We start from the raw sequence: 54,184 nt of genomic DNA, 5'->3' as shown, positions 1-54,184 counted from the left end.
CAAAACAAAAACAAATATAAAAACTGAGGTTTCATATTCACCAAGACTTATGTTCAAATCAATTAGGAATATCTAGTATACCTATTTTAAAGTATGGCAATGTTTATATTTTTCTGGTTAAGATTTTAGCTATTTGTTTCCTAGCAGTACATGTCTTTTTATTTTGTATATATAAAAGTATACTTCATTTGAATGTAATAGTGTTTTACCTTTAGCAGTTTTAATAGTATGTTATTTTCCATTTATCACTACTTTTGTCTTAACATTTGACCCTGCAGGTAGGGCGTTAGAATTGTACCTGCTGCCCCTATTGCATGATCGTAAAAGGCGACTAAATTTAGGATCTTATCTTTTCTCTTCTTCCTAACTGACTTTATCTTTCCTAATGCCTCCCTTGGCACCGCCTAACTTTTGGCCTTGGGTTGAGCGTTCGCCCCTGTGAGGAAGGCTATGGGTTCTGTCCCCTGGCCGAGACACACCAAAGTCTATAAAAGTGGTAGTTTCTACTCTTGCTTGGCGCTCAGCATACAGGGAGTGGGACGACTGGTTCGCCCGTTGTCAGTATAATGTGACCGGGTGGGGTGTGTTGCTTGGTGTCTTCGGCGGCATGCTTCAGTGATATAGCACTTTAAAAAGGGCAACAGTTCCACTATACAAGAAGACACAACATGAATATACAGCAGTCTCCAAAAACACGCACCTCGCACAACATACACGCAACACACCCGCATACATGGGAGGCCGTCCTTACATGACCATAGCTGTTAATAGGACGTTAATTAATCAAACAAACAAACAAACAAAAATGTCTTAACATTACGGAGTTTCACATAAAACATGTAAAATAAACAATCCTTTTTGAATTGTTGAGCTGAATTAAAGTGAGTAACACCGTTTAACTGAATATAATATCAACTCTGTTGTTATGAACAATAATTTAACTAAACACACGTACTTAGAATTGAGGAATTAACAGAACAGGTTCAGCGTTCTCTTTTTACAGTAGTTACCTTTATGTGGAGTCAGTGACCCGGTACTGATTCTACTTGAGGGAATAATATTGTAAGTGACATCAAGCCGTCTCTACAATTAGATTATCTCCCAACGTCCACATCAGTGTTGCGTTTGATGTCATGTGCCTACAGTCTGTATTAATTATTCCCGGTGGACCCTCTTCGTGATCAAAGAATTAACGCACGTGATACAAGAAAGAGAGTCATTCAAACGTGAAATTTGGAATAGAATTATTATTTCAGTAGTCTTCCGGAAACCCTCATCCTCGGGGACCCATGATAATTTACCTTTTACATAAGCGAAGAGTCACGTAAAATCCTGGCGATGGGAATATCTATATTAGTTATTGTGTAAAGCTATCTTATTTCTCTACATATGTCTCATTTGAATCCTCCAGACAATTGTGGAAGCACGTAGACCCGTTATCGATGATCTAGTTGACAGCAGACGACAGTGATGACGGTTCTACTTCACGCTTTGGCTACTAACCGTTTTCCCATGACATCAAAAGATGTCATGTATTCTCATGTCATTATCAGTAATCTTCATTCAAAAGTGAATTATTGTCATGCATTTTCCCTACTTATTGACTGATGGAATGATTTATCAGTTCAGAATGAGACTGAATATTAACCTTAATGTATGGAATGATATAAGTTTTTAATGTTTCGGAAGATATTTACACATGTGTGTCCCGTTACATACGATCGCCATTTTATTTTCAACAATGCTATGTTGTAGGGATCTGATCTAAAATGAATACCATCCTCAACCTAGTTGTACCATAACAATTTGACTGGACATCATTATAGTTTTACCGAGTATTTGTAAGATCATGTTCCACTCTGAAACATGCTTAGAAATGCACAAGTAATCATCTAAATAAATGAGTTCATAACCCACGTACATAAAAACTGAATAGCATATTGATACTAGATGTGCTATACCAGGATACATTCATCATTTCAACGGAATTTAAAAAAAAACACAATAATTTCCGGTGACAATATTTGTAAAAGTTACGTTATTGTTAACAGGGTGATGTAAAAGAAATAACTAACGTCATGTCCGATTTATATCCATACCTTTCACATGCATCATTTAGTGATATTTGTATCATTAATCATCAAAATCCATGTTAAACTGTAGAAATACCTGATAAGATTTAATCAGGTTTACCAGAGGAAAACTCGACTTATATCTATTTGCACTTTCAGGTTATTCTGCCAAAACTATATGGATTCCATTTCCATCGACATCATAACTCAATTCTAGCTTTGCTGATATCATTGGATCTGCACCGTGCGATGGCGACTACGTAACTGAATTGATATCGAAGCCCCATCTTACATGTTCTTAACATTCGTGCATCCGGCACCGCCATGAAACATGATTAGAAAATACACTAAGTGACTATTCCAAATGGACTATATTTCTTATAACTAAGTTATGACTTGCATAATACGAAACATTATTATAAATTATACAATTATTGTCTGCAGTCATTTCGGTTTTGTTTGAGAAATAAAAGCTTGCAAACACAATAAGTAATTTTTATCTCCTATTGATTCTTGTGTTATGCGTTAATAAAATCAGTAATTTTCTCCGACGTTTTGAGGATGTGAAATGAAATATTTCCCTCATTACCATCAATATTGTCCTCTATGGTGAGTACTGAGTATATATTTTGTCTATTAAGCAATGAGAACTGAAGATGCTCGTCTGGGCACATCTTGGAAATGTTTGCGTCAATAATTCGGTAAGAGATGAGTGTACTGTTTATTTTGAGTTTGGTTGTCGGGTCTAGTGTTATATACTATAAAAGTACGCGTACATACATATTGCCTTAAAAAGATGACCGATATCTCAGAGTGATTTTTTTTTATCTCAATACATTTTTTAAAACTCTATGTGTGCTGAGCAAGGTTGCGTAAATAATAAGTCCAACCGACTGAAAATAAAAAAAGTAGAAAAATAAGAACTATAAGAAAAAAAATACCGTAAATGTTCGTGTTAAATTTTGAAACTATAAAAAAAATAAAAAAATAAAAATTTAAAAAAAAATAAAAATACCGTGTTAAATTTAAAAAAAAATAAAAATACCGTGTTACCCGATCTTACTCTTTTTGTCTCTTTGTAGATGACAAACTTTATTATATATCACTAACTCAGATTATTGGTTTAAAACAGAGCATGTTGCTATCAAAACCAAAATTGATACATAGTTTTTCTTTTCGTTATATGAACGTTATTCGATGACTGTATTTTCCCCAAAATATTTATCGAGGAAAGATATGTTTATTTAGAAAGCATGAATAACTTCCTATGAAGACTACCATAGACCAATGGCATGTTTGGTGATATTGAATAGATGTGTGATTTGGGATTGGATCTGGAAAACAATGTTTTTTTTTACATTTTACCTCACTGAAACTCACGTCTAAGTTAATGACATCGTTTTCAAATGAAGTCGCATGTATTGATGGTCTCACTTCAGTGTCCAGCCTATCAAGAAACTAATGTAATTATGTGCTACTTTGAGGATGTAATTCATGAAAGTTCAACCTAAGGCTTGCTAAGAAGTTGGCATTTATGAAATCCCCCGCGGATCGTTATTTCATTGTCATACACCCACAAACTAGGGAAGTATTATTTTTCTGTCACATACTAGATGTTTGTCTCAAATGAGGCCTTTTCACCGCAGCATGAACATGGGACCGTTGACTACTCGTTAATATTAATATTGATTACGACATCGAGACACGCCGCGATTAATTGGTAATCACGTAATTGTTCTGCCCGAATCTCCGATTCAACAGCATGCTGTTATACTCTAGAGATTGAAAGGAAATCTCACAGCAAAAACTGATGACAAATCAGAAAAATGGTGGGAGTGGCAGAGTCATCTGACTACTTCCTGCCTCATTCACATCAAAACATTACAACCAAATTCACCGAAAGGGAATACAAGACATAACATTGGTCAAAGGCATTTGTGCACTTCGAGTCGATCATATCTGCTACAAATAGAAAGGATTCCGACAACGATACAAATTCAATAACCAGTGGTTTGTTTTGCAAGCAACGATTGATGTACAACAGTATAACGTCAAACAAGATACACAATGGCCTTAACGGTCATTTGACATTGCAACATTCGTGCCATTTGATTAGGAAAAAAATGAAATGTGTTCGAAGGGGAATCATAACAAATAAAATGTAAAATATCTTTCATGATAGTGGCTTGAACAGCCATATTGGATCGACTTGAAAACCAAAACCAATCGGTCGTATATATAATTGTATTACTGGTAGAGGCAAGTTCGTAAGTTATTGGGTTTATATTTATTTTATTATATTTTCGCAATTTTGTAAATCAAAACACGAATGCTGTCATCTCCTGATATCTTATTTTAAGGTTCCTATATTGTGAAATATGTAACAATATTTAAAGTGAACAGTCGGGCAAGAATGGCTAAAGTCGGTAAAAATGGTGTGAATGTATCCAGTATAATTTCTTATGAAATGGAAAAATAAAATCTCTCGTCAAAATCTGTCTGCGTACGAAGAAATTAATTTAAAGTATGGGAATTCTAAAACGTCCTCCCGGCTCACTATGTCCGTGGTTACATTTCCACACAGCCTCGCTTTCGATGCTTTCAACTTTTCTTTACTTTAATGGTCAGAACTGGGAAACTAAGCAGAACTTGACCGTCGAATTAATATGTGAGAACTTTTTGAAGGCCACTGAACGCATTTAGACTGGTTTTCTTTGCCCGACTATTCACTTTAAGATATCGGTTATTGTTAAAACTATTCTTCATTTTGTAATTAGGATGTTTTTATAAACAAGTGCGTAAATTAATAAGCTAATTATTTTTTTTCTTTTTCGCAAGTTGAATGTTGAACTAGGTATCTTTTAGAAAGTTTATTTTTTGAAATATGTTGCAATATTTTGATTTATCAAGGATTCCAAGCATCTAGTTATTAAAATTACTTTGTCTATACATTTCACAATAAATTAGTTTTGATGTGAAATAATATCAAAAGTAGGTATCACAATAATAAAAATGTAAAGAAATAGTTAGTTTACTTCGTTTTTATTAAATCAATAAGTGATATATTCATATAGTATATAGCACACAACACAAGCAATTATATATTGTAAAATGCAATGTATACATGATTACCGGGATTGACAATTTCATACATCGTATATACGTTTTAAACGAGTTTACCATGATTGAACATACATATACAACACAATTTAGATAACATTATAATGTTTTATTGAGGCCACGATATTGTAACCATGTCTCTCTTTAAAAAAGATAAATGCATTACATAAAACAGAAAACCATATCATGCACCTATTGAAATTATTCAAATAGTGATAAATGGATCATGCGATATACTTAGAAATGGTTGATGAAATTGCGACAAGGAAAATGTTTTTTATCGAAGGGAGATAACTCGGGACGTATTAAAGAAAGTGTGCTATATTTTCGTTTATCACATAAATGGCTCGTTCAGCCATGTTATACGGCCATGTCATAGATATATAATTGTATCTTTTGTGACGTAACTGGTAATCATGACTTAATAAACCTTACAAAAAATGATTTTTATCTATGTATCCATGCAAACCCTACTAGAATTATGACATGAAATGCAATTAGCTGTAAAAATACTTTTCATGTGGGTGGTATTTGCTTAATTCTATTGACAATTTGGTTTGTAAGCATGCACCTCTGAAATAATAGAGCCCGCAAATTAACAATAAGTTAACAATTATTTCTTATATTGGTTATATTATCGAGGTAAGGCATAAAACCAGTGTTAAGGCGTAGAATATAATTTGCCCAACAAGACATTTACATATAACACACTCTCTTCAAAAATGTATTACGACACTACCACACACCTCCCGTAAGAAATGTTTTAAGATACTGCGGATTCGAATTGTCAGATATTATATTGCACATATAATACCCCGATGGAATATCTAAACAACTAACATATACCTTATGGGCAAGTTTTCACTAAGCAACAATAGAAGCGTTTGAGTGCAGTGATTTCTGTGAATATGGCGCACGGACAAAGCTTATAATGCATCGATATGGATTGCAAATAAAGCACGACTAATGTTAGTTCAAATATATTCAAAGGAAGTATATTATTAAGATAAAGCATTTTAGTTTATCTATTGTAAGCACCTGCTTTATTTACAATTCAATATATCGAATATCTTTTCAGTAGGAAAATAAGTCAGTGGCATTAAAGCTGAAACAGTTACACTTAAACAACGAGAAAGCAATTGACGTTGTTCGATAGATTTTGCTGGAATTTTGAGATTTCAAACCTTTTGTTAATGAGATTAAATTTTTTTCCTTATTTGGTTATGTATCGTATTCACTGTGGAACACGATATCTTAGTATAAAGACCTCTACATTCTTCGGATACATTAAAAAAAACAGATTACTTTGTTTGTTTGTTTGACTAATTAACGTCCTATTAACAGCTATGGTCATGTAAGGACGGCCTCCCATGTATGCGGTGTGTTGCGTGTATGTTGTGCGAGGTGCGTGTCTTGAGAGACTGCAGTATGTTCGTGTTGTGTCTTCTTGTATAGTGGAACTGTTGCCCTTTTTATAGTGCTATATCACTGAAGCATGCCGCCGAAGACACCAAGCAACACACTCCACCCGGTCACATTATACTGACAACGGGCGAACCAGTCGTCCCGCTCCCTGTTTGCTGAGCGTTAAGCAGGAGCAGAAACTACCACTTTTGTAGACTTTGGTGTGTCTCGGCCAGGGGACAGAACCCAGAGCCTTCCTCACAGGGGCGAACGCTCAACTAAAGGCCAAAAGTGAGGCGGTGCCAAGGGAGGCATTAGGAAGGATAAAGTCAGTTAGGAAGAAGAGAAAAGATAAGATCCTAAATTTAGTCGCCTTTTACGATCATGCAATAGGGGCAGCAGGTACAATTCTAATGCCCTACCTGCTGGGCTAACCAATTACTACCATCCCGAGATAAAACTACTGGTAGAATGTAAGACACTTAATGCCTACATGGTTGATTCATATATAGCTAGATATATTCAGATCGCCAACATTTAAAACATTAAAAATTATTTTTTCTCGTTTTTATCTTAAACATTGAAAATTTTGACCCAAGAAAAATTCCGATAGATCTAAAACATTACGTTAGGATAAAACAAATAGAATGTTTTTGAAAATAACATTGTTTGACAGACGTTGTAGACTATTGGGAAACTTGATTTAAGAAGGATTAATCATAATTGTACCGATGATAAAGAAAAAGTGGATTGTGCATCTACAATGCACATTTGTATAGATGTAAAATGTGTAAAACTAATTTCATATCTTGATTGAATAGTTATTTGTCAGAAAATGAAAGACAACATTTAAGAGTAAAACACGTCCATTTCATGGATCATATGTACTATCGACTTATATAAGCTGAAAAACATACATTATATATATATCATATTTATGTATCATATCACAGAAACAAATTGCACAAAGTGTATTAGGTATAAAGGTAATGCAGCAGGATAAGGCCGACGATTTAATGAAAAAGTTATTCGTGATTGCGGATTCTGAGGCCTTTCCAATGACGTCAGCAGATATTTTGACAAAGTTACTATAACAGACTGTTTGATGACACAATGGAGGGACTATTTTAAGAAATGCATCCTCGGGTTCCATCATCACGAAGGAATACAGAGTCTCTATCACTGTTGAGGCGCCGCGTTTCTAATTCTATGGATTGGCGTTGTTTCTCTTTGTTCTTGTCTGCAACATACAAAAATTGTTTCCTGACTTACGAATCACTATATCAAAGACATCTGACGCTTAGAATATTTATGTCTGTGGTAGAAATCGGATTATGATAACAAATTACGATTGATACATTACGTTCATTATTTGTCTAAAGTCAGAATACGGTTATCAATATTAACGTTACATTTGAAACATGAAATATATTTCAAACAATAAAATAACAATCGTTCCAGACCGGTGAAGGAAATCCACCGAGTTAATCTTGAAATTGGTAATAGTAATAATCGCTTTCTGTGTAACTGCAAACATACATGTTAAGTCTAAAAACTTTTGTCATTAACAAGTAAACAATATAAAATGAACAATTATATTACTCAAATAGATTATTACAAATATTGTAGAAAAAAAATTGATTTGATATTTTGAAAACGTTTAATTTTACCATGAAAATTCCACGTGTCCATATGCTGCAAAGGAATACATTATGATAAAGCATACAATATACTTTGTATTATAACATATAACTAATTCACAACACAACACAATCGATCATACACATAAAGCTATTACATAAATGAATGGATTAGTGTGAGACTAAATAAAGTAATAGAATTATTAAATAACTAAATAAATAAATTATCTAATTAATCGGTTCATTATCAATTTAAACCAAATCAGTAAAACCCAAATAAGTGGATATATAATATGGATTTGACGACTTCAGTACGTGCTGAACAAGTATACATACAATTTACGACGAGTTTATTCAAATTATAAAATATGCGATTAAGGTATGAAAAGTTTATTATTGCTTATCATACAATAATTACTTGTTTTGTCTGGAATAATTAAAACAATTTTGAAAAATATGACGAGTATTAACAGGAAGTCAAGGGAAATAGATGAGGGCGATTTCATTAGTTTGTTACACGTAAACCGTAGTTAAGGCTTCCTCGAGGGAACAGATGTGGAGAAACACAATATCGACATTAGAGAATACCTTAAAACGTCATTTCCCTGGCAGCTAAAGTTGATTAACTGAAATGAAGTCATAATTTCCTGTATATAAATTTCATAAGATTTCACATTACAAGACAATAAAACAAATATGTATCGCCACGTTAAAGTGAATAGTCGGGCAATAAAAACCAGTCTAAATGGTCTGCTTACGTTGTCCAGTTTTGAATATTGAAAGTATGGAAAGGCCCTATGTAACTTTTAGCAAAGTTCTATATTCTTGTAATATATAATTAATTTCTTCGCATGCAGAGCGATTTTGATTGGAAATTTTATTTTTTCTATTCCATAAGAAATTATATTGGATATGTTTACACCATTTTTACCGACTTTAGCCTTCCTTTGCCTGACTATAGACTTTAAAATAAACTAACCAGGTATTTTGTTTTTGTACATGAATTTACACTTAGTCTTATATGTTAAAATAGCAGAATTTTTATTCTAACTTGTAGTTTACAACATTTACAGTTGGCTTGTTACTGCTATGAAGTCTATTAAGCAGTGTGTTTTTAAGTATGAGCAGACAAGGTTCACGTAAATATGGAATGATAATAGAAATATAAATGGAATTAAGCTTAGGACATTTTAAGAAACTTTTAAGAAAGATTTAAAACTGAAAGTTATGTTTCCTGCATTTTGCCTAGAGGTCACCGTAGCGTTATAGCTAAGTTGCGTTGTGGCAGTTTGCCATTGAAAAGCCAATGCCTGCAAACGAAACAACTTGTCCATTTTGTGAAGATATCATTTAGTCAGAAGTTCATTTTACTTTTAACTATAAAGCGTCAATTCTTAAAAATAATTGTCCGGTTCCAATCCACGGATGGTCCATGCATGGTCTAGTGGCAACGAAAATATTCATATAAACAAATGGGTTCACTGACTTCAGTCCGAAATAGTAAATATAAATTTTAGAATTTGCAATTTACGAAATATGCTTTACATATCCATGCTAAATACAATTAGATTTGAAAAAGAAAAGGCAAAAATTAAAACATTGATGAAAATAACTATATACCAATTTAATGCTTTTGTAAAATGCCTAAAAGATCAACATTCCTTAAAACAGGTTTTGTATTACTAAATATAGTAGCATGTGAAATGTACATGAAATATATACAAAGAGAAAATAAAAAAAACACAAGGAGCTGTCTTGGCTACACTTTCATGCATAATATCCCTATGTAGTTTCATTATGTATTGACGCACGCATTCATATATGTTTTTAAAGTTTACTCTCACTGTCCCGATAGAGTTTGCTCTGATTCATCTTAGAAACATTGCTTACATCAACATACGTATCGTGTTTTATTCAAATGATCTCTAAATGACATAAAATTAATTAATAATTTAACATTTGCTATCTCCAGTTGCCTGAAATATGAATTATAGAATATGGCATAATTTTCGGTTAAACATTTAAACATTAGGCAGGCTATCAGGTTGATATATACCTAAAATCTCCAAAAAAAAAGAAAACAATCAAAACTAAGAACACAACACCACGTGCAATGACAACATTCAGGTTACCATTGCCAACACTGCCGTTTGAACCCCTCGCGCACGTGGGTCCTACGTCACATGTGTTGGATACAGTTGTGCCTGCCGATACTGATCGCACCGGCCTCGATCGGGTCGTCGTAACTGGTCTACCCAATGGTCCTAAAATCACCATGGCAACATGTATACATTGTCACCTATAGTTCACAATGATTGATATACCATTTTACTTTTATAATCTATTCTAGGCCATGGGCTAGGAGGGTCCCACATGACCCCCTTTTTAGTGAAATCGAGATGGTGGCCATATTGATGATGTTCATCCCAACTTATGCAATGTTAGCATTTTGATTTGTGATCAGTGGGTCATAAGGGTTAAGAAAAATATTGGTTCGGAGGTTTGGGGGGATGCATGGGGGGCCCTCCTAGCCCATGGCCTAGTTCGTTTAATAAAGCACTGATTTATGGTTTTTGATAACATTTTTTAAATGATGAAATGCTTTAGATAAAATTCATTGGTTTAAACTTTATTATCATAAAGTGGCCATAAGGTTTAAATGCATCAAGCGAGAATTTAATCGTATACGTAATATAAAATTTATCAAAATACAACATTTCAAACCTTTTTTAATTTCTTAAATCGCACTACTTCCAGTGAGATTTGGGACATTATTGATGTTAATCCATACCACAAATGTCATTAATTTATGCGATTAATAAATCAATAAAAATACACACATGTCATAGTGCATTAGTGTTGAATTTCACACAAAATGTAAAATTATCACGATAGATAGAAAACATATCCTTGATACTCAAGACCAAAAGGTAATCGCAGTGTTGTGTTCCAATACCGAAAAGTATCAGCAAGGACGATAATATATGTCACACAATGAAGACAAAACATGGTTAAGAAAATAAATAGACAACTGGATACGAGACAAGTTTTCTACTAAATTACTTATCAAATTGAATGTGTCATCTATATAATAACATAAGGAACATACGGTATAAGATATAATTTGGAAAGTATACAAAGGAGATTATATATATTTGTATTTTAAAAGGGATGGCTATAGTCAACTAAACTATACAGGGTGTTTATACAGGACATAGTATAAGGCGTTTATAAGTGGTATAATATAAAGAAATATGGATGTTAAATAATATTTGAAGTTTGAATGTAATTTGGAAACCCGTAAAATCTATTTTATGAAAAGTTCTGTTTATCGCTCATGATTAAGAAGAAAATATATTTTAAAATAAAAATAAAGTAGCGGCAAAAAAATGACTGCTTAAGCAATTTAAAAATTAGTTTTATTTGAAAGCAAATGTAAACTCGTAAATAAATAAATGGTTTCGATGATAAGCTCTTTACGTCAAACAGCACAAACAGTCAGTCAATTATAACCCGAAAGCCAACCACTTATTCGCGTTCTTCGATGGATGTTCCAAAAATACCATGACCTTGACTTTATTTCAAGAAAATGGTGACCTGTGTACTCGAATCTAGAGACAACAAGTGAGAGCACAGTACAACACATCGCTTTCGACCCCAATGACCATGATACAATGTACACATTATGTATCGGTGTGAAGTCCCTGCATCTTCTATCCCACTCCACCTATCCAGCGTCAATTTTAATTTTAATTTTCTGTTTCCTTAGCTAGAAAAAACCGTCAGGAAAGAGATACCAGTAAAACAATATCATTTAGACTGTTCAATTGAATTTATCACATCAAAATGTTATTTAGGCAGACAAAATAATTTGAAGGGGAGGGATATCAAAACGATCGGAAGCAAGCAAAATTTTAAATTGAAAAAGGAAAAGTGACAGCACTTTTGGAACACCCCTTGTAACAAGCTATACGAAAGGAAAATGCAGCAGTATCGTGTCTTCCATTTTTATCAAGTATACTTCTTTCTTAAATAACTATAACATACTGATTATTATCTATAGTATAAAGCAGTTGTTTTAATAGAAGCATAGACACGCATGATTTTCGCATGAAAATTTCATGTCATTATCATATAATAATCATGCGATTTACATGTCATTCATTTCAAACATGAGAATCGCATGATTTATATTTACATGTGAAAAACATGCATATGATCACATGAAATATTTTACATGTCAAAATCATAACTGAATTTTCATCGGATTTTTCGGAATGATGTTTAAGAATATTGAACTATTAATGAACATTGACTTAAATGTAACAAGGATGTTATCAATACCAATCATATCAATGGACATGTATACATTACACATGTAACATGAAATTCCACTTTACTGAAAATATAAATAAAGACATTGTAATGATAATCAAAAGCAAAAAATAAATAAAAAACGTCACATGTCAATCGATGAAGGGAAATTATACGTAATTCAAAAAGTCATCCAATTGATGTAAAATTTTGCAATTTTGATGATAATATTGCTTACAATGTATTTTAATCTTTGATATGTAGTGTTGTGAGAAGGTATTTTTTAAAGCATTGATATTAAACTTAATATTCCTTTCGACTTTCGTATGATTCCCCATTACTTTCGTAAGTAAGTATTAGTAAACATACCAATAGTTACAGTATATTCCGGCTCTTGACACCTACACAGTATATCCCTGTATCCTCTTCGGAACTCAGGACACCTCCATGCGTAGATAATGGGGTTGCACGCACTATTCATATAACCAAAGGTGTATGCCTGCAGGTAAATAGGAAACAAAGAAAACCAATCATTAACACAAACCTTTCAACAGATTATTGAATGTCAACGTAAAAGCTCAACAGATTAAGCCTTAAATGGTTTTCCGTAATATGGCGTTGTAAACTTTTTGACACAGGGAACGCTTACTTCGTTGGAACACCTGAACTCCAATACAATATGTACCCTTCTTTAAGCATTAAACTTCTTTCTGTTTCATAGCCAATATGAATGCCAACTGGACCGAGGCAAATTCCATGAAGATCGCTAGCGCTTCATGTTGAATTTGCATCTGTCCATACACTGTTCATACACTGATGAATGCTAACTGCGCTTGACAAGGTTATATAGTTGAACTGCAATGAAAATGTAAATATAAGCGTATATTGTCATGTTACATCTATAAAACATGATAACTTCATTGGTCCATTCATTTACAAAAAAAATAATTCTGGCTGTAAAACAGAAGAACGAAAACTGAACAGACTATATCATTAAATCAGTATCTCAATTAAACCATGAAGTTGAATTTAGTAACAGAATAAGCCATTTTTAATAATAGAAGTTATTATATCCCCTTTACCATAGACACAGTAGCTTACTCGAATTATCTTATTTCACTAGAGTATCAAATTCGGAATTGACCTCGTAAAAGTGACAAATACGTTTTAATGTTTATGTGTTCCAATGTTGTACTGAATAGGAGTTTATTATTTACCCCGGATGTCATGATTATCTGATTATCAAAGCTACACTGCCATATAGAAGTCAGAAACCACACAGCATTGACATCTTTCAGAGAAACAAGAGAATTCAAAATAGAGGGGAATGATTCTGTTGAATTAAGTGTTCAGATGGAGATCGGGTCAACGTACTCTCGCCAAGATATATTTCACAAACGCTGCATCCCCAAGATGCACTGGACCATTCAGTTGTTTGTGTTATCTAAGATAGTTAGTAAATTATGTTAAAATCAATGTATAATACTGCTAATAAATAGGAGACAGAATAAATCTATCAATAGAGTGATAAGGCGCGACCACAAATGGTTGTGTAAACACTCCAGACATTTCGAGATTCTGAAAGCAATAAAGTAGTTGAAACCATAAAATGAACCAATATGAACGGGTTAAGCATCAGTGAGAAAAGGTAGCGATGTGAGAAAGTTAAAAGTGATTTGCCCGATAACGTGTGTTTTGCTACCGACATTCTAATTTCATCACACCCTTATAACCCATCACATACTTGCGCCTTGGTCATCGAAAGTGGTTTGTAGAGATCATATGTTATTTTGTTCTTTTAGTTTAACATATTGTTGTTTACCACTTTTCGGATAAATCGACCACGATAACAATTATTAAATGTTGTTACTAAAAAGACATGTTAACAACTTAAAACAAAATCTTATGTTGGAATGAGCGAAGTCCTAGGCTGTTTCTCACTATTGAGGTACGTCAACATTACAAGGGGAATAACCCCGACTAAATCGCAGTGTTTGCTAAAAATCTCTACTTACGCGCTACTCTTCTTTGTAATTAAGAAAGAAATTCAATTAATTAGTGTTTTGCATCCATATTATATATGAAACATTCGAACAAGTGGAGTTTTTCTTCAGTAATATAATGAAAACTACCAGGGTTGATTAAATTAGCTGTGAAAACCATTGAAATGGACAGACAAACATTTATTATGCCTTATATTTTTTATAAACATGAGTTACAACACCAAATGTATGCACTATAAAAATCTTGTTATTATGCCTTATGAATGTTTAAATGTAAACAAAACAGCACAAATCACTCTACAATTACTAATGACACTGTGAAATTGTGAAATAAAATTGTAGACCACACCTTGCACTATAGACGTAAATATAGTGATTTTGGGCAGTACTGCCAAATATCTTTTTCAGCTCTTATTCCTATTTTAAAATTCAAACATATGCATTGTAAGTATTGTAATTCTCAAAATCTTGGTATCTTTTGGTGGTGAATAAAATATCAAAAGCCCTTCTTGATTCGTGAGTATGAAAATCACGGCACAAACAAAGTTTAAAAGTGCTTCCTGTACTCATGGATTAATAGATTTACATTCTACTGTTGGACTAAAATAAGAGACAAATGTTTACCGATTATATGATCATCGAAGCTACATTATCATACAAAGGTCGGTCACAGAACAGTCATGGCGTAGGATGATAAAAAGTGCAGTAAGAGAGGAAAGTGGCTCTGAAGAAAATAAATCTTTCAGTCAACGTGTTATCAGCACCAAATGTTTTACAAAAGTCACATGATCATACCATCTCATGAGTTACGCTCTATCCTTTTAATATACGTCAGATATTTATGGCAATGACTAGCATTTTTATGTTTATTGTACAACACATATTTTGGTAAGAGATGACTTGAAACAGTGAAGGACCATTGCAAAGAATATTGTGTATCACTCCTCTGAAAAACAAGAAAACCCCAGTCAAATGGTGCGGTATCACCGATGAGTATCTCTCTTATAGTAAACGTATGGTAAAAACCGAGTATTATTTTCCAAAACTTACAGAGATATCGGGGTCGTGATTAAAACAAAGAAATGTTTGTTAGACTGAGTGAAACTCGCCTTAGATGTTTACTCACTAAACGTCAAAGAGGAATAACTCCGATGAATTTTACATCATCGAGGTTACCGAAATAGAATGTAATAGGTACATTAAATGGGAAAGGCAAAGTGTTTTGTATTCCATGTAACAAGCTTAAAAGTGGTGTCATGAGTTTAATAAAAAGCGGTGCTCATCCGTGTGCCTTAAATCCCCTGACTTATAGTAAACAGTATGGTACAAACCGAGTATTATTTCTCAAAACATACAGAGATATCAGGGTCGTGATGAAAACAAAGAAATGTTTGTTAGACTGAGTGAAAGTCCTCTAAGATGTTTACTCACTAAACGTCAAAGAGGAATAACCCCGATGATTTTAACATCATCGAGGTTACCGAAATAGAATGTAATAGGTACATTAAATGGGAAAGGCAAAGTGTTTTGTATTCCATGTAACAAGCTTAAAAGTGGTGTCATGAGTTTAATAAGAAGCGGTGCTCATCCGTGTGCCTTAAATCCCCTGACTTATAGTAAACAGTATGGTACAAACCGAGTATTATTTCTCAAAACATACAGAGATATCAGGGTCGTGATGAAAACAAAGAAATGTTTGTTAGACTGAGTGAAAGTCCTCTAAGATGTTTACTCACTAAACGTCAAAGAGGAATAACCCCGATGATTTTAACATCATCGAGGTTACCGAAATAGAATGTAATAGGTACATTAAATGGGAAAGGCAAAGTGTTTTGTATTCCATATAACAAAAAGTATATCTAGTTAAATTAAATTTAAGTTTTTTTGCATGAAATTGACAATGTTCACATTCTTTAATATTTACTTAAATAAATATAATCGGATGGTAAATATATACACAATATATTCCTTTGGATAATAACAATGAGTCTTACATAAAAAATACTTTTTGTTTGGTTGATTGATTAATTAATATCCTATTAATAGAGAGAGTCATATAAGGACGGCCTCCCATGTATGCGGTGTGCAGCAAGTATGTAGTTTGCAGATAATGTTTTGGGATACTGCGGTATATTTGTGTTGTGTTTTCTCGTATAATGGAACTGTTGCCCTTTTATAGAGCTATATATCACTGAAGCATGCCGCCGAAGACACCAAGCAACACACCTCACTGTGTCACATTATACTGACAACGGGAGAACCAGCCGTCATATTCCCTTAAATCTGACCGCTAAGCAGAAACTATCACTTTTATATGTAACCATCGCCACGAGTTAGAATTGTGTATAATTGTTAGGGACTTTGACCATGTTGGTTAAAATAAAGATAGCGGTCGTTGCTCTTGGAGTGGACTCCTTGGTAACGATCTAGAAAATGAGACTATACGAGTACCTAGGGTTTCCTTCATCATCGTAAAAACTAAAGCGTTCTCAAATGCCCATTGGCTATTAATAAGATAAGATACGGAACAAAATAAAATACATAGAGATTAATTAGGAGCTTAGTGGATAGTTGAATTAGGAAGCCACAGGTAGTAATGATAAGCTATGCGTGTGAGGGCGGAGTCAATTAATACTCGTTTATTGTTATTGGGTGTCATGTGTACTATGTCCGGTATTTTTAATTATGCTGTCATCATTCCATGATTTATAGTTTAGTTTTCTTTGAAGTTCTACATAGTCATATGATACCAATACAATCAATTAGGTCGTGTAGCTACGGGAAAGAGACCTAAATATAACGAGTTATTCATTTTCCCTGTAATAAAAATGATCAACATAAAATCGTTTTCATAATTTTGATACCAATATATTTCTGTATCTAAGAATGTGAAAAAAACAGTTTTGATTGATTTTTAAGGAAAAGCAGTAATTAACAGTTTTAAATTAGATATTTGGATTAAATTGCGCTAACTTCATAGAACTCATTTGTTTAGCTGTACCAAGCTTGTCATCAATGTTCCGAAGTTTATTTCAAGTTATTAGAATAGGATTTGATAATTTTTTGTGACATTCAATCATTATAAATGTGAAATATTGTAATTATTGTAATGATCACCATTGATAAACGCTACGTATATAATGTTGCAAGGATTTGTCTCCAAAATATTGTTATTTTGCAACTTTTAAACTTGAATAATCTTATAGTGCAAAATACATAAATGCACGTATTCGCTTCCTCATTGTAATAACTGGTCCTCTTTACTCTAGGACAAGATTATTTTCACTAAACTATACACAATATAAACAACTTTTTCTTTCCGTTTTATATAGATATATATTTGTGATATATTTAGTATTTCTGTTTTTAAATATAAACATACATCCTTGGTACTTATAATGAATTGTACCTGCTACCCCTATTACATGATCGTAAAAGGCGACTAAATTTAGGATCTTATCTTTTCTCTTCTTCCTAACTAACTTTGTTCTTCCTAGCGTCTCACTTGACACCGCCTCACTTTTGGCCTTCGAGTTGTGCGTTCGCCCCTGTGAGGAAGGCTCTGGGTGTCCCCTGACCGAGACACACCAAAGTCTATAAAAGTGGTAGTTTCTGCTCCTGCTTAGCGCTCAGCATACAGGGAGTGGAACGACTGGTTAGCCCGTTGTCAGTATAATGTGACCGGGTGGGGCGTGTTGCTTGGTGTCTTCGGCGGCATGCTTCAGTGATATAGCACTATAAAAAGGGCAACAGTTCCACTATACAAGAAGACACAACATGAATATACCGCAGTCTCCAAAAACACACACCTCCCACAACATACACGCAACACACCGCATACATGGGAGACCATCCTTACATGACCATAGCTGTTAATAGGACGTCAATTAATCAAACAAACAAACTTATAATGACAGAAGAATTACAGGCAACTGGTGTTTACCGTTAACCACTGAGGCCAGTGACATATTTATGTTTGAGTGGAGGGTTACGTATATACTAGCCCTAACAGGTGTGAGGTATATCACACACAAGCCATATCCATTACCTAAATGGTGATGGTAAATTTTATATATAGCTGTTTCGCTATTGCATGTAACGATAATATATCCAATATTCAACTATACACATATTCCAGATAAAGGATTAAAATATCGTATACAGGACTGACACTAATTATTCATATCAACATACAATTATAATCATAATGTTGTTGAAAATCATATTTCCACGTAAACAAGACAGATAAGTTTCGATTATTCTACTAAAATTGTCTAGTCCTATCTTGTTTTAATTACCATATTTAATCGTAAATGATGGTATGATTTGGCTCAAGTCAATTAATATCAAATATCATTGCTCAGGATTCGTATATTGTCATATCTTATACAAAAATAAATCAAATGTTTTTCTTTCTTTAATAGAGCTATAATGTATTATCCTCATTTATCACTATGTAATTACTAGTTATTGCATTATCAACCAATATTAATATCATGAGAAAAAAAAATCACGTAGTAATAGTTGATACATCACGCGATAAAATGATTTCGCTTCTACGTCAACCGACCCTATGCTTTATTTTGGTGTCTGTGAAATATAGCGAGAGTTTACCATTATATTATAAAAACGTAATTAACAATATCCGTCATTACCGCGACATTACCATCATAGGCTAAGCTTCAATCTATTACTTCCGCTCAACCTAATAAACAATCAACCCATTTACATGTAGTGAAATAATTTCTCGTAAATGGCCGGTACATTTTGTATCAGAAAATGTATTAGAATATTATATATGTTTAAACGAGTATTAGCTATTAGTTTAAGTTCAAATTGTATCCATTGACCCTATGTAGAATAACAATTATGCAAATTACTTGGGCAATATTAGTCGCTTGGACATCGTCTCGTTCCATTATTTTATTGTTACATGTGAAACATTGTAAATATCCTAGTCTACATAAGGGATCTAGAATTCTAACGATATACTTGTGCAAATAAAATTACCATTTATTATTGACAGAATAAAAATCAGCAAATATATAAAACATTTTATATGAGAGAAAAAAACATAAATCATCGAAACTTCATTCCGATTGTCTGACTGTACACCCATATACACGTACATTGCTTATGTCTACGATAACTGGAAAAAAAAAACCATAAACAATTATTTGGAAGCATACATAATACTATTTGATGCCATGAACACTGTTAAATACCGCCGGAACATTGTTACTAGTTAACACATGCATCAGAAATAAGAATTTTGTTATCAAAACGTAGGAACATGTTTTGATTGAAATCAAACGAAATCACTGACGTATGTAACAAATCTGATGCCTGTCTTTTATGCAAAAATTATGAATTAAGAATTATGTCAGTATGACATTGAAAGTCGCTGAAACAACATATTGTTATTTTTCGTTTAAAAGTGCTGAAATGCATCGTACAAGGCAATGAAAAAACCCTTTGCAGTGTACTCATATGCCGGACAACTGCCCTGCAGATTTTCTGAAATTGTAAGCCTAAATTCGTGATATTTTGAAGTTTTTCATACATTACCCGTATTTACCACAATTACCTCCTCCCTAAAAAACGGTAGTGGTGCATATAGGCCTATATATACATGTATCATGTATTCAACATGTGAGACAAAAACTAAAATCAGACTGTTTTGTAAAATATAAGTCGTAGGTATTTTTTTATTTATTTTTTTTTTTTTTTTTTTGCCGATTTGTACTTTCACTTCCAAATAATCGCAGACAAAAAGTGTTAAAATATAGACAATGTAATGTTCATTGGAAATATAATAAGGATTAACGTCATTACGTACCAGAAGGGCATGTTCAATCGTAAACTGCTTTAATTCACGGACAAGAAATGTTTATCGATGCAAAACGATGCTATGAATGACTAAATCAGTCGATCGGTCAACTAGTGTAACTTATTTGCCGGAATTTTGTCAAATAATGTCGCCGTAATTTCGATGAAATACAAGTTGATACACATTATATGACTGGCAAAGAAATACTATGAAGGTGACTGATAGAATTTGTTTTTCATATCATTTAATTCTTATAGACAATCTATCCTAAAGATCCAACGTTATCGATGTTGCCTTATTTTGATAAAATGTGCTATAATCTACAGTGAACCACCTAATCTAGGGCATCGCCTGAAGCCGTGTACCGTCCTGGTAACATGCTAGTAAAACAGGTCAATATATCACGAAAATTCCATTTCTATTAATGCACTGCAAACATATCAAGTAATGATTATGATAATATAAACGGATTGGGCATAGCTTGTTGATCTCTCTTTATACTGAGGAAAGTTGGCTTGATAAATGTTTAAGTTGTTTTGATCTACTGTGTGTTATGTACATGTATGTTTTGCTATCGATCTTTTTTTTATATGGATGTAAGGAAGCAATAAAGATAAATTGAATTGAATTGTATAAAACCGCTTGACAGCGGCTTTACAAATTTGCTTACAAATGGAAAAAGTAAAAGAAAGTCTTTTTTGGATTTCAGACATGTCTTCATCGATGTTTGGAATGTAGTTTTAAATATATGTGCTTCGTCATACTGGGACTATATGCGGACGACGAGGAATGTAACAAATATCGTCTTATAATGCTCAACACTGCCGCAACGCGTTTACCCTACCAGTCATTACCGCCACGACGCATCAACGGGAGTTTAAGAGGATTGGAAGCTTCCACAAAACATATGTTACGTCTTGTCTTGAAATGTTATGGCAATAACGTGTAATATATCTGCCTACACAAACATACAGACATACTTTAGATAGGTCGGTGGTATTGACATACGATGTAATTATTGGTGATAATAAATGAGTTTTCTAGTACCTGTCTACCTTCACCAGAAAGTGTATGTCACAGTATATGCTCTGTTTTCTTTCGAACTACATTGTATCTTTTTTGTAAAATACTCCTTCCTATATACATATATTTTTACCAATAAATACATATATTGGCAGGTATGTGCATTTTGGGTGTTTCGATATATTTTATTTTATTTCCACGCCATGAGATGTGTTTCAACTACATGGAATCACAGACACTGTTATAGTCTTTTATAACGGTTTTGGTCACAATAACAAAACCGATATCATGATTCATAAATAAATAAACGTATAGTGGGTAAGTTTCACATCAATGATAATTTGTCTACGACATCCTTAATGCGAGTGAGTAGCGTTTCAAACTAAACCATCATGGTCCTTGATTACGGAGATTGTCGTCAGAGGCATGGTCTGCATTTTTATATGAATGTCTGTTACAAAACAGTGCTTCAGCAAGCGAATCAATAGAAAACATAGATGCAATGGTATCTACTTCCGTCAAGTGACATGGTATGATATATATTTCTAGTTTCGAGTGGGTGATGGTGATTTGATCACAGTTAGGTATAGACCTGTGTTGCTGAAATCAGTATGCACAACCATTACATGTTCCTGGCACTTTACGTTCATTATAAAACTTATTGGATATATGCCACTGTCCCTAAGCACTCTGTATAGTTGGATTCACATAATTAAGTCGTACTTCGAAGTCATGGTAATTCTCTTTAAAGGATTGTTTCGCCCAGTCAAATATTTTTTGTAAAATCTGTTAAACGGAAGAAAAGGTGAAAAAAAAACATTGAAATAACCTCTATTGAATTTCTTAATGCGTATGAGATTGAACAAATGTGAATTGAATACAAACTGGAAGGAAATCCTTGATATATTACGATGTCTGGCCGACAGGATATTATGCAAATGAAGCTGCAATGGATTATGTTTCGCGCATACGCATTGTTACGTACTTAAAGTAAACAAAATGGCTGAAGAGCGTGTGAGAAACAAAATGTATCTGAATCTGCAACAAAGAGGAGGATATTATGATGGAATCGGTAGCACCCTAGGATATTTCTAGAGAATGAAATTCTGAGGTGGCATGTAGCATTAGAAGAAACAGAAGCCACATCTCAAGCGGAACTCGCCCGGATTCTGTTGGGACTCGTGTTGCACGTTCTAAGTTAAATTTCAGCACATATGCCAGCGGCAGACTAACTACATATATATTTGATTTACTAAGCTAGTGAGCGTATGTAAGTAACTTGAAGTGTTATAGGTTAAATGATATGTATAAACAATCAATGGCACTTCGATTTGCTGTTGTTTTTTACTAAACATGCAGTGGTAAGACTGTTACATCTATCTAACATTTTGTTGCACGCTTCCGTTTGTTGATTCGGCCTCGTTTTGGAAAAAAATACGTCATTTTCTATGTAAAGCTTGACTTTGCTCAATTTTTAGAGTATTTTCCTCGTCAAGATAGGTAACTGACCACCCATATTGATCGCTGTTTGCATCGAAAATGATATGAAGATTATATATATGTACCGGATAAATTTCAATTTCTTAGTCTTTATATTTCACTGGGCGAAACCTATCTTTAAATATAAATGTTTGACAATTATAAATTCAATAGATTTATACCAAACAAAATCATTTTTTTTGAAATTGTTTTGTTAAAACATTGAGCTTTCAATGCTTTTACCAATTGGCCGTGCAGGTAGGGCGTTAGAATTGTACCTGCTGCCCCTATCGCATGATCGTAAAAGGCGACTAAATTTAGGATCTTATTTTTTCTCTTCTTCCTAACTGACTTTCTTTCCTAATACCTCTCTTGTCACCGCCTCACTTTTGGCCTTGAGTTGATACTTCGCCCATGTGAAGAAGGCTCTGGGTTTTGTCCCCTGGCCGAGACACACCAAAGTCTATTAAAGTGGTAGTTTCTGCTCCTGCTTAGCGCTCAGCATACAGGGAGTGGGACGACTGGTTCGCACGTTGTCAGTTTAATGTGACCGGGTGGGGTGTGTTGCTTGGTGTCTTCGGCGGCAAGCTTCAGTGATATAGCACTATAGAAAGGGCAACAGTTCCACTATACAAGAAAACACATCATGAATATACCGCAGTCTCCTAAAACACGCACCTTGCACAACACACACGCAACACATCGCATACATGGGAGGCCGTCCTTACATGACCATAGCTGTTAATAGGACGTTAATTAATCAAACAAAGCTTTTACCAGTAACGATATCTTAATACCTTCCTTCATTTCCTGGAATATCGGACATTTTGAATAAATGCATTTCCATTTAATATTGCATTTGCAATGATATTTCCCTTACCACGTAGATGTTAAAATAGAAAACATACAGGAAAGATATAACTTGATAACATGGAAACTTACTGTATAGTATGCTATTAAGAATCCTAGGCACTAAGTTTATTTTCCTTGCTGGTATACGTACTAGGATATTACTGATTACCGTTGTCAGACCTGGTTATACAAAATACATATGGAACATATCAGCGCAAGTTGCGGCTTTCGTCAATATCTGTATCCGATAGCATCATCTGAAGTAAGAATTTTGTTTTTGTTTTGTTAGGAGCAATAACGATGCCTGATATAATTTGTAGCCTCTTAAGCACGTGCATGGTGATGCAGGCACACACGCTGACAAATGGAATTATATATCAACTATATATCAAACTGACTCATCCGCAGACTTATACGTCACCTTTGATAAGTGGCATAGGCAAGCGGCCTGAGCAGATTCGAAACCATTTAAGTTTATCGATAACAATTTCAACGTCGAAAAATATATATATCCATTTCATCAGATGAAGTTACAGCGACAAAACAAAATTAACAATATTTAATCTTTTACACTCTTAGATTGTACTTTCGAATAACATTTTACATTCAAAGCACTAAATGGGTCCCCTGATGCTCCTATACCAATAGATAGCGTTGCAGTGGTTTCATTTGGTTTGTTCTATTTTGTTGATTAAATACCATAATTACATATTACATGTACATTATCGTATATTGAATGTCTGGTATAATTGGTTTTGATAGCGAGACTTTGCATGAGTAACATGGTGCTACAGCATTAGCATACTTCTAAGACACCAGACATTACATCAGTCGAATTGTACTAAAATGAGTTTACTATGCAGCTAACCCACTTCATTTGTTCGGACTAGACTTGTGTTCCATGAAACCGAAGTCAATCTACGCCCAACTAATGACCTCCTATAAGACAAAGTTAACTACGGCATTTGATTTACAACTCATTTTAAGCATTTAAAGTATTGGATACAATATAAAACAAATGATATAAGTTTGGCATATGGAAGGAGTAACATAAACTTTCTTAAATTCTTTTAACCCTGCAGTCTCGTGGAGTATACTTCAGTTTCAACTGTGTTTTCTAAAACCTGGGATACAAGATACAAGTGCAGTATGTGTTACCGATATAGCCTGCACACCGCCATGTATAACATCAAGATTATCGCAAAACATTCCTATGACGTCATCAGACAGATGCGTATAAAACTAACGACTTTATCGGCCACGCGATAAAATGAAGAAGCTCATGCCGTTAACATGTATTTCTTAATTGCATTTCGAAACTCACATGAGCTTATTTCCGTCCGATAGCTGTGCTATTTTAAGAATTTTGATGACCCGTCACTCTAAGTCTTCTATACTTATTTATAAGTGTATATTTTCAGCAGATTGGCATTTTACAGAAAAAATTTAATGGGAACGTCTACTACCATAAATGCAATGGGCAAAATACATCTCTCTTTTTACTCGGATCCTGAAAAGTTAGAAATGATAATAGAATTGTTCCAATTCCATAATCGATCGAACGAGAATAACACCTTACATCATAGCGACCAGTGTAAATGCAGAAGGAACACAGAACCATGTTGAAGTAATAATTAACGTTTCCCGTTGCATTTTACAAAATATGCTTTCTGAGTGTGGGTCGTGTTGTACACTTTTCGTTATCAGGGTCTACGTGAATACACATTTGAATTACTGGCCAGCAATCATAAACATAATTCCTTTTTTAAAATGCAGTTCCAATATTCGACAGATACTCTAGTGTTATGTTAAACGTAGATAAGCAAGTGCGTTGGTGTATTCTTGATAACCTGAACATAAAAGTCACGTATCGCTAGTACAGGATGTCGATTTCATTTCATATTTACATTATCGCCTTAATGATAACATTATCACTATGGTCACGGTTTTGATATCGAGTGGGGAAAAAAAGAAGATTTTTTTATCATAAAAATTGAAATTTAGATTGATGCAATGGTGAAACAAATTCATGTTTATCATATCGTCTATGCATGGTAATTTAATAAATCAAAGCATTCAACCCATACGAATAATTATATATATCAAATGCAATTTTTTTTTTATTTCAGTTTGCGAACATTGCAGTATTGTATTATAATAATAAATATCGGTACTGTATGGGGTTCTCACCCACTAAACCTCTCTCCATCACCTTATATGGAAATTTTTTGAAGTTACATTGTGTTCGACTACCAGCATAACGGAGACAGTGAAACATGTTCTGTTTACTTTAATACTTGTTTGTTTAATTAACGTCGTATAAACCGCTAGGGTCATGTAAGGACGGCCTCAAATGTATGAGGTGTGCAGCGTGTATGTACTGTGTTTTTAGTGACTGCGGCATATTCATGTTACATTGTATGTCCTGCTTTATATTGGAACTTTTGCCATTTTTAAAGTTCTCTGTCACTGAAGCATGCTGCCGAAGACACCAAGCAACACACACCACCCAGTCACATTATACTGACAACGTGTGAACCAGTCGTCCTGCAATCATAATGCTGAGCGCTAAATAGGTGCACCACTTTTAAAGACGTTTGTGTGTCTTGGCCAGGGGACAGAACCCAGCGCCTACCTCACAAAATATCTTGACGTGCGTAATAAATATCAATCACAAGGTAAATATAGCCTACGTGATAATACGTAGAACCTAGTTACTACTATCAAGTCATTACGTGGATTGAAATACTATATTTTATCTTCCTTATGCAAGAAGGTAATCCGGTTGTAATTTTCAATAATGTAGGTTTCTGTCGTTTTTTAACAATAAAACATAGCAAATCAACAACGGCAGTACTTATTTAAATATATCCCAATCCAATTATCTGTAAAGTCGGCTATACTTACCACGGCATTGAGATACGAGGGAATGTTACTCTTATCGTTGATAAAAGCTCCAATGTTTGAATAACAGAAGTAGGGAAGCCAGCACAACAGAAAACATACTAGAACAATGACGAGAGTTTTTGCGACAGCCCTCACACCCTTTTGTTCTTGGCTACTTTCGAAGGAGAAGGTGTGTTGTCGTCGAAATTCACTAGACCTCCTAGTTTTAATGTACACCTTGATATAACAAACCAGCATGACAATAATCGGTATAACAAGATTAATGAACTGGTTAGCAGCGTGCAGAAAATACGAGTTTATTGGATAAGTAGGACCACACTGCATCGTCTTTGGCTTATACACAGCTTGGCTAACATGCGTGGTGCAAAAGGCCAACAAGAGGCCCCATACCCACGCAATCACGATCATTGCGTTCCCATAACGTCTGAGTGGCGGGGTAACACTATGTACACATATACACTTATATACCGCGATCCACATCAATGTATGGATTGATGTCACTAGAAGAGTCGTGTTTATGGTGAGATTCAATGTACACATCCACCGAGGAAGGCTCCAGCATTCTTTGAGAAGGTTATAAAAGGCCAATGGTGCCATTAATGCGCCGATCATTAGATCAGCAATTGCTAAACTGAGAAAAAACATGTACAGCATTTCACGCATCGCTCTATTTCTCAGGATTACAATGATGACCATCAGGTTCCCGAACACGGCTGCTATAATTGAAAGGACCAGCATAGTACCCAGAATCCCTGTAGTTCCAGTCCCGAAATAGTCCGTGGTCTCATTGAGACTGTCACAACTTATGTGACTGTTATGGAACTGATTTCGCATCATGATTTCATCTTCAGAATTCATAGTATCAATAGTTGTATTATTTGTCATCGTTCTTCAGTTCAATAGTCTTTAAGTAAAAATGTTGTTTTATTAGAGAAACTGCACACAGTAATAGCTGCCTTTCAATCCGTATTTCCGCAGACAATTTGTAGACTTCAGTGTTACGGATGTTAGATTTTCATTGTGAAATATTTTTACTTGCCAAGTTTTTCTGATATGAGTTTAGGTTTGATCTGGTAAAAGTAATTTTTTATTGTTGACAGTGGTTACACCCAGACGAATCTCCCTTTCGGCATGTCTTTGGTAACAATACCATTCCTCCTATAAATCCCGAGTAACTTTAGATGCTTAATTCTCAACAGCTCAATTCCACCATTCTTATCATCTGAAACAGATCGAAACGTTAAGACTTTAAGAATATTACAGGTTCATTGACTATTACTAAATGTCATTCTGTGCATATAAGACAGTTATTCTATCATTTATTGAAGACTATGAAAGTATGTACCGATGAATTAATTACACAAAGAACCAAGGCCTTTCAGCTAAAACTAAAATAATTATCACAAATGATCAGATGATCAGCTACGTAATACAGCGTTGCGTGGGAACAAAACAAAAGTATAACATTTCTAAAATATCCTTAGGCATTTATAAGAGCAATAATGATGTTGTTGGTAAAAATCTGGCTGACGGTAAAATGATCAAGACATGTATATAAATAAAAGCTAAAGGCACTTTTACATCACAGAAAAACAAATTATTCGTTTGGTAATGCGTTTATCATGTGCAGCAAACAGTTCAAAGACAGGCATGCTTTCTTGATATCAAAAACACGATTGTTAGGTCAAACTGATATAGCCCATGGGGATACACCTAGCTCTAACTGTTCATTACATAACCGAGTGGTGTGGTTATGTTGTGTAAATTCTGTAGAAAATACATATCTTCTTTCAATACACAATTCACAAACTTAAAACTATTTGGCAGGAAGTGCTTCGTTTCTTATGGTTTAGTTTTCTATTTTCACCGGGGGTGTACTTATTGGGGTAGTTTTAGTCCAATAACGCAATCTATTTCATACCACCGTGACCTTAACCTAATTAGAATATTCCCCTCAATAGGTTTTTATTGTCATTTATCTTAAGCACCAAGATAAAATCAGAGAAACAAAATGTAGCTTCGCTTTAGAACCCTGCTTACTCAATTTGAGTTTCTGTATTTAGAGCATTGTTCGAGTACCTATATATCGCCTTAACGTTGATCGAAACTTCAGAAATGGATTCATTATAATCTAGTCTAAATCCAAGAAAGATAAATATAACGATCTCGCTTTGAGGCTTTGTACCTGTTGCTGAGAACAATTATCTGAACCAGAAGACATGCAGCTACTATACAAACCATGTGTTACATCTTTGGTTCTTACACTTAACACTAAGTAGCGCAAAACAGATGAAAGTTAGTTCAGCTCAATGAAGTAAATGACAGCTTCTTACAACGAACTCCTACTAAGTATAATATTAATATTTTTTGCTGTTTTGGTACTAGTATCTAAGATTGGTGGTGGTGTGTTGATAGAAGGTTTAGAACTTCGTTAAATCTAAGTAGATAACCGAGACACTTTATATCGCCCTGGCACTAAAATGTTGCGGAATGCCAGCAGGACGCTCCTCTTAACACAAACCCTGAAGTCTTGTCTCGCTGTGTACTTCGTACAGTTATACATGAACAACTATCGCCAACATCTTTGTTTTTCTGGAGGTATGATGTTCTCAGGTAGGCACATTACAGAGTATATAAAAAGTACAAGCCATTTTTTGTCTTTTCATTTATCCGCTGGTCTTTTAGTCGTTTGCCAAAATAGAAAGAATGAAACCATAATGTACATTATGAAGATTCATAATAGTCATCATTGTTGATGCATATTTCTCACAAAGAATCACGAAGTCAACAAGCATTGAATAACATATAAAAGCTGCATATTGTTGGTGGAATATTCCAACATACTTAGCAAAGAACTGGTGTCATAAGGATTATCGGCAACGTATCAAATTTTCTAGTTTCGTTCACATGTAATTTATATTTTATTTTTATTTTACTATTACAGTATGCAGCGGATAAGGATTAAAATAAAATCGTGTATGTGTTGAGATTTTGTATGAAACTCTTTTGTCAATTGTTAACATTTAAAAGTTTAATTATACGTTTGGTTTGGTTTGGTTTTCGGGTTTATTACATTTAAGTCATATTAACAGCCGGGATCATGTTAGAACGGCCTGTCGTATGTGGTGTCCTGCGCTTCTGATGGACAAGGTGCGTATTTTGGAAAACATCGGTATTTTCGTGTTGTGTCTTCTTGTATAGGGGAACTCTTGCCCTTTTTAGTACTGAAGCACGGTACCGAAGACACGCCCAATCGGATCACATTACATTGACCACAGGCGAACCAGTCGTCCGACTCCCTATATGTTGAGCGCTAAACAGGAGCAGAAATTACCACCTGAGGCTTCGGTGTGTCTCGGCCAAGGGACAGAACCCTGAGCCTACCTCTCAAGGCAGAGCGCTCAACAGAAAGACAAAACTGAGGCGGTGTCAAGGGAGACGTTAGTAAGAATTAAGTAAGCTAGGAAGAAGAAAAAACTAAAATATCCTTAATTTAGTCGTCTTTTACGATCATGCGATAGGTACAGCAGGTATACTTCAAACGCCCTGTCTGCAGGGCCATGAAATATAAGTATTCCAGAAATAAATACTCCAGATTAAATCCTCTTTTGCAGTACTTGGAATACACAAAAAAATGTCTATCTTAACGATATCGAAACTGGTATATAATCAGATAAACTCAAATACAACTTCTATAATAAGATACACACGCAATCAATTTGTGTCACAATTTTAATGCACATCTAACGGCTAAAATAGCAAAAATATTTAGAAGCTGATTATGTCAAAATGATATTGTAAGTTAAATCTATGTTATCTCTACTAACTTTACAGAGGCGGATTATCTGGTAGACGATTATTCAAATTTTTGTACCTACGTGTGGACTGCTAGCTTTAACCGATATCTTACGAACATATTTTAATCACTTCCATAGACGTTAGGTAAGCATTTCCATTGCATGCCAACATTTTCAATTATTTCAAATAGCTGCCAGTTCACAAGATGGTTTCGTCAATAAAATTGTTGCAGCTATGTTTCTTTTCTCTCTTTCTCTCTCTTTAACCCTCACGTTTTAATATTATCTCTTTACAGCTATACAACTGAAAGTATGCAATCTAAACACATCGAAAACTGTCGTGGATTATTGTAAACCGCATAATAATTCAGGTAGCGATTGGGTCCTTGTGTAAGATGCAAAAACAAAACTCAACACGGAACTCTCCGATCACAAACCGGATGTCTACTACTTGAGCTACCTTACCCTGTCTATGTCGATCGACTTCCGATCTAGAACCATTATAATAACATGTACCAATCATATGCTCTGCTGTTAGTGCTTACAGCGGGGACACTGCTGGTAGCTCGTGCTCACATCTTACATAAACATATTTACATAATTGTTATGTGAATATAACTAAAGAAGAATCACATTGTTAGCATCATAATTCGATTTAAAGACTGTTCAGTATCAGTAACTGGAACGTGCAATCAGAACAGATCACTATTCGGTCTGTCCACATCAAAGGGGTTATATAATGAACAGTGATGGATAACTTATCTACAGAAAATGTCAGGAGTTCGATGTATCGCCCCATGTGAGGGAGGCTCTGTGTTCTGAGACAAAACATATACAATAGCCCCTCAAAACAAAGAGACATTCACACATTGTAGCACAATGTACACGTGGATGAAAAATACTAGTACTACATGATATCAGATCTTCCGATCATGCACAACCAGGAAAAGCTTTTTTTACCAAATGTTTCTACTCAGTATCATACGCTCAACCGGATTTGCGATTCGCCAAAAAGCTTTGCCGTATTTCCTGGTTCATTACCTGTCCTACATAACTTTCTATACCAATTTGCATTAGCTTTAACATATGTTACTGTCTCTAGCATAATGCCATGAACGAGATTAAAGATTTGGAGATTAGCGGGGTTTAGCGTTAGAGTCCCCTTATTGGTAGTGGTTTTTAAATGTTAAATAACAGCATTCTTAAAATACAACAAGCTTACAGTAAGTGGTGCAAGCAACACACGTCCCTTGCCTTCGGTTACATTTTGTATTGCATGGCAGTTCATTATTGCTTAGTTATGCAACTATTGTATGAAGTTTGAACACATTCTCTTGATATGTCCTCAAGTTATCGTTCGGAAACTAGACTTTCTTAAACATGCTATTTCAGTAGTGACCTTTTGATCCTTAATTCAATCCAAAACAGTTTTCTCATATACTATCATTAAAGGAAGTTTGAACAAATTCCGTTGATGTGATCTAAAGTTATCTCCCATAAACTTAAATTTGTGTAACTATCAATTTTTAGTAAGTGACATTTATAGCTGACCTTTCGACCCTGAATTTAATCCCAAGCTGTATTCTCTTATACGCTACCATTGTGTGAATATTGATCAAAATTCTAAAGTTATTGTCTGGAAACAAATATTTTGTGTAACAATCTATTTTCAGTGACAGTGACCTTTGCAGTTGACCTTTGACCTTAAAATGTATTCCCAATCTATGATATCTCCTATGCTACCATTGTGTGAATATTGATCAAAATTCTTTGATGTGTTTTAAGTTATCATCTGGAAACTAATATTTTGTGTAAAAATCTATTTTTAGTAACAGCGACCTTTGTATTGACCTTTTGATCCCAAATTCAATCCCAAGCTATGTTATCTCTTATGCTACAATTGTGTAAAGTTTGATTAAAATCCGTAGATGTGTTCTCAAGTAATCGTCTGGAAACTACGAAAAATTGAGCAATCTATTTTTAATAAAAGTGACCTTTGTAGTTGACCATTTGACACAAAATTCAATCCAAAGCTGTATTTCCCATATACTACCATCGGGTGAAGTTTGATCAAAATCCATCCATTCGTTCTCAAGTTATCACCTGGAAACCAAATCCGGAAGACAGTCAGACAGACGGAAACAAACACTCCTCTGATTTCATCGGCAGGGGACTAATCACATATCTTTAAACAAAATGTTCAAAGTTCATGTAGACTTTTAATTAGATTTATTTACACATGTATTCTTCGTATGAAACATGATTATAACGAATCCCTCCTAGGGGCCAAGGAAGTTACTTTGTTATTACCATGGGCCTTTATACACATGTTACAAAAAGATGAATGCATCAAAGTTTAATAATAAACCACAAGGATGATAAAGTTAAGAAAACTTTGAACGAGTATTGATTTGACATAAATCACATTGCGTTGCTTACATTTGTAGAGATAATCTATTTTTTTCTAGCGATTAAAGCACTTTTATTTCTAATTGGAATAAATGCTTACACCATTACATACAACATATGTCGTTGAAAACAAATCAACGCTTAATTACGGCACGAAATATATGTAGTTCACAGCGAATGATAAATACATAATTATCAGAGTAAGTCTTAGTGCATCTGTAGTAGTCCTTGGCATACACAGTAAGTGTAGATTAGATTTATAAACAAACGATTATGGGAAAGGCATCTATTCTAATTAATAATATTATACAATACAACAGTGTCGGTATTTTATGATGGACATGACGCATTGCATGTTTTTGATTTGGCGATTTGTATCATTATAAATAATATCTTAACTAAATGCGCACGCCAAAATTATACTAAAAGTCATTATTTGACAAAAACTTGAAAAAAAATATAAAGCATTGTCGCATGAAAAACATTAATTGAAAATAACTTACCCGATACATTACATCTGAGTCCATTGAAATGTGATGATTACGTTACCAGGGTCGATTGTATTTTATATAAATACACAAACAGGTTCTTGGAATCACGATCACAATTTGCTAATTTCCATTGGTCACTATTCTAGTCCATAGCTTCAAAGAAAAAAATCCAAACTTGATTCCACGTAACTTATCAATTTCTGGATAACGCAACTAACAAGTAAACAAGAATCTCGTCTATATAGCTACTGTCTGATATTCAACAGCACACCTCTACCAAATATTCAAGAGGAGGAGCTCAGAATTTATCTTGAGCTCATCCCGACCAAGCCGTCAAACAAACCCGATTCACTAGTGCAAACTACGTGCTCGCTGTAAGAACTGATAAAGGCTCTCCCCGTAAGTGATTTGGTAAGTTTTCCAAATTACTTCCCACCAATAAACCCCCTCTTGTTTTTATATTACATTGTTTGGTCTGACGATAAATTTACTGTAATGGCTTTTGATTAATGATGTTGTAAGGAACGGTTAATGATATTACTCAGTGATGAAATATACAGAGAAAAAAACATTAGATATAAGAAATATGTTCAAAACGAAAGATGGGTGGAGTAATCTAAAGGGCAGTATCAGTATATCATAGAAACATGCCTTAATTGCAATATTCTGCTATGTACATATTACAGATAAGAAAAAGTTCTCGTTCTATTATGCACTTGTATCAAACCTGGTGAATAAAATGAAAATCATTACACTGCATCAGAATTAATAAATAAAAGTTAATAAGAATATATTTATAATCAACACAAACGTCCAGTAAATACATACACCTTGCGTTTAAGGTAACAGTTATATACCGACAATATATTTTAAACAACAAACACCTACCTCATCTCTGGCATTCTTAAGTTTATTTCGGATTGCCAAAGTCTTATCGAAAAAAATAAGCTCACAAATTACTTAACTGATTTTGCGATACTGACTGTATTACCAGTCATCTTCATAGACGAAACACGTGTACAGACTAGGTAAATGTTATACGGACGGCGGGGGATCACCCAGTAATATTGTGGAAGGAATTTTGAGCGTTTAACCTTACTCCATACCTCACACAAGAGATAAATCTTTATAACCAGCTATCTAGATGAAGAGGAATCTCGCAGGTTGAACATTTTATATGTATTAAGTATCGGATGTTTACTGAATACAAGTAAGATTTTATAGGGCTATAGTATTATAGTAGGATTAAAAAAACCACTTACCATATATTAATCAGTTATAACAATGGACGTTAGAAAAGTAAAGGATGGAAACCAATAATGTTTTAGAACGGAAGTCAAAGTTCAAATCGTAGTTCTCAGTAACATTATATAACACACGATACATCATCCCGCCAAAGTGAACTAATGATCCACTTAGGGAGTTCAAATGACAACTAATAAAGTGGGATATAGACCATCCGCTCTAATATGATCAAGTTTTATTATGGAGGAGTGAAATGAAATATAAAAAATGTTATGTTATTTTCTATATATATCAACCACAATGGAATGTATGCTTTGTTTGTTTGATTAATTAACGTCCTATTAACAGCCTGCAATCTGATTAAAATACAGATTCTTATTATCACTACGTTGGATAAGAGGATATGAGATAGGGGTCAAAGATGACCTTTTGAAATGGCCAATCGAATTGGCACTGCCAGAATCTTGACTGAGGACGATAAAGTTTGAAAAGCCTGTCAAAATTACTTTCGTGTATGTAGTCATCTCGCCCGAAGTGCACAACAAAGCTAATTGTTTATGTATACTGGGACGAAAAGACGTTTTCAATTGATCTTGTAAGGTGTAGAAACTGCATTTGCTCTGCAGCACACGTGGTTTAAAGGTCATCTGGTCGTGACCCCTTATGGGATATTGTCAGATCCTCTATTGAACGGAGTGGTTATAAGGATCTGTGTTTAAATCAGATTGAACAGCCTGGTCCATGTAATGACGGCCTCTTATCTATGTGGTGTGTAGCGTGTATGTAGTACGAGGTGCGTGAGTTGGGAGACTGTGGTATGTTCGTGTGCAGAACATGTTTTAAAATAAATCTAGCCAATTGGTATAGGCGGTAGACGTGGTTACTGCAAGTACATGTAATCAAATCGTACTCCATAATACCTTCGAATCAGCATCTGTAGCTAACATACGACTCATTTAAACATGCTGTCTACAGTTTATTCTGTGGGAGTGATTATACATGTGTTTGCAGCTAAACAATCCTTGTTGCACATGAACACAATTAGCCCTAATTCAAGTAACCAAATTACTACGTAAATGCTAAATGTTACTGAGTTCGCAATAACTGTAATTTTAAACAAAAGTGCATAACATATAACAAGATTTAAAATAGAATGCCTATCAGTGGTTTTTGCATATTTGCATACATCTTTCATTAGAGTATCACATTGCATTACAACTGAGGAAGATTATTCGGAGGGGCATGTGACTTACAGACACACAAACCTTGTTATAATATCAAATCATTATGGCATCTAGGTAAAATAAAAACGAATGATGAGAAATAGGTATTATATGAAATAGGTATTAAGGTGAAAATAACTGCACGGTTTGGTTACGATTACACATTGTGTAATTTTTCCTGAATTCAAAGACAGTATGATATTAAACGTCAACTCAATGATGTATCACACTATACAAAGTGGTAGAATTGTAGCAATCATTATAACTTAGTGAAGAGTATATGTAGATGATACCTTTCCTTCCACCATTTGTACCTAGTCATGCATGCATGGAATGGAGGACTTGCGTTTAGTGAAGTTAAGCTTTTCTTACTTGCTACAACACTATATGTAGTCATTCAAAGCTGAATTTCCATTACCAATCTCAATGTCCTAATGTGACATCATAGTTTTATAAGAAAGCCCATTTGACATACTATATAGGTTTTACTTCAATAAATATAGTCAATTCTACTACAAGGGCACCTCTAATTAATTGGAAAAGTCACTTATGACAGACTCACCGGGCACATTTGCTAAATACTCTGGCTGGTTAATGATGTTAATTGAGTAATTTTTTTAATTAACGTCTTACTTACATCCGGGGTCATGTAAGCACGGCCGCCAATGTATGCAGTATGTAGCGTGTGTGTAGGGCGAAGTGCGTGTTTTGGGAGACTAATGTATATTAGTATTGTGTCGTTATGTATAGTGGAACCCTTGCTCTTTTATAGTGCGATATCACTGAAGTATGCCTGTCGCCAAGACACTAAGTACATGTAGCACACCCCATACAAGATGAATGAGCGATATGTATGAAATGCTTAAAAGTAGTTGTTTAATATAGTTGTGTGACCGTGCAACGTTCCAAAAACTGCGTGCGCACATCGTCCGTACAGCGCACAGGTGCGATCGGGACGATTGGTCAATCAATTTTGCGAACTCATTCTATAAACGGACCGTGTTGATGATTCTAATTTGCTTGTTCTGTCATTTAAGTGATATCTAAATCTAATATTTCATTTCAGTTTAAACATATGTTTTTGCGCATGTAATATTTCATCATAACATTTGAAATATATTTTGAATGACATATATTTAATTTTGATTTATTAATTGTATTGACAGTTTGGGCGATCTCTATATATATTTTATTTGAACATGAAATCTGTATTAAGTAGTGTACATATATTAGATGATTAAATCAAGTAGTAAATAAAAAATTAATGACATAAAATAATGGGGAGTGTCGTATATAATTAATGTTCTCAAGGGACATTTTAATCATACATGTAGATCTGTTTTAGTGTTTACACATACGCATAAAATACAATACTTTATCTTATTACATGTACTTATATTAAATGTACATGGCCCTGCAGGTAGGGCGTTACAATTGTACCTGCTGCCCCTATTGCATGATCGTAAAGGCGACTAAATTTATGATTTGTTTGTTTGTTTGATTTATTAACGTCCTATCAACAGCTATGGTCATGTAAGGACGGCCTCCCATGTATGCGGTGTGCTGCGTGTATGTTGTGTGAGGTGAGTGTACTGGGAGACTGCGGTATGTTCGTGTTGTGTCTTCTTGTATAGTGGAACTGTTGCCCTTTTTATAGTGCTGTATCACTGGAGCATGCCGCCGAAGACACCAAGCAACACACCCCACCCGGTCACATTATACTGACAACGGGCGAACCAGTCGTCCCACTCCCTGTATGCTGAACGCTAAGCAGGAGCAGAAACTACCACTTTTACAGACTTTGGTGTGTCTCGGCCAGGGGACAGAACCCAGAGCCTTCCTCACAGGGGCGAACGCTCAACTCAAGGCCAAAAGTGAGGCGGTGCCAAGGGAGGCATTAGGAAAGATAAAGTCAGTTAGGAAGAAGAGAAAAGATAAGATCCTAAATTTAGTCGCCTTTTACGATCATGCAATAGGGGCAGCAGGTACAATTCTAACGCCCTACCTGCAGGGCAATAAATTTATGATCTTATCTTTTCTCTTCTTCCTAACTGACTTTATCCTTCCTAATGCCTCCCTTGGCACCGCCTCACTTTTGGCCTTGAGTTGAGCGTTCGCCCCTGTGAGGAAGGCTCTGGGTTCTGTCCCCTGGCCGAGACACACCAAAGTCTATAAAAGTGGTAGTTTCTGCTCCTGTTTAGCGCTCAGTATACAGGGAGTGGGACGACTGGTTCGCCCGTTGTCAGTATAATGTGACCGGGTGGGGTGTGTTGCTTGGTGTCTTTGGTGGCATGCTTCAGTGATATAGCTTGTTTGTTTGTTTGTTTGATTAATTTACGTCCTAATAACAGCTATGGTCATGTAAGGACGGTCTCCCATATATGCGGTGTCTTGCATGTATGTTGTGCGGGGTGCATGTTTTTGGGAGACTGCGGTATATTCATGTTGTGTCTTCTTGTATAGTGGAACTGTTGCCCTTTTTTAGTGCTATATCACTGAAGCATGCCGCCGAAGACACCAAGCAACACACCCCACCCGGTCACATTAAACTGACAACGGGCGAACCAGTCGTCCCACTCCCTGTATGCTGAGCGCCAAGTGATATAGCACTTTAAAAAGGGCAACAGTTCCACTATACAAGAAGACACAACATGAATATACTGCAGTCTCCCGAAACACGCACCTCGCACAACATACACGCAACGCACCTCATACATGGGAGGCCGTCCTTACATGACCATAGCTGTTAATAGGACGTTAATTAATCAAACAAACAATTAAATGTACATGTGTAGTAAACCAAATGGTACAAAATTCTGTCACATACACTTATATACGTGTGCTGTACGGTGTGCACATGTACATGGGGATACAGGTATACACTCTACCTGCATACAAGTAATTATAAATGACTTGTGAACTGTAAACTACACGTATATATAGGCACACAGGGCTGTCGTTATTGTCACTTAGCCTAGGGTCCTTGTCTCCCTCTTCCCCCATCCCACCACCTTAGAAGATGACACCTTACCTGAGATGATGATCAGTCAGGCGTCACAAGTAAGGTATACCTACATGTCTTTTCTTTAACCCCAGGGGTCAATTATAGCGTTCAATTCAATTTATAGCATGCTAAGACCGCCTCTGTACCTGTATAACCTGATTAGTTTAGTCTTCTTGATCCCATGTGTGGTTTTGTTTCAAATAATAATAATAAACTTATAGCTACTTTTTTATCAATTTTTTACTTATTCTTTCAATTGAGAATAATTGTTATAATTTTATTGATTTTTTTTAAATGACGAAAATGTATACACTTTGGTTTGTATCTTGTTTGAATTTTATCTTTTATTAAGGAGAGGGGTTTATTAATAATTAAATTTATACTACATGTAAACATGTACATGTATATATGTGTATTTCCTTATATCCCACCCAGCCCCTCACCAAACCAACCAACATTATATACATGTATATCCTGAAACTAATTCTGCCCTCTGGCCATGAATTGTCCTCCCTTCTGTACTAATATACTAGCCAACAGATCTAGTATAGAAAAAGATGTGAATACATAAATGAACTAGATAATATACTATATAAATTCCAGGTAAAATCTATCTAGTATAATTGAAGCTAAATGCATATGTACATGTACACTGCATGTACATGCACATTTCAAACGATTTTGCGTAAAGTTAAGTTTGAATATCTAAATGTAATTTCTTAATGAGACCACATGACAATAGTTTTGATTAATGAAGCTGTCCTGCTTTAAAATATCTATATGATTTTTAAGTTATTTATATACATCCAAATTTTAAAACTGAAATGTTGTTAAGTTAACAATTCCCACCCAGCCCCTCACCAAACCAACCAACATTATATACATGTATATCCTGAAACTAATTCTGCCCTCTGGCCATGAATTGTCCTCCCTTCTGTACTAATATACTAGCCAACAGATCTAGTATAGAAAAAGATGCGAATACATAAATGAACTAGATAATATACTATATAAATTCCAGGTAAAATCTATCTAGAATAATTGAAGCTAAATGCATATGTACATGTACACTGCATGTACATGCACATTTCAAACGATTTTGGACGTATTTAGTTGCTAAAATTCTATTTTTTTAAGTTAATATACATCAATTTAAACTGAATGTTTTAAGTTAACAATAGAAAAAGTTTGAAGAAGTGTATTAAGTACGTAGTTTAAATCAACATTATAAAGGTCTAATTAGCCAGTACAGTAGACTGTTTAGCAGCCTCAAGTACGTAAATTGTCAAGTTAACAAAAAAAAACAAAATACATATTTGTTATTTAATGGATATCCTTTGTCTTCGATACAGGAGAAAGAAACCCCATCATCGTTTCGCATGTTTACTCAATAAAAAGTTGAATTCCTCAATTTAAATAAATCACGATAACTATCGCCCATACATCGTTCCTACCGCACAGACCGCACATCTGCTTACAACTTCCGCATACCGTGTAACGTTGTGCGGTCACACAACTGTAATTTCCATTGCGATATACTAACAGTTGTCAGCAATAACATATCCTTGTATATCATCCTGCAATAAATAACATGTATGGTACACCCAAACTGTAATTTATTGAATTTTCTACTTCTTATGAGCACATTAATCTCTTGGTGTAATCTACCTAACAAACAAGTGGTCATGTCACTAACGGAGTTATAAATGCCAACAGTATTGGAAGGAAATTTCTTAATGAATAAATAGACCTGTTCAATTTGGATGGTGCCCTGCAGGTAGGGCGTTAGAATTGTACCTGCTGTCCCTATTGCATGATCGTAAAAGGCGACTAAATTTAGGATCTTATCTTTTCTCTTCTTCCTAACTGACTTTATCTTTCCTAATGCCTCCCTTGGCACCGCCTCACTTTTGGCCTTGAGTTGAGCGTTCGCCCCTGTGAGGAAGGCTCTGGGTTCTGTCCCCTGGCCGAGACACACCAAAGTCTATAAAAGTGGTAGTTTCTGCTCCTGCTTAGCGCTCAGCATACAGGGAGTGGGACGACTGGTTCGCCCGTTGTCAGTATAATGTGACCGGGTGGGGTGTGTTGCTTGGTGTCTTCGGCGGCATGCTTCAGTGATATAGCACTATAAAAAGGGCAAAAGTTCCACTATACAAGAAGACACAACATGAATATACCGCAGTCTCCCAAAACACACACCTCGCACAACATACACACAGCACACCGCATGCATGGGAGGACGTCCTTTTTATGACCATAGCTGTTAATAGGACGTTAATTAATCAAACAAACAAACAAAAAATCAATTTGGATGATTTGCTGTTCATAAAAACAATCACCTGAAAGAGTTACATAGTTTTGCCTTAAAGTAGTACGTATACACATCATTGTATTGTAAATATGTTCAGTATTAAGTAACTATAAATGTCTGTCTGTTTCAATTAGATGAAAATTGGCAAGATTTCAGCTTTTGGTTGTTGGTAAGCACCTTAAGAGTCTAGGTAATGAGAAAATTGATTATAGCATGAAAAACAGTCCAACGGTTTTTAGTTTAACAAAGACTGGCTAATCCTTCTATGTTAAGTTATAACATGTAGAATATATGTATGTATGAACTGGTCATACATCTAACATACATTTGTACACATGTAAGGTATATCATTGGCAAAATAATAAGGTAACTAGTATGTGATAAATAACAACAAGATATCCCAGAGGGAACTTAGCGCCCATTAAACAATGATCAATGTCTGACAATAGAAAGAAGGATCTTTTCTCTACTTTTCACTATACAGAGTAAGACGACTGGTTCGTCCGTTGTCCGTATAATGTGACCGGATGGGACGTGTTGCTTTGTGTCTTCGTCATCATGCTTCATTCATGTATCACAATTAAAAGGACAATAAATACAATATACAAGAATACACAAGACGAATATACCGCAATATTCCAAAGACATGCATCGCACACTACATACAAGCTACACTCCGCGGACGGACAACAGACAATTCCGCTAAAAGGATATTTGTACTATAAATTCTGTTTCAAATGAATGAAAATACCAAAACTGATATTTTCACTCTGGTGAAACATACCACTTTTATTTTCATCATTAAAACAAGATACTAGACTACGCACTCCCAAGTGGGGCAGTTGCCAGGTATTAACTGCTTATCGGTGGTTTTTCTCCGTGTACTCCGGCTTTCCTCCACCAACAAACCTGGCACGTCCTTACATGACCCTGGCTGTTAATAGGACGTTAAACTAATAAAACCAAACCAAACGCTCTGGTATAATATGCTTCAAAAAGATCTGACAAATTCCCCTATGTGTCATGTTCTGTTGACCTTTTCTTACATTCCAATGAAAATCGATTCATATGGAATATTTTAGTCGATCAACTTGAGTGTATCAACCACATTTGTTGTGATTAACAACACGGCAAATGCAAAACAAATTGACGAAGCAGTAGGTAACGTTTTGCCAAAATATGGGATCAGTAAGTAAAACCTGAACAAATGAAGATCTTCGACTATCTGATGAGAAAAGAGGTTGGTATGGTGTACTTCCGATGCGATACGGCCATTACAGCTGCTATCTTCAGTTGCAAGTTTGTTACCGTAGACGATCTGGAGACGTGTAAAGGGGATCAAGTTGAGTCTTTGGCAAAAAATTAAAAATGTATTAAAAATGTAATAAAAACTGTTCATCAATATTTACTAACCAAGTATATCCATATCAACATGTGGAATGCGTAAATTGAATATCCTCCCATTCTCTAACAGTATGTTTTTCAGTGTTTGATAACGGCAGCGATAACTGGGGCCTGGTGAGAACGATGAGTAGAGAGGTTGGATTGACATGAGAGCATTTTTTCCGACATGCGTTAACTTCTTTTTTTATTTCGTTTGTTGAATCCACACTATTTCAGACGTAGTTAATGTATTTTTGTTTCAACATTACAAAATAAAATGCCTTCACCAACACTAATTTTACATGATATTGGAAAAAAACATTCGTTGTGAATAGTTTAAAAACCATTACTATAACTATGTTTTTTATCTTTCAAATCAAAAGTTGTTTTTCGAATCGCTGGATATAATATTTCTAATAAATATTATGTGAAACGTTGATATGAAATAGGAATCTTAAGTTGCAAGTAATTATCTGTAGCTAACCTAAGTGCACCATACTTTTGGAATAAAACGCAAGCTTCGTTGTAAAATTTATAACCCGCAGTTTAATCGAAATGTTCTTATTAGAAGGCGTTTCTTCATTTTTTCCGAGAAATACCGATCAGTATATGATGACTTAAGTGTCTCCAAAAAAACGAACCTGAAATTACTTTTTGTCTTGAGTCATCGCGGAATGTTTTAAGAAAATGACATTGTTTCGAAATTCTTTTCAAGACGACAACACTTCTTCGAACAACGGTAAATATACCATTCTCGAAATAAAATTAAAAGGCATCATATCAGTGAACAATAATACTATTGACCCTGTTTCGGTTGTTTTGCTAATTCGTACAATCCTTTTTTCGTATACTGTTTTTGGAACTGTTTTATTTTTATTTTATTTTTTTGGTGGAGACATATTAAAGCCTGGGAATGTTTATCTTCCCATGTTTACAGCAAGTTCTCACTACTAATTACTATTAGATTACACATTTGACAGGCGGCCATTGGCGTTTGGGAATACCTCGTAGTAGATTCGCTTATCTCAAAACCATTTCAATTTCATCTAATGAATCCCAGAATAAGTCCTTGTGCTGGAAAATACGATCAGGATAGCGAAAGGCTATCATCAAAAGTAAAACGGTTGGTCGGTAGATAAACACGTTGATACATGAAGCGTCTTTTCGAAACCTTCACTTTGAAAACAAGGACTTGGTTAAATACAGGCAATGAAGCATAGATGACTTTAACGAGACCAACAGGGACAAATTAAAGAGAGGTGAACACCTACTGTACGACATCTGTAAATTAGTTCACAGACCTCCATCAGAGAATTTAAGCAGTTAATTTAATAAAAGGTACCTATATGTAAAGAATGCATTCTTTTCACCTACTAAAACAATTAAAAGTTGTACATGTTCCATAATATTGTCATACAAATCACACCTCATTATTTATAGTCTATTTTATCAGAATCGTTCCCTGGACATGTAAATGATTTAAGTATACATGCTGCACCTTGTCCATGTTTAAAAAGAAAAGAAGTGATGTTGATAAACAGTTACTCAAGTGATTAGTGTATAAGAGTTTTGAGCTATTTGTGTGATATGAACCCGAGAACCAAGCTTTTATCTAATGATGCTTTGTTAGTTGATTAAATAAACATTATTAACAGCCATGGCTATTGCGCTGATAATGCCAAAATGATACATCATGTATAATTGAACGAAATTAATGATAACGAAATGTCTTAGTTCACAGAGCTTGAATGTTGCATTTTATGTTATGATTCTAAGTGATTTTTAAAAGTAGATGAACTATTTATTAAGAGCCTTTTAAATCATATTAGCCATCTTAATAAGTCCAATCGATTTAAAACTAAGTGTTGTTTCAGAGTTTTGCAGACTTAATTAAGGGCCACAGTGATAAAATGTAATTACAAACAATTTCCGAGAATAGTGAATCATCGTGATATTAAATTACTTCTATAATATCTAACGAGATACACATCTCCAGTTGATATAAATCTGACTAAAATGCTGATCATAATCATTTTACTTGGTTTCAATAGAAATTCTTGACAGTTCATTCTTGTCATATATTGCTATGTTTGGCAAATTTTGCCCATTGATAAAATTGGCCAGTTTGATGATTTTTATGGATTCGTTGGAGGCTGCTATTATGTTTTTGCTTAGCCTACATCTGCTTGTGTTGTTGCCACAGGGAGTTAGTTTTGGATTTATTCCAGAATTGGTTTTTTATATGAGCATCTGTTTAAAAGTGAAATCTAAAACTATCAATTTCACGGATAAGATGTTAAAGTGAACAGTCGGGCAAGGATGGCTAAAGTTGGTGAAAATGGTGTGAATGTATCCAGTATTATTTCTTATGAAATAGAAAAATAAAATCTCTCGTCAAAATCTGTCTGCGTACGAAAAAATTAATTTAAAGTATGGGAATTCTAAAACGTCCTCCCGGCTCACTAACGTCTGTGGTTACATTTCCACGCAGCCTCGCTTTCAATGCTTTCAACTTTTCTTGACTTTAATGGCCAGAACTGCGAAACTAAGCAGAACTTGACCGTCCTATTAATATGTGAGAACTTTTGAAAGGCCAATGAACGCATTTAGACTGGTTTTCTTTGCCCGACTATTCACTTTAAATGTGCATTATATTCTACTTGCATTATCAAATTAATACTTTTAAATTAATGAGGCAAACCGCCGCGCCTATAGCAATAACACAATTGTTGTCACACCAACTCACATAGATTACACTGCCCTTCAAGCATGCCTTGAGATAATTTATGGAACATGAGGGACAAGTGTAAAATTCACACTAGTTCGATATCAGAGACAATCAACGTTCCAAAATATGCTTTGATCTTAAAGGTCAATACTTAAACTTAAACGGCTTCTAATTTCCATATACATACTGTACAGTCGGATCATTATGTCCCATAAGATATTACTTTAAAGGGACAATTCAGTTAGGCTAATTCTGTTAAATAATCACGAAGCAAATAATGACATACATGTATTGATCTACATTCCTTATGAAACATATAATTAGAAATATTGACAATTTCACGATATTGTTAAGCATTTTGATTGATACCGTTGCATGTACTTTTAGACTGAATTGTCCCTTAAAGGGTTATTTTTTACACTTGCAGTATATTTTCACTCAATGGACAATTTTAAATAGATCAATTATAAATGCTAATTTCAATAAAGCGGGTCGCCTTATGTACACGCAGTATTAGTATCACTACGGCATGTGTATACAGGGAATAATTCATATGTTTAGTGTTGTAACTACATTTTAGACCAAACTACACATGCTGTAACGTTATAATAGTTTCTGATTTATTCAATTGTTATTGAAAAAAAATATGATTCGTAAACCTAGTGAACCTTAAGAAAGAAATTGCTTTTGCTGGAAATTATCAATCAACCTTTCTGCGATTGCAATACAAATAATGTTAGACCTCACTTGTAACGAAACATTTTTTTCATAACGGTGGGTGTACAGTGGTTAAGCACGTCTTGAGTTTTGACTCATTCCTCAAATATCTTGCAGGACTTTATGAAAACTGATAAAAATCAAACTGTCAGGATCAGGTGTATTATGGGTGCAGCAATCCTCTAACTAGGTCCTCACACTATGGTATACGCTGTGTAAAATGAGCAGACGACATATCGAAGGTTAAAGGTCAGTGGTGAACACTGTTTCTGTGTTTTGGATTTAACAGTACTATGTAATTACACGGAAGGCCGTCCTTAAATGACCCTGTCTGTTAATAGGATGTTTGTTTGCTTGATTAATTAACGTCCTATTAACAGCTATGGTCATGTAAGGACGGCCTCCCATGCATGCGGTGTGTTGCGTGTATGTTGGAACAGAAAATCTAGGGTAATATAAACAACAGAAAATCTAGGGTAATAGAAACAGTTGCTGATGTTATTATATTTTCGTACTTTATCATATGTTGCTTGTTTCTGATGTTGTTTTTTTATTGTGCTATATATACTGTAACAGATACATAAACCTAAATGGACAGTTTGAACTATGTACTAGTACTCTTAAAATCACATATTTTGACAGATATAAATGAAATTTATACATACCAAGAATACAGTCTTCAGAAAATCAAACTAAATCCCTTTAGACGTTTTTACTGTTGTTTTACTAATGTTGTTTTTTTAATCCCTTAAGACTTTTTAACTGTGTACATGAGCACGTGTTGTTGGATGGTGTACCACATCCTCATACACACATGAGGTATGCAGGGTCATTCACTTACTACTGTAACTCCACTCTACACGGTCTAATACATACTACCGAGAAAAGCGAGTAAACCTATACAGCACTAATATTAGAAACGTTAGTCATTGTTGTAGGAAACTTAACATTGACTGTTCTACGAAGCTAACACAATGTAAACCTTAAACAATAATGAACACTCCAGATAGACAGCAGGAATGCTAGTTCATAATTATGTAGATTCATGCTGGTATATATTTTCTACGTGTATTTACTGAAGCATAACTTCCCTTAGGGTTTTTTACAGTACTTGAAAGTGAAAGAAGTAAACTCTAAAGCTTACAAGTAATCTTTCATTTGTGGGTCAGTGTCTTTAATGAATAAGATATTCGTCGTCATTATCATCATCTTTATCATCACCTGCACTATAAATATCATTGTACCTGCAGTTGCATAATCGTAATTAATGACCGAACTCGATATTAAACACGTTTGCGCCTTTGTCTTTATTATATATAGGATAATGAGGCAATTATTGTAAAGAAACTGCATACACAAATATTACCAGTCATCTAACTAACCCCCAAATAAATCGACATAGGCATGTATAATATTTGTCACTTTTTTACAATACAAAATCTTTTCATGGAAAAAATCGTCTATGGAGTCACCAGAAGAAAGTTGTACCATAATGTAATGCGGACAGCATTACTTTATTATTTTCCTTTTAAATCATTTTGCTCTTATAACGTGAGAGGTTTGCCTGAAACTTGGGGAATGAAAGATGTTCTGATGTAGTTTATCCAACAGCGGGTGTTTATGAAAACCCACCTTAACAAACAGAATAAAAGAAATTCATATATGTTAAATTGAACCATCATAAAATAGAAGTGTGAGTGGGACATGGGAGGCCGTCCTTACATCTTTTAATGAACTATAAATGCATCTGTGATAATTGTTGTTTATTTCTTTTTATTATAAATACTCCCTTTAATGTGTTTTATTTACTTGCCATGCTTTTTCTTTTTTTGTTGTTGATATTTTTACAACTGGATGTCATGGAAATAGCACCAGTGCTAATGTTTGTTTGTTTGCTTAATTAGCGTCTTATTAACAGTCAGGGTCATAAAAGGACCGTCTCCCATGTATGTGGCGTGCAGCGCGAATGTAGTACGAGGTGTATGTCTTGGGACACTGCGGTATGTGCGTGTTGTATCAAATTGAGGCGGCGTCAAGGAAGAATAAAGTCACTTAGAAAGAAGCGACAAGAGAAAATCCAATATTATTCGGCTTTTACGATCAAGCAATGTGGGCAGCAGGTAGAATTTAAACGCCCTACTTGCCGATCTAATGCTAACTAAACATGTTCATGAATATGTTTATGCGATACATTATAAAGTTTCTCGGGTAATATTGAGAACTCAATCATTTATATCTTTATAGACTCTACATGTATATTTGAAGTATAATGTGACCGAGTGGTTTATGTTGCTTGGTGTCTTTGGCGGCATGCTTCAGTAATATAGCATTATAAAAGGGCAACAGTTTCACTAAACAGGAACATACCAGTGTCCCAAAACACATACCTCCGTGTCCACGTCAGGCGATTTTGACGTCGACGTTGTGTCAACATGTTCCCACGTAAGGGTCTACAGGCTTTCAAACCGGCGCTACGCAAACGTCGGCGGAGAGTAGAAACCGAAATTCGTCTTCCATTGATACCTAACATTGTTCTGGCCATTTTGGAAGCAGTCACGGAGATGGGTGATCCGGATGTAACGGTCCTGTCGATCCGACGTCACTCGTTGCCTCCCAGGGCGTGGTCTATCATTCAGAGAACCCGTTTGAACGTACCGCTGATGAAGTTTTACAATAGTAGACCTGCCAACATACCCCTAACTTCGTGACGCTGAGTATCCGTAAGTCGTTGCATCGTTTTCCAAACTGAACGGCGTTTTCGCACCTTGCACAACATACACGCAACACACCGCAAACATGGGAGGCCGTCCTTACATGACCATAGCTGTTAATAGGACGTTAATTAATCAAACAAACAAATCAAAATCTGAATGTGGAAAACAGTCTATCCACAAGGACTGTACACGTGTAATGGGTAGACCAAGAGCGCATTGATACCGAGTGCACGTGCAGATAGGTTACTTTTTCAACAATCGACCGCTTCACGGCCCGAGAGGCAAGTTCAGTCAAGTTCGAATCGCCTCGTACATTCCTGCCAATCCACATCATTTTTGTTACAGGATTACAAATTAAATGAATAGGACACTTTCTTTTATTTCAATAACGTTTCCTCCCATTGAATTCATACGAATAAAGCTTCCTGCTTTTGAATTCAACGATAGCTTATTTGTTTGTTTGTTTGTTTTGATTTATTAACGTCATATTAACAGATCTATGGTCATGTAAGGACGGCCTTTCATGTATGCATCGTGTTGCGTGTATGTTGTGCGAGGTGCGTGTTTTGAGAGCCTGTGCGGTATATTCATGTAGTGTCTTCTGATATAGTGGAACTGTTTGCCTTTTTAAAGTGCTATATCACTGAAGCATGCCACCGAAGACACCAAGCAACACATCCCACCCGGTCACATTATACTGACAAACGGGGCGAACCAGTCTTCCCCCACTCCTGACTATTCTGAGCGATAAGCAGGAGCAGAAACTACCACTTTTATACACTTTGGTGTGTCTCGGCCAGGGGCTAGAACCCAGAGCCTTCCTCACAGGGCAAACACTCAACTCAAGGCCAAAAATGAGGCGGTGCCAAGGGAGACATTAGGAAAGAAAAAGTTAGTTAGGAAGAAGAGAAAAAAAGATCCTAAATTTAGTCGCCTTTTTACGATCATGCAATAGGGGCAGCAGGTACAACACTGCAGGGTCAACGATAGCACTTCTTGCGCGCGTTATATCTCAATTGTCATTAGTATTGCATACAAACTTGATACGTCGATTAGATTCTGTTGACCTGCTTTCGTCGACGAGACCAAGCATAGTGTCGTCGGCTAATAAAATTACCATGTATATGTCTATCTACAATGTTAATTCACACAGTTTGGTTAAGCATAAAAGCATAAACAGTTTTGCAACAATTTGTCAATGTTAGTAGTTTTAGCATAAACGCGCTGCACACTCTCTTCACTCCGCGTGTTCAGTGTACATCACTTAATTCTCCTTTGATTCTGATACATACTTTCGTACCCATGTATGAGCCTTCGAATGAGCGCTCGTCCCTGTCAGGTAGACTTTTGGTTCTGTCCCCTAGCCGAGACACATCGTTCTCAATTCGCACTACATACATTGCATCACACCGCATTCATGGCAGGGCCTTCCTTACATGACACTAACTGTTAGTAGGATGTTATCAAAAAAACAAACAAAAACTCCAAATCCGATATATATCGCTGAAGTCGATCCATAAGTGGTTCACTAGGTTTTGTAGTCTGGAATTCTTCGTAGTGATAATCACGTGTTGGTAAGTTACTGCTTACCTTTTTTGAGATAAAAGCATTTTTTTAAAGTTGATACAGAAGCAAGTAAAAGTTATCTGATAATTATATTATTGTCGAAAAAGTCAAAATACTTACCATAAGATCAAGACTGTAGTCAGAATCGTCGAAAAGTATTGAGGTAGGCTCTGGGATCTTTCCCCTGGCTGAGATACACCATAGCCTTTTGTTTATTTGTTTGTTTGCTTTGATGAATTAACGTCCTTTTAACGGCTATGGTCATGTAAGGACGACCTCCTATGCATACGGTGAGTTTGCATGTTGCTTGTGTTCGAGGTGTGTGTTTTGGGAGACTGCGGGTTCTATAGCCACACCTTTACCTACACAAAAGTTGTAGTTGCTGCTCAGTGCTTAAGTTGCCTCAACCATTAAGGGAGGGAAGTGAGGCGACTTGTAAAACCGTTGTCAGTATAATGTGACCGGATGAATGTTGCATTTAAAAGGGGGGATCCTACAACATTCAAATGCATGTGTAATTCACGGCAACATATTATTAATGCACTGGTATTATATGATTTTAAATCACATCCTGAGATAGGTGATTACAATGTCTCCGACGTGATACTTTCCTAATGCCTTCCTGTAGTCCGCCTCACTTTTAGGCCTTGCGCATGAGCGTTCGCCCCTGTGAGAAGAAGCTCTGGGCTCTGTCCTGGCCGAGACACACCAAAAGTCTTATAAAAGTGGTTGTTTCTGCTCTGGCTTAGGGCTCAAGACAAACGGGGAGGTGGACGAACTGGTTTCTGCTCCGTTTGTCAGTTAATGTGACTCGGGTGGGGTGTGTGCTTGTGTCGTCGGCGGCATGCTTCAGTGATTATAACACTTTATAAAAGTGCAATTGGGTCCACTAGACAAGACGACATAACATGAATTTACGCAGTCTCCCAAAACACGCACCCACACCACAACATACAAGCAACACACACCGCCATACATGGGGAGGCCGTCCGTACATGAACCATCCTGTTAAAAAATTAGGTGTTAATTAATCAAAACAAACCACATTTTTCCATGTCGTGAGATATAATCGTGTTTTCCAATCTATCTCAAAGAGATCGGTATTTTTTAACAAAATTTTAACGTTTTCTCATGTTATCATCATATCAAACGCAAACACCTCATCGTTTTATCAACATTGTGCATGAGTTTCTAATGTGTTTTTAGCCAATCTATTTTATCCTATGCAACTTTTTTTTTTATTAAATCAATATTTATAATTTGTGTTTTAGTTTTTACTTTCCTTTTTCTTATCCTGATCTTTTAGATACAGTCCTTGTCTATATCCTAATATTAATGTTATAATTTAAAGGCGACTAAATTTAGGATCTCATCTTTTTAATCGTCTGTCGTAATTAACCTCTCCCCTTGACTGTGAGTTACGCTATGGGATAAAGGACGAGGTTCATTTGGTTTTAAGTTTTACGTCCGGGTATTTAACAGCTTTGGGTCATTCGTAAGCATGACGTAACCAGTACTTTAGTTGGTGGAGTTCCACGCTAATAGCCGAGACCTGAAAAACCACCGATAAACACATAGGCGGTCGTACCTGGCCAAACTGCCCCACAATGGGATTCGCTGCCATTCCTTAGAGGTGGCAGGGCTTGTGGGGTAATATGAACATCTTAACCACTTGGAGGCCTTCCGCCTCAGGACTAGAAGCGAGTGCTTAAACATGGACTAGTAGATATATGGGAGGGGGGTAGGTTGTCTTTGGTGGTTTTCACACTGCAAATCGCTTCCTGATTGGACTATGATAAGACTCACCATTAATACAAGAAGAGACTCACAACTAGTATATTCTATCCCTGAAGTTAGTCCTTGATTGCATGACCCAGACTGTTAATAGGACGTTCATTTAAGGAGGTTGAAGTTGGTTCCAGGTTCCGAGGTCCGTTTAAGGATTTTGTTTTGTTTTTTTTAAATAAAATTAAAGAAATTCAGTTTATGCGATTGGAACATGTTACAAATGTTGTCTGTTGTGTTTTGTTATGAAATACGTTTTCAAATAACTCCTATTTCCGTGGACCTTGTTCCGTTTAAGTGAAATGGAAATCGGAACCAATTCCGTTTTGCTTAAATGGAACTCTGCAAAAGTTGTTGATCGAATACTAAATTAAAGTGGATTCATCATCAGTAACCCATGGTAAAAGACAACAGGCAACATTTTTCATATGTTAAATCATATTGACAGATTTGATCTAAAATGATAAAAAAAATTTCCTTAAACGGAAATTGGAGTTGATCGAAAACTAAATTAAAGTAGATTCATCACCAGTACATGTACCGCATGAAAAAAGACAAAAGGCAACATCTCTCATATGTCTAAAGCATATTGAGTGCCACCTCGCACAACATAAACGCAACACACTCCGCATAAATGGGAGGCCGTTCTTACATGACCATAGCTGTTTATAGGACGTTAATAAATCAAACAAACAAACAAAAGCTTTTATCTAAAATGATTTCTTAACCTTATTCTCTTAAACGGTTCCGTTTTTATTAACTTCACGGAAACTCGTCAAAAGGAGTTGATAGAAAACTAAATTTAAGTGGATACATCACTAGTAACCTATGGAAAAAGAAAACATAGGCAACATTTCTCATATGTTTAAAAGCATATTGGCTGCTTTTATCTAAAATGATAGAAAATTTCCTTATACGGGAACTCGGAAGTGGAGTTTCGTTTTACTAAAACGGACTTTGGAAATGGGAGTTAATTGAAAACGAATTTAAACTGGACCCTATCACAAATGATAAATGACAAAACACAACAGAGCATTTGTAATATGTTCCAATCACATGAATTGAATTTCTTTGAATTTATTTTAAAAAAAACTAAATCTTTTAACGGAACTTTTTTATATCAAACAAGCAACAGCGATTAATATATCGCGTTTAGTCGATTTTCATATGTGGTTTCACCAGGTAGGGGCGTTAGAATTTGTACCTGCTGCCCCGATTGCATGATCGTAAGAGGCGGACTAAATTTAGGATCTTATCTTTTCTCTTCTTCCTAACTGACTTTATCTTTCTAGTGCCTTCCTGGCATCGCCTCACTTTTGGCTTTGAGTTGAGCGTTCGCCCTGTGAGGAAGGCTCTGGGTTCTGGTCCCCTGGCCGAGACACACCAAAGTCTATAAAAGTGTGTTGTTTCTGCTCCTGCTTAGCGCTCAGCAAAAAGGGAGTGGGACGACTGGTTCGCCCGTTGTCAGTATAATGTGACCGGGTGAGGTGTGTTGCCTGGTGTCTCTCGGCAGCATGCTTCAGTGATATAGCACTATAAAAATGGGCAATAGTTCCACTTATACAAGAAGACACAACACACGAATATAACCGCAGTCTCCAAAACCCAACTGCACCTCGCAACATACATACCACGCAACACTACGCATACATGGGAGGCCGTCCTTACATGGACAATAGCTGTTAATAGGACGTTAATAAATCAAACAAACAAACAAATCCACTCCAGAAGGTCGTGTAGATCTGGAAAATCTTAGTAGTGATATATAAATGTCTTCTCCATCACATTTCAGTTGGCTTGTTAGCTGATTGCTCTAGGAAGACAGGAGAAGCAATGATTGATAAATCTTACACCCCATTTTCGCCAGTTTATGGGCACATTGAAATCAGGAGTACTTGCTCATCATCGTAACTAAACATGGGCTTTTCCCTCACACTGCCTTCTCCTCAATTACCTTTCCAGATGTTTCTATTCAGCCAATGATGATTTTCCCCAGAACGGAGTATTTTTATGCGGGCTTTCAGTACACTCATTCTCGCATTAACATCAGCTATGGCAGCTGACTTTGGCTACTTCTGTGTAATGGTTTTTCATTTTAACAACAATTGAGACAATAAAAACACATTAAGTTATCAGACATCATTTTTATGTCAAAAAATGCAAGTAA

General features: G+C 35.3%; 1 protein-coding gene across 9 annotated transcripts; it reads right to left on the bottom strand.

The window, feature by feature from the left end:
* Nucleotides 1-5,098: 5,098 nt before the first annotated feature.
* Nucleotides 5,099-46,957, bottom strand: LOC138314899 (melatonin receptor type 1B-B-like). 9 transcript variants are annotated; one of them, XM_069255519.1, is made up of 8 exons: nt 46,618-46,957; nt 33,354-33,494; nt 26,645-27,866; nt 12,920-13,049; nt 10,369-10,500; nt 8,825-8,862; nt 8,267-8,291; nt 5,099-7,836 (listed from the first exon to the last, which is right to left on the bottom strand). In XM_069255519.1, the coding sequence occupies exons 3-6, from the start codon at nt 27,527-27,529 to the stop codon at nt 8,849-8,851; spliced, it is 1,161 nt and encodes a 386-aa protein (XP_069111620.1). In that variant the 5' UTR covers nt 27,530-27,866; nt 33,354-33,494; nt 46,618-46,957; the 3' UTR covers nt 5,099-7,836; nt 8,267-8,291; nt 8,825-8,848. The 9 variants fall into 9 exon arrangements, with proteins under 9 accessions (XP_069111620.1, XP_069111619.1, XP_069111617.1 ...); XM_069255518.1 differs by lacking the exon at nt 8,267-8,291 and having other exon boundaries at nt 46,618-46,956; XM_069255516.1 differs by lacking the exons at nt 8,267-8,291; nt 8,825-8,862 and adding an exon at nt 32,545-32,626 and having other exon boundaries at nt 46,618-46,951.
* Nucleotides 46,958-54,184: the final 7,227 nt, after the last annotated feature.

This window comes from Argopecten irradians, chromosome 2 (assembly GCF_041381155.1).
Source record: "Argopecten irradians isolate NY chromosome 2, Ai_NY, whole genome shotgun sequence".
Lineage (NCBI taxonomy): Eukaryota > Metazoa > Mollusca > Bivalvia > Pectinida > Pectinidae > Argopecten > Argopecten irradians.
The sequence above is the reverse complement of the archived record's forward strand: the minus strand, read 5'-3'. Positions and strand labels throughout refer to the sequence as shown.

Excerpts from the sequence above, each read along its gene's own strand:
- LOC138314899 (XM_069255516.1), bottom strand. The coding sequence starts at position 27,529 with ATGACAAATAATACAACTATTGATACTATGAATTCTGAAGATGAAATC. Across the intron at positions 13,050-26,644 it reads CCTCGTATCTCAATGCCGTG|GCATACACCTTTGGTTATAT; the intron begins GTAAGTATAGCC and ends ATTTACCTGCAG. Across the intron at positions 7,837-10,368 it reads AAACGGCAGTGTTGGCAATG|ACAAGAACAAAGAGAAACAA; the intron begins GTAACCTGAATG and ends TGTATGTTGCAG.